The sequence below is a fragment of the Triticum urartu genome, chromosome 6A (assembly GCF_056163025.1).
Source record: "Triticum urartu cultivar PI428250 chromosome 6A, HENAU_Tu73, whole genome shotgun sequence".
Lineage (NCBI taxonomy): Eukaryota > Viridiplantae > Streptophyta > Magnoliopsida > Poales > Poaceae > Triticum > Triticum urartu.
In genome coordinates this window covers 602,792,448-602,864,536 of record NC_141878.1, presented here as the reverse complement: position 1 = coordinate 602,864,536, position 72,089 = coordinate 602,792,448, and the positions used below count along the sequence as shown (strand labels likewise).

The following is a 72,089-nucleotide window of genomic DNA, read 5'->3' as shown; positions in this document are numbered from 1 at the left end:
CAAGAAGACTCCTCCCAAGGCATTGGTTGTACAAGAAGAGTACAATGAGGATGATGAGGATGACGAAGATGATGAGTCGGTTGCCATGGCCTCCATTTCCATTGCGACGACTTCACAGGTGTCTCTCTTCGACTCACCCAATGAGAGAATCACCGCCAAGTGCCTCATGGCTAAAGCCACCAACAAGGTAACCCACAATATCAAAACTATCATCATTAATCATCCTTCTCCGACGGATAGCATTAGTGAACTTGAGGGAGCTAATGTGGAGGCAAACGAGTTTGAGGCCTTTATGGGCAAACTTAAGGGAAAATCCAAGAAGCACTTTGTTGCTCTCTTGGAACAACTTGGTGAAGCCAATGACATGATCGAGGCTCACGAAGACACCATCTCTAAGATGGAAGGGCATATTCGTGACTATGCCAATGAGATTTCAGATCTTTCCAATGCTCTTGAGGAAGAGCGTGGTCTTCGTTTGGCTCTTGAGGAGTCACACAATGTTGATCATGCTAAGTTAAAGAAAGATTATGATCATGTCCTCATTGTTTCTCGTGTGCTAAATTCCGAGAAGGCCAAACTCGGGGTTGATCTTGCTAGACTTAAAAGAGGAGTTTGATATACTTGACAAGGCCCACAAGGCCTCGGAGGGTACTCACGCTAGCCTCAAGGAGTCTCATGATCAACTCCAAGTGAAGCTAACTAAGGAGAAAGAAACATTTCCTCATATGGTCTTAATTGATAATGCAAATGCTACTAACCCGTGTTGTGAGCATATACATCTTGTTGAGGAAAATGCTAAGTTGAAGGAGCAACTTGAGAGAGGTCTTGCGACTTGCATACAAGGCAAGAAGAACCTCAACGATCTCTTGATCAACCAAAAGGGAGTTGTGGCCAACGAAGGGGTTGGGTACGTGCCCGACTCCAAGAACAAGAAGAAGAATGACAAGACCAAACGACCTCCTCCTCTCATGCAAACCTTTGTGAGGGAGGGAGAGAGTGCCCCCGAGGAGAATAAGAAGAACAATGTCACCCTTCCCAACAAAGCCAGCGATTTTAACCCTTCTTATGTGTTATGCCGTGCTAGTGATGGGCATGTCTATGCCAAATTTGTTGGTTCTCTTCATGAGTACATTGAATGGTCTATTTGGGTTCCTAAGACCCTTGTTACTAACATCAAAGGACCCATTACAAAATGGGTACCTAAAACCAAGCATTGATCTCTTGTAGGTGTTTGCTTCCGGTGTTGGGTCATGGTTGCTCGACAGCAGAGCTACAAATCATATGACCGGAAGCAAGGACTTGGTGGTGGACGTGCACAAGGTTCCGTCTATGCCCACCAATGTCGAGTGGGGTGATGCCTCATCTTCTAAGGTATTGGGACTTGGCAAGGTGGTCATCTCTCATGATCTCACGATCGAGAAGGTCATGCTTGTTGAGTCCCTTGCATACAATTTACTTTCCGTTCGTCAACTTGCAATCATGGGTTTTGCCACTTTCTTTGATATCGATACCGTGGCCCTCTTGTGGAGCAAGACTCTTAAAGTAGCCTTTGTTGGGCATGTCGAGAACGGTCTATATGTGATTAACTTCTCGGAGCGACCCACTAAGACCGCGACGTGCCTAATGGCTAAAGTTGATGTGGGATGGCTTTGGCATCACCGTTTAGCCCATGTCAATATGAGATCTTTGCAAAGTCTCCTCAAAGGAGACCATGTCCGTGGACTAACGAATGTTAGTTTTGCTAAATATCGTGCTTGCAGTGCCTGTATCGAAGGAAAGCTACATGAGAAGGCTCACCCTCCCACGACTATCATTTATTCGAAGAGGCCTTTGGAGCTCCTTCACATGGATCTCTTTGGGCCTCCATCCTTCGATAGTCTTGGAGGTAGGAAGTATTGCTTGGTGATTGTGGATGACTACTCTAGGTACACGTGGGTGTATTTCTTCAAGAGGAAGAGCGAGACCCAACAAACTATCATTGACTTTGCAAATGAAGCACAACGTCAACACAATGCAAAGATCTTGACAATAAGAAGTGACAACGGCACCGAGTTCAAGAACTACACCTTGGATGAGTTTCTTAGTGATGAGGGAATCAAACATCAATATTCCGCACCCTACACCCCTCAACAAAACGGTGTTGCGGAGAGGAAGAACCGGACGTTGATGGATGCGGCAAGGACCATGATGGCGGAGTTCAAGTCTCCGTACAACTTTTGGGCCGAAGCCATCAACACCGCGTGTCATGCATCCAATCGGCTCTACCTCCGCAAGGGCTTGAACAAGACTCCATATGAGATACTCACCGGTAACAAGCCCAACCTCAAGTACTTCCGGGTATTCGGGTGTAAGTGTTTCATTCTCAAGAAAGGTGTTCGGTTGTCTAAATTTGAGGCTAGAGCTTATGAGGGCATATTTGTTGGTTATGCTACAAACTCTCATGCTTACCGTGTCCTCAATAAATCCACGGCACTTATTGAGGAGCCGTGTAACGTGGAGTTTGATGAGAATAACGGCTCCCAAGTGGAGCAAAGTGGCACTTGTGATGTAGGTGATGAAATTCCTCCTCAAGCCATAAGAAGAATGGGTGTTGGTTTTATCCTACCCATTGAGGAACCCCTTGTGGCCGAAGGAGAAGGACAATGCTCCACTCAAGTGGAGCCATCACCAACCCAAGGCCCACACGCTTCCGAAGAACAAAGTGAAGGCTCTCAACCTCATGAATAAGACCAAGGGCAAGATCATACTCAAGACGGTGTGGACACACCAAGTGATGCCCAAGGTCAAGTTCTCTCCCCCGAGCAAGTTCAAGATCAAGAACAAGTTCATGACGACGCTCAAGATGATCAAGTAACCGCTCCTCAACTCACCACCGAGGAGGAATTAGAGCGTCGTGACGCCAAGGTTGCTTCCAAGCTCTCCACCAAGGATCATCTCATGACGAATGTTCTTGGAAGCTTAAGAAAGGGGGTAAGCACTCGAAGACAATTAGCAAATTATTGTGAGCATCACACGTTTGTCTCTTGTGTGGAACCCCACAAGGTCTATGAAGCGCTAGAAGATCCGGATTGGCTCAACGCCATGGATGAAGAACTCAACAACTTCGAGCGCAACAAAGTGTGGAGATTAGTGCCAAGACCAACCGGGAATCACAATTTCATAGGAACCAAGTGGATATTTAAGAACAAGCAAGATGCCCATGGGATTATCATTCGCAACAAGGCTCGTTTGGTAGGACAAGGCTACTCCCAAGTCGAGGGTATCGACTACGGTGAAACCTTTGCTCCCGTTGCTCGTCTTGAATCCATTCGCATGTTGATTGCATATGCTTCTCATCATAACTTTAAGTTACAACAAATGGATGTGAAGAGTGCTTTTCTTAATGGTCCTATTAATGAATTGGTTTACGTCAAGCAACCCCCCGGGTTCGAGGATTCCTACTTTCCCGATCATGTGTATCAACTCGATAAGGCACTCTATGGCCTCAAACAAGCCCCACGTGCGTGGTATGACCACCTTACCGAGTTGTTACAAGACCGTGGTTTTGAAGTTGAGCTAATCGACCCCACTATTTTTACTAAGAAGGTCAAAGGGGAGTTGTTTGTGTGCCAATTATATGTTGATGATATTATCTTTGGTTCTCCTAACAAAGCTTTCAATGAGGAATTTGCCGCTCTCATGACCTCAAAGTTCGAGATGTCCTCCATGGGAGAGTTGAAGTTCTTTCTAGGGTTCGAAGTGAAGCAAAGAAGAGAAGGAACCTTCATCAATCAATCCAAATACACTCAAGACATGCTCAAGAGATTCAAGCTAAGTGACGTCAATCCGGCTTCCACTCCAATGCCCACAAGTGCCAACTTGACTTAGATCCCAATGGTAAAGTGGTGGATCAAAAGGTATATCGTTCCATGATTGGATCCTTGCTTTACCTTTGTGCATCTAGACCGGACATCATGTTGAGTGTGGGAATTTGTGCACGGTTTCAAGCCGCACCTAAGGAAAGTCACTATGTGGCGGTCAAACGAATCTTTCAATATTTGGCTCATACCCCAAACTTTGGCTTATGGTACCCAAGAGGATCAAACTTCAAGCTTGTAGGGTACTCGGATTCCGATTGGGCGGGAGACAAAGTGGATAGGAAGTCCACTTCCGGAGGGTGCCAATTCCTTGGTTGCTCTTTGGTAAGTTGGTCTTCCAAAAAGCAAAGTTGTGTGTCTCTCTCGTCCACTGAGGCGGAGTATGTTGCCGCCGGTAGTTGTTGTGCTCAACTCCTATGGATGAGGCAAACTTTAAAGGATTATGGTGTCACTTGTGACAAAGTGCCTCTTTGGTGTGACAATGAAAGTGCCATCAAGATCTCTCTCAACCCGGTGCAACACTTCAAGACGAAGCATATTGAGATCCGGTATCACTTCATCCGGGATCACATTCGGCGAGGAGAGATCGAGCTCAACTATGTCAACACTCATGATAACCTTGCAGATATCTTCACGAAGCCCTTGGATGAAACAAGATTTCACGAGTTAAGGCATGAGCTAAATATCATTGATTCGAGCAATGTTGCTTGAACTCTTGCACACCCCATCGTACTCAACATGTTGTCTTATTTAGATGTAGGCATGAACATAGGGGGAGTGATGTTCTCTCAATGAACTCTCCCTCCCCCCATTATGCATAAATTGATCGAGTCTTTCACATTAGCCATGTTTGATGGTACTTGTGCTTCAAAGACGAGTTTTGGTCATGGACCCAAGGATAATTCTTCGCGGTGCCATACCAATTGACTCAAACATAGGTGGCCTCGGCCACCGTCCTCTCTTTGGGAGGTTGGAGTTAGCCTTGTTGTTCTCGTGTTGTTTTCTCTCGTTCTGTCTTTGCTCTTTGTGTTGGGTTCTCCTAGGGTGTTGCTTCTCTCCTGTTTTGTGCCCCTTCTTCCTCCCTTCGGATTGCACTCATTTGATCTTGGCTTGGGCATAGGTGGTCGAGCGGTACAACCGGTATCACGGGCGGTTCTACCGCTGGTATCGGGTTGTGCCGTCCCAATGGGTCTCGGTTTGGTGCTTGGGCGGTTCCACCGCTCAAACCCACGGTAACCTACGTCCGGTACTACCGGTTGACGCCGAGCGGTACTACCGCTGCCTCCCAGGCACCGGAAGTATTGCCTCCAGCCACCGGTCTGTACCAGACGAGTGGTACAACCGCTCCCCTAAGCGGTTCTACCGGGGCGTGTCTACGGGCCTATATATACTCGACGGGGCTTAAGGGTTGTCTTTTTTCCCTTCGTCCTCGTTCCTCTTCTCTTTGCCCTAGCCGCGGGCCATCTCTACCCTTGCCCCGGAGTGCGTCTCGCGCTTCGGATCTTTGGCTCTCCGTGGATTCTCTCCGTGGAGGCCTCCCGATCTCTTCCCATGGATGGTGGTAATGCCTCGTGTTCTTTGCTTCTAGTTCTTTCTAGGGTTCTTCCTTGTCTAGGGCATTACTTAACGTTCCGCGTTTAGTGTTCAAACTTTGGTATAGAAGAGTTCTTTGTTAGCCTCCTATCTTGTTTGCAACACTTAGAATTCGGAATATTACTTGTGTGATTCGTATGCCTCGGTTAGCTCTATCTTCCCTGGTAGTGCCACTGTCAGCGGTTCTACCGCCCCTACGGGCGGTGCAACCGCTGGAGCGGTACTACCGGCGGAAGATCCGGTACAACCGGAGTATATCAACCACAAAGCACTGTTCTATCTTCTCTGTTGTTGCAACTTGTTCCTTTTCTGCTAGTGGGTGCAATCCTCTCATCCTTGTTGGGTTTTTGTGTGTTCTTTTCGTGTGTGTGTTCAGGTGGCTCTAGTTCTCGCTCTGCTCCTCGCAAGACCAAGAAGAGGGCACGAAGGACCTTGCGCCCGGTTGTGTCTGATGATGAAGAAGAAGTTGTGATTCCCACCAAGCCCACTCGCCGTGAAAAGTCTGCAGCTACTAAGCAACGTGTGGTTATGCCGTTGCATCGTTGGAAAGCCAAGGATTGGGAAGCCTTCCGATCAAAGAATCCGTATGAGGTTCCCATTGCTCCCCGTTGGACCACCGTTCAGTTCCGGAATGAGATGCAAGTGCGGATTGTTCATGAACTCTTTGAGCACAACAAGAACAGATATGCCAAGCAGTGGACAATTGATCTTGACCATTGGAGGAACAACATGGAGTATTTTGGTGAGGCGCTGGCTCTCTGCGAGGAGTTTGATCTTGTCAAGCTCATGTCAGTCAACTGTGACTTTGATGTTCAACTCATCCATCAGTTCTATGCCACGGTTCATTTTGGGGAAGATGATGCGCGCACTCTCACCTTCATGTGTCGCGATGAATTGTTTCACGTTCCCTGGAGGGCATTCTGCAATGCTATTGGGTACGAGGATACCGGTCTGGAAGGAAGGGGTGGCATTCGTCCTCATGATTTTCCTGAGTCCATGCTTAAGGAGAAGCTTGCCCCTCTGTACATTCGGGGCCGTGGGATTATCGGAGAATCCAAGGATTTGGAAAAGGTCTATGACATCATGCACCGAGTGTTCCGCAATGTGCTCTTGCCCAAGGTGGGCAATCAAGATGAGATTCATGGCTATCTGGTTGATTTGATGGTTGCTATGAAGACCATGGTGGGGACAGGGGCAACATTTGATGTGTCAAATTGGATGTGGCATGAGATGTACAACATGGTCATCTACCGTAAAGTCCCAATCTATGCCCCGTTTGTCATGTGCTTTTTGAACTCTGTGTGGGCTGTTCGTCGTCCTGGAGAGCTCCTCACTTCTCCAGACAACCTCACTGTTCATGAGGTCAAGCTCCTTAAGAAGAAGAAGCATGCCGAGCCTCGCTTCCCTGAAAATGCTCCTGAGGATGTCTATGCTACTTCTGACGATGAGGACTTTGAGCTGGAGCCAGGGGCCAAGCCTTCGTGGGTGGCCAAACTTACTGCCAAGGTGAAGAAGACCTTTTGTCTCCAGGATGACATCCAGAAGAAGATGTATGAGGCACATGTCAATGAGAAGCTTGCACGGCGTCGCCAAATTGCAATGATGAAGCACCTCAACATGCCGGTTCAGAGTGGCTCTGAGAAGAGCATCACCCCAAAGGAGCGTTGGATTTCTACCCATAGCACCTGGACTGATGATGAAGCCCCTCCCCAGCCATCCTCCTCGTTTGCAGCAGCTGACAATGCCATGGAAGAATCTTATCACGACGATGATGACGACTCTGATGATGAGGATCCAGATGCGACCAAGGAGTCAGAGGAGGACGCCTGAGCTTTGGGACGCTAGCTTCGCTCTTTTCCTTTTTGGTGTCTTGATGCCAAAGGGGGAGAGGGTTCTATAGGTCTCGGGGATTTGCTTGGGTTTTTCTCTCTTTCTCGTGTTTAGTGTTGGTCTTTGTTCGTGGACTTGTTTCGTTCCTTGCTGTGTGTGAGACTCGTTACTCCTTTTACCTTTCCGTTCATCGGTCATTATCGTTATTATTACCTCTAAGTATTATATTGTCTCTCCTTTTTGTGCTCAGAGTGGTGAGTCTATAAAATCTAGGGGGAGTCTAGTCCTGAAAGTGTGCCCATGCTTTCTAACAGCTAGTTCCTGTTGGGGCACACATTCAGGGGGAGTTCCGTCTAGATTTCATTGACTTATCTCTTGCAAATCATGTTGTTGTCATCATCCACCAAAAAGGGGGAGATTGAAAGGGCATTTCCCTACTTTATGTTTTGGATGATGATGACAACCCTTTGTGGTCTAATCGTGTGCTATATGTTTCAGATTCTCGATGCTTAGGCCTACATCGGATTGCTATTGCCTCTCGAAGGAAAAGATCGAAGACGTGTCCTCTACGCTTTTATTTTCTTTGGTCGTAGAGTACCCATACTATCAAGAGGGAATCCTCATTAGGAAGCTCTGGGGGAATCAGTTCACGTACACTTTCCTCACCCTTTCTTTGTCTTCCTCAGTTGTGTGAGAGAGAGTTTCCCCCTGTCTTTCCCTCTTGTTTCTGCTATTCCCAGCGGTTGTACCGCTCCCTGGAGCGGTTGTACCGCTGGACCTTGACGCTCTCCAGCTTTGACCGAGCGGTTGTACCGCTGCCTCCGGGCGGTGGTACCGCCACCTTGCTCAACAAAGGCTAGGACGGTGGTTCCGGCCATGCACCGCTCAAGTACCGCTCAAGGCTCTGTTTTGATGCGGTTCTTGGGCGGTGGTGGCCCGGTTGATCCGCTCGATCCTCGTTGACCGGTACCACCGGTGGTCTGAGCGGTTCTTCCGCTCAGAACTTCGCCGTCCAAGAGCTCAGGGCCATGCGGTTGTTCCGGTTTTGCACCGCTCAAGTACCGGTCTCGTCTCTGTTTTGAGGCGGTAGTTGTGCGGTGGCTGGGCGGTTGGTCCGGTCATTCTCTTAACCGGTACCACCGCCTAGTGGCCCGGTTGTACCGCTTGGTAGGGTTCGACAGCTACACCATGAGTCCCGGTTGTACCGGGACAAGGACCGGTTGTACCGCTGCGGGGCTGAAAACGCAGCAACGCACTACAAGAGATCGGGCCTACTATGACAAGACAAAAAATGTCATCGAATAGCTAATAACGTCACAAATTACCCCTATGTGACGATTTATGGGCGTCACAAGGATCGTCATGGAATCCCCGTCATAGATTACTCCTAGTGACGGCGCGTGCAAAACAACGTCACCGGAAATGGGACCTTCGGTGACATTCTCTAGAACGTCAACAACTTGTTATTTCTATGACGGGAGAGTAATGTGACACGTTACGAGGTAATATGCCATATTGTACCATATTCAATGGCGAAGCAATGTCACTGACTTCATGCCACGTCAATGCTCGAGTAGACTATCCCACTGCTAGCATCATGAAGATGATGCCATCAAAATATATTTAATTTATTTTAGATTTAAACTACGATGAATTATCAAATACACTATACTTCAAATGCTTCTCATAGTAAGTATTTAATTCACATCATATTATATAAAAAAGTTAAGATCCAAATCGCATCATAAAATAAATGGAAGACAAATCATACTATATATTCAATCATCTCCGCCAAATTGCCCTCTAAACACGCATGACAGTAAAAAATAACACCAACTCACGAGTTTGACACGACAATAGGCAAGTTGAAAAGCAATATTTAGGTAACTAAAAACCACATGTGTTGTCATGATGATTGCAATGTATGATTCAATAATTATTTCCATCACAAAAGGATGGTCTTCATGCACCTTCTGGTTTGGACTAGGACTGCTGAGTTGCTTACTGACTTGCTTGAGCCCTTACGAGAAAACCAATGAGGTTATCCGTCTCTCCTATTGATTCTTTTGCTGTGCTTAATTCTTCTCTTGCTGGCTCTTCTTCACATCTTCCAATTCTTCTTGTTGCTTCCTCTGTGTCTCTTCACATGCTCTTGCTTGGTGGCATTAGTTTAATAACTGAAGCTGGAAAAGCTGGGACACAGTCAGGGAGAAACAGACAGCAAGCCATGAAAAACAAGACCAGAATGTTCAGAACAAAAAAGCAAAAAATATGATTACTGTAGCTGCCGGCATAGTTGGGAAAACCAGAAACTTCACTATACTCTTCCAAAATTAAGGCTCAATGGATGGCGCTGTATGTTTGTAAAGTAGAAGCAGCTTGATTTACCCAGTTTAGTATGTCATAATATAGTCAAAAACTGAAGTTTACAATGTATCTGCTTTTATCAAGTTCTATGCGTACTGAAAATGCTTGTGGGCTTCAGTCGCTTAACATCATGGGTAGCTAATAAATTAGGAGAGGCATGGCAAATATTAAGTTTAGTTCTCTTTTATGTAGTAGTGGAGAGAAAAGCACACTGGTGTAGGGTTATACATCTCTGTAACGAGTCAAAATCAAGTGCAGTCTTAGTCTTTATTCAGTTTTAAAAAGCACTAGTGAACATGGTTTTCGAGTCGTGAAAAAGTCGAGCCTGCAGTTGCGACTAGTCGCGACTCGCGACTCGAGTCGACCTAAGTTGAGTCGACATTTTTTGACTCATCGACTACTCCACGACTAGGCGAGCGACTCAAAAACCATGCTAGTGAAGGACTATTTATGGGGCAGCAGAACCATAAGTTTCAGGTTTTAGCATAGATAAAGTAGTTGCACCCAAAAGCTAGTTTATTCGGACATGTAGATACAGGGATGCAAGGATGTGCTGCTTCCTGCTTCTACTTAGTTCTCCTTTTATATGCTGCATACTTTAGTTAATGTGTTTATGTTCATCTGATTATGACACCATTCACTATTCAGCAACCAAGAGGATCTAGTTTTTGTCATTACAGCAGGGTACAACAATCAGATGGTTAACATATAATTTTCTTTTATATGCGAGAGTAGACATACAAGCACATGGCTGCAAAAGAAATATCTCAGCTAAGGCCATGCATCTGATAGCTAACTGAACTTTTGCAGAACTGCTAACTGTACCGCTGTAGCATATATTCAGGTTTAGGCCTTTTTTACAATAGCAGGCTATAACAAATGCAAAACCATGTTCACTAGTGCAGCTTTACACACACCTATCAATAGGATATCAACTAAACTTAATTGGCAGGAGGTTCAGGCTTTTTACCATAGCAAGTTGTGGCAAATCCAAATTACATAGAAGGGTAGGATGAGGAGTAGTATGCATGAACCCGAACCATTGAACATCAAGTGGTGGAGAGATGAGGAGGGTAGGATGAGTATATCATCGAGAGATGTCACACATCGCAGTGGAGAAGAGAGCCGGGTGGTCAAGGCGGGTTAATGCGGTGGATCCAAGCTCGGCAGTGCGGTGGCTTCCTTCAATCTGAAAATTGAAGTTTCAAGTCCAAATCTGAAGTACAACTTAATGAAACTACCAAAGATGTCTTTTGGTAGATACCTGAATCTTACAAAAACACAATTTAGGACTTGTAAGAAACCAATGTGTGGAGCCTGGCAGTTGCACTATACATCCAAATAAAATATACCATTGTACTAAATATAAGCCATTCCGTGTTCCATTATACTGAATCCTGGAATTGATCTTCTCTGTACCTATGCAATACTTCTAGAAAATTTGAGATGGCCAAGACATTGATGTATGATGCTTTTGAGGATCTGTTGCAAAACCAGAATGCACTATGCTATATATATACGCATATTTTTCACTGTTGCAAAGCCAAACAGGGCCTCCAGAACCGGAGGGCCCCCAATTCTTTTCTAATCAAAGCTTTAAATGAAGCATTACATACTAGAAGTAAAGAACTAATGAAAATATTTTTTGCCAACCCAACCCAACCCCTGTATATCTCTCTCTAATCACAATGCATCAATCCCTCTAGGCGCTTTATATCTGCCCCTCTCTCTCAATTACTATTTACTAGTCTTTTCTGAACCTGTGTAGTCAACCGGTGTAATCTTTTGTCGAAAAATTACATCGACTGCAAAAAAAAAGATTTTTCTTTTTCATAGATAGGGCCTAATTTTGATTTGCAAATGGACTCCGATTTCTCTTGTGCGACCCTGAATAACATCCATGAAAATATGGTGCATCCGCAATTAAGTTAAATAAAAGATCAGAATGTACAATATGAACTTAATATAATGAACCCTAATCATTGCAGATTACAAACTTTGTAAAATCCTAATTAGCGAGATGGGCAGGATGAGGAGTGGTATGCATGAACCCTATTCTTTGAACACTAGGGGCTGGCAAGATGAGGAGGGAGGAATGAGGAAATTACCAAGAGAGACGTCGTTGGTCGCTTCAATCGGGGGACAAGTGGGCCGGGTTCTCACGGGGATGGTCGGTGCGGTGGATCCCAGCTCGGCCGGTGGGGCGGCCTGCTCCAATATTCTCCCATCGGCGGCAGCTGCAATCCAGGGAGAAGAGGGGGTGCTCGCGGGGCAAGTTGTTGCGTTGGATCCGAGCGCCGCCTGGGCGCAGGCGACATCCCCCAAAGTGTCGTCGCCGGTCGTTGCAATCAGGGGAAGAAGAGAGCCAGATGAATCTATCTACGAAGAAAATGCGGGGTGGGTTGTGGCTTTAGCGGTGTCCCTCCGCGGGTGAATTGGAAGGGAAGGGAATTTGGCTGGGTCTTTGACGAGTGGGGACATAGGATGGAAGCGGGGAAAAAAATTAGAGAAGTGGACTGGAAAGTGTGTTTGGGTGGAGGGAATTTTTTCTTGGGGGCGGATGTTTTATTTTCAGAATTTAATTTCCATTTTAATATCATGTAATTTATTTAATTCGAAAAATTAGCAAATGATTATTTAAAAATGTAAATTTTACATAAACATTGTGATGTGGTACTTTCACAGGAATTTTTGGAGAATTGTAAAATACAGGTTGAAGGTTGTACATGGTGGCCAATTGGGGACCAGCGACGTTGTCACGGTCGCCGACGAGCAATTGTAATGCCTGCGGAGGAAAAGCGGATGTCTAAGGGAGAGACGGAGGTGCGATCGTGGCAGCCGGTGCTATGCGAGGGTGTTGTATCATGTCATGCGATATGTTGGCCAAATGGATCTGCGTGAGGTGAGTACATGGGAGTGGAGGCACATACGTGGAACTGGCAACAACTAGCCAGAACTGATATGTGTCCTGCCTCGCCTATGATCATCCTGCCTCTCCACGCCGCGCCGGCGCCGCTTAGTAGCCTTTTCGAAAAACTAGGGTAGGTCCCACCGCTAGACATTACTTGCCAAAAAAAACGATCGTCACACATTCGTAGTATTCGGTGACTAGCAAGTTCGTCATGCAAAATATCAAATCGACACAAAAATTGGCAGGCAAGTGTGCTAAAGGGCCAAGGCAACGCAGTGACGTTTATCGTCACTGATTTGAGGTAATCGGTGATGCAACCTACGAAAACTTCACACATTAGACCTTACGGTGACGTCCTTCACCATCGTCACAAGGATTTTCGTCACAGTATCTCGATTTTGTTGTAGTGACGACTGGATTTTTAGGGTTACTATATAAGAGTGTTTCTCCCACCTACCACTCTCACCTTTGACCTCTCTCACTCCACCATTAATGCACTTCAAGCTCTCTTGCCCGATCTCTCTCTCTAGCCACTCAAACTTGTTGATTTGCTAGGGATTGAAGGAGGAGACCTAGATCTACACTTCCACCAAAGAATATTTGCTTCCCCCATACTTTCTTGTGTGGATTTTGTTACTCTTGGGTGTTTGAGCACCCTAGACGGTTGAGGTCACCTCGGAGCCATATTCCATTGTGGTGAAGCTTCGTGGTTTTGTTGGGAGCCTCCAATTAAGTTGTGGAGAGAGCCCCAACCTTGTTTGTAAAGGTTCGGTCGCCGCCTTCAAGGGCACCAATAGTGGAATCACGACATCTCGCATTGTGTGAGGGCGTGAGGAGAATACGGTGGCCCTAGTGGCTTCTTGGGGAGCATTGTGCCTCCACACCGCTCCAACGGAGACGTACTTCCTCTCAAAGGGAAGGAACTTCGGCAACACATCCTCGTCTCCACCGTCTCCACTCTTGGTTATCTCGTGCCTTTATTTGAGCAAGCTTATTTGTTTCATATCTCTTGCTTGCTTGTGTTCCTATCCTTGTTGCATCATATAGGTTGCTCACTGTCGAATTTCGTGGGTTCCGGCAGACCCTTAAGGTTCGAACACTGGGTGCGCGCGGAGATCACGCCTTCAACCTCTCCGTCTCCCAAGGATCTAAACTACAAAAAGAAATGCACAAGAGACACAAGATTTATACTGGTTCGGGCCACCGTTGTGGTGTAATACCCTACTCCAGTGTGTGGTTGGTGGATTGCCTCTTGGGGCTGGCGATGATGAACAATAGAAGGAAGAACCGCCTCGCGAGGGTCTGTTCTTGGCTGGGGTGATGAACTGCTAGGAGGAGTTCGGTCACCTTTCTCTCTCTCTCCCTCTCCAACGAGATGATCCTCGAACCCCTTGCTACGTGGGTGGTTAGTCCTATTTATAAAGGCCCTGGTCCTCTTCCCAAATATTGAGCGGGAAGGGAGCCAACAATGGCGGGCTAATTTAAAGGGGGACAGCGAGTACACTTATCCTGACTAAAGTTGGTCTTTGTCTGCCAAAGGCTCTGGTGATGACGCCGCGCTGGGCTCCATGGTGACCTTCGTCTCGTGGTCCGCCTGGTCTTGGTCTCGTTGCACCGAAGTGGCAACCTTTGCCTGATGCCTCGGTACTCCGCGGCTGCGCTTGTCCCCTTTGCACCAAAGAGGAAAGAAGGACGCTGCGCGCGCTGGCACCCGCCTGGCGCCCCGAGTCGTCATGGCTCACGTCATGGGCACCTCGCGAGGTACCCCGCCTTGAACTCTCCGCCTCCTCGCGAGCCAGCCTGATGAGGCTGCGCCTGAGGATGCGCCGTGTCGTCCACCTCGCGAGGCTTGGCTCCTCGCGAGGGTCTTGAGTCTTGTGTTGACGAAGATGGGCCGCGCTGGGCCCCCATTTGAGCGACGCCGCAGGCCGCAGGCAGGCAGGTCTGGCGACCCTCGTTCCCAGAACGCCGACAGTAGCCCCCGGGCCCAAGGCACGCCTGGACTTGGCCGTGCCGAGAGGCGAAAGGGCAAGGGCGAAGCGCCGCGGGCCCTAACAGCCTGCGGCCTTGGGCGCCGCGTGGCGGTTGATGGGACGTGGGCGTCTCCACTTCCCCACGACGCCTAGGTGGTCGCGCGAGTTGGACAAGTCCCTGCATGCAGAACCTGTTATGATTACCTGTGATCGTGGAGGCCGGCGGTTGGCCTTCGCCGGCTATAAGTACGGCACCGCGCGTGCCCTTCCAGTCCATCTCTTCTTGCTCCCTCCTCCGCCTTAGTTCTTGCTCCGTCTTGGTGTGATGGCTCCAATTCGCCGGTTCTCTACAGCGGAGAAGGGAAAGGCTCCTCGAGAGGGGCCAGACCCTCTCCCGCCGAAGAAGCGGCTCGCCCTTTGCAGCCGGGACGAGGAGGATCGTCAGGCGGTGGCGAGGCCCTGGGGCGAGCGGGCTCCGCCGGGGTTCCCGCTCCCCTTGTATGCCCACGTCGAGGGCCCCGAAGGTGTCGATGCCGATCCCCGCGGTCGGTGCCGTCGTCGGCGTCGTCGGGTCATGAAGGCGTGGGTGGTTCCTCCCGGAGTCCATGCCGAGGGCTCCTCCCAGGAGGGCGTGCTCCACGTCGCCATTCCTCTCCAGTCCTGGATCCGTCTGCCTCCCTTCTTCGCCTCCATCGTTCCTCCTGGAGGGCCCCTGGAGCTCTGGCTGCAGCACGCCGACTGCAGCACCCTCGCGACCGAGGCAGAGGTCGTGGTCGCCGCCCCGGGCGAGGTCTTCATGTCCCGCGGCTGGAGAGAGATCGCCCGGGTCTGCAGGGAAAGGGGCATCTTCGCGGTCCACCTGGAGTACGACGGCGCTGCGGTGATGTTCCTCAAGGTCTTCGACGCGAACGGGCGCTGGGTGGAGTGCTGCCGCGGGAGAGGTGGCCAGGACCTCGCCCTGGTGAGGGCTAGGCCCGTCGATCGCTCCCTGGGCGGAAGCGCCGGAGGGTCCAGCGACTCCAGCGAAATCTTCGCGACTCCGGAGACGAGCGACGACAGCTACGAGCCCCCGAGTCGGCGCCGCTCCCGGAGCAGGGCGGGCTCGCCAAGCCGTCGCCGACCCTGATCTGGATGGAGTTGGCGCCGGCGCCTGACGGCCCACTATTGATGATGGCATCTTCTGCTGGAGCTCGTGTAGTTAGCATCCTTAGGATTCGTTCCCTACGAGGAATCAAAATGCGCCCCGTAGGGGCTTGTAAGGTGTCTGTAGCCCCGTTTGTTAATATATATGACCTTTTGCCATGGATCTGTGCGAGTCGCTGATTCCGTCGTAGCTCGGTCCTCCCTTTCGAACCTCGCGAGGGCTTGGTGCTCTGCGTCGACAGGACCCAGTCCCAAGGCGGCGTCAGCCGTCGCTGGTATGCCAGGTCGCGATGCCGTGGTCAAGGCCAGGAGGTGAGCAACCCGGGGTCCGGTAAGAGCCCTTGAGTCGCGATGCTCAGGGGTCCCCTTTGGCGCCCAAGAAGCCGTCGCTTGGTGAGAAAGGGAAGCAACGTCACTAGTACGGAATTGCTTTAGGTGCGGGGGTAGTGCCATGGTATCCAGTGCTTTGGATGATGACTTATCTTGAGAGTCAGGGATTGTTCCTGGTGCGCCGTCGGGTCCGCGCTTAGGCAGGAGCGGAATCGCTCGGCAAGGTCCTCGCAAGCCCCTTCTCCCTTGCCTCTGCTCCCCTTTATGCTCTACGTCCTCGGGTCCCGGCCCTCGAGCTTATCTCAGCCGTCGCTGGTATGCCAGGTCGCGATGCCGTGGACAAGGCCAGAGGGTGAGGGCTGGAGAGCCAGTAAGAGCCCTGAGTCGCGATGCTCAGGCACCCCCCCTTTAACATGCAAGCGGTTCGCGCGGGCGAGGGCGAAGGGAACCTCGTGAGGGCCTTGGCTTGCGCAGTTCCCTCCAAGGATCCTGCAGAGTCATCACAGAAAGAAGATGGGGTTGCCACAGCAGCCATTAGTCGCTCGTTAGTCACTCAAGAGCTTGCTGGTTGGAGCAGGTGAGGTGTATCAGGGCACCCGTGAGCCAGCGCGGGACTCACGAGGCCCTACCTCTAGGCGGGTTGCGCCCGGCACTGGGCCGTATCTTGAGATGTGTCCCTGCAAAATTTGGTTAGATGCCGGTACTCTACGTCCTCGGGTCCCGGCCCTCGAGCTTGTCTCAGCCGTCGCTGATATGCCAGGTCGCGATGCCGTGGACAAGGCCAGAGGGTGAGGGCTGGAGAGCCAGTAAGAGCCCTGAGTCGCGATGCTCAGGCACCCCTCCTTTAACGTGCAAGTAGTCGACATGGAAAAGAAGGGTTGCCGCGAACGGGCATCAAGCAATCAAGCGTGATAGGCGAATGCATAGTTGGAAATAAACGCGAGGGAGATACATGCCGCTGGGCCTAGCCCCAGCAGCTTGGGGATGATTCAGCCCGAGGGGCGCCCCCAACAGAGCAAGTTAATTGACCGAAAGATAAAAGCAGATACATGCCGCAGGGACGGACCCACGCGGCCTGGGAGTGATGCAACCCTGGGAGGGTGCTCCCAGCTGGGAATGAGGCTTGGAAGATGTCACCTGAGGATGTCGTCGGCGAAGTGGCGTTGGTGCAGCAGGCTCGGTGAGTTGCGGAAGCCGATCCTCACGAGCCCCCAGTCCCCGGGGCCCCGGGAGGCTCCGGAGGCACTGGTGACTCCTCGCGAGCTGTCTTCATCTCCGCCAGGGCCGCGGAATGCCTGTCTTCCTGAGCCTCCATGATGCCCCTCATGAGGCGCTGGTACGCCACGGCCATGCTCGGCATGCCGTAAGTGAAGGAAATATGCCCTAGAGGCAATAATAAAGTTATTATTTATTTCCTTATAATCATGATAAATGTTTATTATTCATGCTAGAATTGTATTAACCGGAAACATAATACATGTGTGAATACATAGACAAACAAAGTGTCACTAGTATGCCTCTACTTGACTAGCTCGTTAATCAAAGATGGTTATGTTTCCTGACCATGAACAGTGAGTTGTTATTTGATTAACGAGGTCACATCATTAGTTGAATGATCTGATTGACATGACCCATTCCATTAGCTTAGCACCCGATCGTTTAGTATGTTGCTATTGCTTTCTTCATGACTTATACATGTTCCTATGACTATGAGATTATGCAACTCCCGTTTGCCGGAGGAACACTTTGGGTGCTACCAAACGTCACAACGTAACTGGGTGATTATAAAGGAGCATTACAGGTGTCTCCAAAGATAGATGTTGGGTTGGCGTATTTCGAGATTAGGATTTGTCACTCCGATTGTCGGAGAGGTATCTCTGGGCCCTCTCGGTAATACACATCACATAAGCCTTGCAAGCATTACAACTAATATGTTAGTTGTGAGATGATGTATTACGGAACGAGTAAAGAGACTTGCCGGTAACGAGATTGAACTAGGTATTGGATACCGACGATCAAATCTCGGGCAAGTAACATACCGATGACAAAGGGAACAACGTATGTTGTTATGCGGTCTGACCGATAAAGATCTTCGTAGAATATGTAGGAGCCAATATGGGCATCCAGGTCCCGCTATTGGTTATTGACCGGAAACATGTCTCGGTCATGTCTACATTGTTCTCGAACCCGTAGGGTCCGCACGCTTAAGGTTACGATGATAGTTATATTATGAGTTTATGCATTTTGATGTACCGAATGTTGTTCGGAGTCCCGGATGTGATCATGGACATGACGAGGAGTCTCGAAATGGTCGAGACATAACGATTGATATATTGGAAGCCTATGTTTGGATATCGGAAGTGTTCCGGGTGAAATCAGGATTTTACCGGAATACCGGGAGGGTTACCGGAACCCCCCGGGAGCTATATGGGCCATAGTGGGCCTTAGTGGAAAAGAGAAGGGGCTGCCCTAGATGGGCTGCGCGCCTCCCCCTTCCCCTAGTCCTATTAGGACTAGGAGAGGTGGCCGGCCCCCTCCTCCTCTTTTCCCCCTCCGCGAATCCTATTCCGACTAGGATTGGGGGGGGGGGAATCCTACTCCCAAAGGGAGTAGGACTCTCCTGCGCCCTCCTCCTTGGCCGGCCAGCCTCCCCCCTCTACTCCTTTATATACGGAGGCAGGGGGCACCTCTAGACACACAAGTTGATCCACGTGATCTATTCCTTAGCCGTGTGCGGTGCCCCCTGCCACCATATTCCTCGATAATACTGTAGCGGAGTTTAGGCGAAGCCCTGCTGCTGTAGTACATCAAGATCGTCACCACGCTGTCGTGCTGACGGAACTCTTCCCCGACACTTTGCTGGATCGGAGTCCGGGGATCGTCATCGAGCTGAACGTGTGCTCGAACTCGGAGGTGCCGTAGTTTCGGTGCTTGATCGGTTGGATCGTGAAGACGTACGACTACTTCCTCTACGTCGTGTCAGCGCTTCCGCAGTCGGTCTGCGTTGGGTACGTAGACAACACTCTCCCCCTCGTTGCTATGCATCACATGATCTTGCGTGTGCGTAGGAAATTTTTTGAAATTACTATGAAACCCAACAGTAAGGCATGCGAACACAACTGTGGGGTGGACCTCCGCAGCGCCCCGCTTGCGAGGGCTAGAGGCGCTCCGTTGTGACGATCCGATTGAGCCCTGGTTCGTTGACGCAGGCACGCAGCCCACCATCCTCGCCTGGATGTGGGGCCACAGCTGGTGGACGACCGCAACCTCTCATGATCCTTGACCCCTTTAGTTCTTGAATGGCCTTGTTGACGAACTCCTGCTGGTCTGGCCTTCCTTGCCTGGCTCCTTCTCGAGGGAAACGTGCTTCGAAGCACGCCTCCACATGGTGCCCAAGCGCCTCCCTAGTGACCCTGGCTAGGTCGGTGGCCCTCCAGGTGAGAGCCCCCGAGCCCTGCCTGAGGAGGGCGCCGGGCGCGCTTTCCTATGTGGTCGAAGGAGGGTCCTCCCAGGCAGACACGGGCCCTGAGGGGCCTGCCTCCCGAGGGGCTGAGCCTGGCGACATCTTCTTCTTCTTGGGGGTGGTCTCAGGAAGCCTCCTTCTTCCACGATCTGGGTCTTCTAGTGACGCGGCCTGAAAGGCTCGCTCCAGGGAACACACTGCATCCTTCTCTTCACAGGGCACCGTGATGACGCCGCCACTTCCTGGCATCTTGAGGACGTTGTAGCCGTGGTGAGTCACGGCCATGAACTTGGCCAGCGCTGGATACCCGAGGATGGCGTTGTACGGCAGGTGGATGTTGGCGACGTCGAAGTCGATGAGCTCGGTGCGGTAGTTGCTGCGGGCCCCGAAGGTGACAGGGAGGCGGACCTGCCCGATCGGGACTGTGGAACCGCCGGTGACTCCGGAGAAAGGCCTGGTTGGCTGAAGCTGGTCGTAGGGCACTTGGAGGTTGTTGAATGTTTCCACGGACAGGACGTTGAGCCCTGCCCCTCCATCGATGAGGGTCTTGGTGACCAGCACGTTGCTGATGACTGGGGAGCAAAGCATCAAGAGGACTCCGGCCGTGGCCGAGCACTTGAGCTGGTCTGTTGAGCTGAACGTGATGGCGCACGCCGACCACTTGAGGGGGCGCGTTGCTTCGAGCATGGGGAGAACTGCATTCACCTCGCGGGCAAACTGCTTGAAGATACGTTGGGAGGCTGGGGCTTGAGCTCCGCCCAGGATGCAGGCGATTGCGCGCGGCTCTTGGAAGCCCCCAGCCCCCTCGTCTTGGTGGCGGTCTTCGTTCCTTCTTGGCGGAGGCGGCAGCGGAGGTAGGCCTGCGTTGCCATGAGGGCGATCCTCACGAGGCTGATCCCTCCAGTCCCCCTCGCGAGGCAGGTCCCGCCAGCGGTCCTCGCGAGGTTGGTCGCGCCACCCCTGGCGCGGGTCGCGATCTTCCCAGCGCCCTGGGTTTCTTCCTCCTCCTCGGCCGTAGCCCCGGTCAGCACGGTCGGGGCGACGGCCGATCCTTCCTTCTCGCATGGCGCGGAGCTCTTGACATTCGTTGGTGTTGTGGGTGTGGAGGTCGTGGTACACGCAGTACCGGCTGCCTCTGGAGGAGTTGGGCAGATCCTTGCCCCGCTTGGTGTCTGGTTCGGCTGCGAGTACGGCAGCCCCCTTGCGCTTCATGTCCTTGGCCTTGGGCTTCTTCTCTTCTGGGTCTGCGGCAAGCAGCTCGAGGAGGGAGAGACGTCCCTCCTCAGCCCTGGCGCACTTGTTCGCCAAGTTGAACAGCTCCAGGGAGGTGCAGAGGTCTTCATGCATCGCCAGCTCCTCCTTCATCTTGACGCCGCGCACGCCATCGGAGAAGGCCGAGATGATGGCCTCCTCGGACACCTTGGGAATCTTGAGGCGCGCGCTGTTGAAGCGCTGGATGTACTTTTGCAGGGTCTCTCTGGGTTGTTGCTTGATGCGGCGCATGTCGCTTACGGCGGGTGTCCGGTCGCGAGTACCTTGGAAGTTGGCGATGAAGCGGGTGCGCATCTGGTCCCAGGAGGAGATCGTGCCTGGAGCCAGATTCATGAGCCAAGTGCGAGCTCCTTCCTTGAGTGCCATGGGGAACTAGTTCGCCATGACCTTCTCATCCCCGTTGGCAGCCTCGATGCCCAGCTCATAGAGCTGGAGGAACTCTGTGGGATCAGTCATGCCGTCGTAGCGAGGGGGCAGGTCCGGCTTGAACTTGCCGGGCCACGCGACGCTGCACAGCTCGGTGGTGTAGGCGCGGCAGCCCGCGGTGGCCACGAAAGGCTTCGGTTGGTGGAGAGCTTGGTCTTGAGGGTCCCCACGCGCTGCAGCTAGGAGCAGAGCGCGGTCTTGACGTGCCGGAGCTGGAGCAGGGAGCGCCCGGGCAGCTCCTTGCGGGCGAGGGACTTCTTGGCAGCTCCGTTCTCGCTGCGCTGGCACCTGGCAGAGCGGGTCCCGCCCAGGGGCCACGCGCCTTGGAGCCATGGCGTCTTCTTGGAGAGGAGGCGGCTGGTACGCCCCCGGAGCTTTATTGCCCGCGCGGGGCAGATGGCGCAGGAGAGCCCCCTGCGGCGCGGACGAGCTCAGCGACGCGGTCGAGCCACTCCTCGTAGACGTCGTTGACGGGGCGGTAGCGCAGGAGCTCATTTGCCGCGATGAGCGCAGCTCGAGCCTCCAAGGGTGCGCGGAACGCGCGGGACGAAGATCCAGCTGGTGCGAGCGATGGAGTAGCGGTGCGGCCATCTTGCCGCACGGACGGGTGCTGAGACGATGCTTGCTGCTCGCCCCCCGCCGGGCCGGTGGCGGCGTTGACGGCGAGCGACGGGGAACGACGAGGACACCCGCCGACGGGGGCCGTCTGGGCGACGTGAGAAGCGATGGCGGCCCGGCGCTCGGCGCGGGCCCGACGAGCGTCAGACATGGATGCGACGGTCGGAGGAGAGCGGAGTGGTGGGAGACGAATTCCGGCGCACCCCTACCTGGCGCGCCAAATGTCGGATTTCGTGGGTTCCGGCAGACCCTTAAGGTTCGAACACTGGGGTGCGCGCGGAGATCACGCCTTCAACCTCTCCGTCTCCCAAGGATCTAAACTACAAAAAGAAATGCACAAGAGACACAAGATTTATACTGGTTCGGGCCACCGTTGTGGTGTAATACCCTACTCCAGTGTGTGGTTGGTGGATGGCCTCTTGGGGCTGGCGATGATGAACAATACAAGGAAGAACCGCCTCGCAAGGGTCTGTTCTTGGCTGGGGTGATGAACTGCTAGGAGGAGTTCGGTCACCTTTCTCTCTCTCTCTCCCTCTCCAATGAGATGATCCTCGAACCCCTTGCTACGTGGGTGGCTAGTCCTATTTATAGAGGCCCTGGTCCTCTTCCCAAATATTGAGCGGGAAGGGAGCCAACAATGGCGGGCTAATTTAAAGGGGGACAGCGAGTACACTTATCCTGACTAAAGTTGGTCTTTGTCTTCCAAAGGCTCTGGTGATGACGCCGCGCTGGGCTCCATGGTGACCTCCGTCTCGTGGTCCGCCTGGTCTTGGTCTCGTTGCACCGAAGTGGCAACCTTTGCCTGATGCCTCGGTACTCTGCGGCTGCGCTTGTCCCCTTTGCACCAAAGAGGAAAGAAGGACGCTGCGCGCGCTGGCACCCGCCTGGCGCCCCGAGTCGTCATGGCTCACGTCATGGGCACCTCGCGAGGTACCCCGCCTTGAACTATCCGCCTCCTCGCGAGTCAGCCTGATGAGGCTGCGCCTGAGGATGCGCCGTGTCGTCCGCCTCGCGAGGCTTGGCCCCTCGCGAGGGTCTTGAGTCTTGTGTTGACGAAGATGGGCCGCGCTGGGCCCCCATTTGAGCCACGCCACAGGCCGCAGGCAGGCAGGTCTGGGGACCCCCGTTCCCAGAACGTCGACACTCACCTAGTTGCATATCTAGACAACCTACTTTGATGCAAAGTTTAAATTGTTAAAGAAAAGCTAAAAATTGTTAGTTGCCTATTCACCCCCCTCTAGTCAACCATATCGATCCTTTCACACGTGCTTGCCGTACTTACGAACTGCCCTGGTGAAGGTGCCTCCAGATTTGGCGTAGCCGGGGAGAACATCATCAAGAACTTTCTTGATATTTGTGTAGTCTATCTTGGAGTTACGGTTCAGGTCGAAATACGTGGCCATGGAATATTTCGGGCTTAGGTGGATGAGTGTGCAATGTGTGTCACTGCACAGGACACGGAATGTTAGAAAAAAAAGAACAATCGAAATCTAAGAAATCATATGTTACGGGGCGGTTAAGGGATAACTTACTCGGGAAAGTAAGCCACAAGGAAGTTATCCTTATCTGGGTTTGCCAGAATGACGTCTTCGAGGTGTGAGCTCGCGACTTGGCGGTCCCCAACGCTGCTCAAGAGCTTGGCACGCATGTAGAAAGGGTCAACGATCACGATGTCCGGGGTCTTGTCTCTAATGATCCGCATCTCCATACTCAGCGAAAACAGCCGAACGAAGGTGTAGTGCAGCGGATGAAGGTTAAACATAGCAAAGATGTCATCAAACCGCAGGACGATCGTACCCCCGATGTCGCCATCCACAAAGCCCTTGCCCTCTGGCACCTTGGCCACGAAAACCGGGTATGCCACATCATTCTCTCTGAGACGCCGCTTCTCCAAAGAAAGAACACTATCGTGCAGACTCCGCATAGCACCGGTTGCAGCATTGAGCATATTTGTCGGTAGCATTGCCCTACCCGCCACATGCACCCTCCTCGAGATATCCTTAGGTGAAGGTGGCCCGTCCTGAGCACGGATCGTACTCGGTGCCGGCTGGCTCGCACCGGCGCCCTTTTTAGTCTACCGTTTCCGGCCCTTCTTCTTGATCTGCTGTAATGGGACCGAGTTCTGCTCATAGACCGCCTTCTTGAGCGTGTTGGGGCTGATAATATTTGGCACCTCCACCATCTGAGGCTCGGTGAAGGTGGCAGCTGGAGGCGTCTCCTAAGAACTGAATGCCAGACGACGCCTGTTGCAATTGGGTTTCTCTGCCATACCAGCTAGATCGCGGTCGTCTTGTTTGGGTTCTTGAGAAGGAGGCCCATAGAACTCGTCACCGTACCCATGTTCGGCAAAGTACTTATCGACGTTGGTAAATGTACCATCATCGTTGTCGTCCTCGTTCGGATCCTGTGCCATATGCATGTCTGGATCCTGTGCCATAGGGATGTCCGGCATGTCCGATAGCGTTGCGGCGTTCTTGCCATGGCTTGGCGCCGGCACGACTGGCGGTCTTGTCTGTGGGGTGGTGTCCCCCGCCCCCAAACGAATCTGGCTCTTCAGGCAAAGCAGGGGCCAGCTTACGCGGGCGCTGAGGGTCATCTCATCTTCTTCGTCGGCCCCAACGGGTCGAATCGGAGGTAACAGCTCGTCGCAGCCTGGCAGCACCCGAACCACTTCAACCCTATACATTGTGGGTGGCATCGGATTACCGTGGAATACGGGGTTGCCCGGTTGAATGATTCTGCCCTTGGCGACATTGACCAACTCGCCGCCCACGAAGTGCAGGAGAGTGCAAGGAACGTCGGCGGCGCCCTGCGAAAACATGTAGGGCGTCAGGGATGCCCAGTCAAAGGCAAGGAGATGAAGTCCTCGGCCGAGAGGCTTAGTTACCGTGATGCCGTCGAGCTCGGCTAATGTTGAGGCACCGCCAACGGTGGGCATGCAACTGACGGAGGGGCCGCTTGCTGGCGAGGTGCCGGCCGGCGTACACCCAGGTGCATTAAGGTCCAATGCCGGCATCGGAGACACCAATACCGCCGCCGCCGGAGACACCAATGGCGGCGCCGCCGTAGACACCAATACCGTCGCCGCCGTAGACACCAATACCGCCGCCGCCGGAGACACCAATGGCGCCGCCTGCGCGTTGTGCGAGTTGTTGGCCATGAAGCTGGGAATCGGGGGCGGCCCCTGTTGGCCACCCGCAATCCACGTCGTTATCCCATGAATCAAGGTAGGCATAATGCCGGTGAGCGTCGATCCTAGTTGTTGTTGCACTTGCTCTTGGACCATCTCCGGAATCCGCGCCACTTGCGCCTTGAGTGCTTCAACCTCGCGCGACTGGCTTTCCGAGCTGGTCTTTTTCTCCTTTCGGCCACCAGCGGTATAGTATGACGACCATTTTGTGGACAAGCCTTTGCCGGCCACACGACCAACTGACGTTGGCTTACTGAGCTTATCCTTGTTTTTCATTACGTTCAACGCCCTATTCAAAGGGGTGTCGAAAGGGGAGCTCTGAGACGACCCCGCGCTACTGCTTTCTTTGTCCTGCGGAAGGACCGTGAACCATTTAGAAATATTGGGGATTAATTAGAATGCAACCATATGGAGCTAATTACGCGGGGGTGTATTCCTTACCAGAACAAGCTCAAGCGCCTTGGTCTTCGGATCTGTGGTAAGCTCCTTTGTTACCGGGTCCTCCTTGTACCGGGCCCTGAGAAAGTTCCTGGTCTGCTTGTCACTATATTTCTCGAAACGGGGCGGTGGGCCTTGCTCGACACGCTCCGCGTCCTCCTTGTCCCATATAGGCTCCGCCACTCTGTAACCGCCGGGACCGAGTTGGTGGACCCCTATGTTCAACTGCCACATTTCTTTCCCCCACTGACTTGATTTGGAGGTTGCGGGGCTCTTGCACTCGATCTTGAACTCCTTGTAGTCATCTTCGCTAATCAAAGGATATTTTGCCTTGATCTTCTCATAACTATCACCTTTGTCAATCATTGCCTTCACCGTGCTTTTCCAAGTAGACATGGCCGTGCTCATCGTCGTGAGGGCGGCACCGTTCACTTTATTCCCCGAGAGGCGTGTGTTTGCGAACTCAGCGGGGAACTTGTATCGTTCGTGCAGCTTCATGAAGAGGAGGCCGCGCAAATTCCCTCGGTCCTTATGCCTTAGGTTCTCGGTGTTGATCGAGGCGGTGCTCCGGAGAATGCACCCGAGCTGAACCGAGTACCCCTTGACTACGTGTTTGGGCGCCGTCGGATGCCCGTCGGAGTTCACTTCAGTAAATTCCTCCCTGACGGTGCCGAGCACGGTCGGGCGCCGGTCCTTCCATTGCCTCTTCGGTTGGCTGCCATCTGTGCATGCGCCGCCATCATCAGCGGTGGCATCCGCGGCGCCATCATCAATGGTGTCATCCCCGATGCCACTAGGGGTTGTGTAGTCAGGATCAGTCTCTTCCGCGGCGTCCTCATAGCGGTGAGGTTCTTCCTCCAACTCCTGGGACAACTCCCAGAATTGCTTGCCGCCCGAACCGCCGGCCTCATTGTTGTGGGCCATGTTTCGCGCTAAATAGGAAAAAAGTTTGGTCAAAAAGTTGGTTATTGTCAAGGAACAAGATCATGGTCTCATCATTTAGGGTTTGTCGACACCGAGGCATCCTAAAAGCTAAGCTTTTATCATTTAGGGTTTGTCGACGCCGAGGCACCCTAAAAGCCTAAGCGTACATCATTTAGGTTCTCATCGACACCGAGGCACCCTGTAGAAGCCAAGTTAAGTTTTCATCATTTAGGGTTTATCGATGCCGAGGCACCCCAGGTTGGGCCTAATCACTTGGCACTAATCACTTGGCTCTATTACCACCTATGTTGGGTTTATCATCTAGGGTTTATCAATACTAAGGAGAATTCTAAGTTGGGCCTAATCACCTCGGCCCATGCATTAGTCGCAAGTACCCCATATGTCCTATTTTAGCAAAGTCATGCTAAATTCATGGAAAATTTCAGCATGACCTCTGCTGAAAATAGGACATATGGAGTACCCAAATTTGCCGGAACAGAAGTTAATCGACATTCCGGCAAACTCAAGGGCCTCTCGGGGTACCTGCAAATTCATCACGACACAATGGTCGGAGACAAAACCCAGCAAACTAGCAAGATGATCATCATCTTTGCAAGTCATTACTTGTCAAATTCAGAAGAAGGAACAATTTATTTGTCACATAGTTGGCCCATACAGAAGAAGCAACACACTGCACTAGCCTAAAAACAAGTGAAGTATCACCCATATAAGAACAACTTTATAAAATCAGAGAAGTTGCTAAATTTTTTGTATCCTTCATACACACTGGAGTACAATGCTTTATAATGTTCCATCATCATTACAGAAATCCAAGAAACACATGGTCTTGAGGATATTCTTTATGACTGATTATTTCAGTTTTACATGCAGATTTTGACCAAAAAACACATGGTCTTTTTAGAAGTTTTCAGTTTGGACAGAAATACTGAAAACTACAGTTTGGACAGAATTCCTAACACTTTGGTCTTCTAGTTACAAAACAAAACTAACATAATTCTGTCCAAACTATGCATGAACATTTACAGTAATGATTTTTGACACTGACAACACATATATGAAGTGAAAATGTTACTAGACTTCTGTACCTACACTTCTGTACCTAGCTCGATATTTTTCAGAACTGAATTTCAGAGTACTCTAAATGTTGTGTGCCCTAGTATTTCTGTGTTCCCTGGCATTTCTATAACATTCAGTAGCATGACAATTTTAATATGTTGAGAAAAATTCAGTAACATCTAGGATTAATCATGTATTGAACAGTCAAAATTATGTTATGGTACAGTAACTCAAAATCTGCTGCCGTCACTAAATGTCATGGTTTTACCGCAGAGTTTTTCATTTGAAAATTTCACTATAGTAATCTGTTGTACCCTGGAAATCTGGGGATGTTCTGTAAACAGGGCTACGGATACCCATGATGGGCATGCTAATGATAATTAGTACTCCGTATTACAGTACTAGTAGATGATCTGAAGATTCTGATACGACAAATGGCGACAGTATCATGCTATATCCACTCAGACAATCCCCATCACGAACCCATTTCACTCGCTTTTGCAAAGCATCAGGGCACCAAAGTGTCCATAGGCAGCAACAACTCTACCCCGGTTTCAGCTAAAGACAAGGAGAGCATGGCTAATCCAGCTACAATACACGAAGCTACAGAGAGTAGCTACCCAATTATGCCCGCATTCATGAGTGCCATGCCGATCTTGACGACAAGGTAAAGAAAGGCCAAGGAAACCAAATCCCCAAAAAATGTTTGCCCTCGATCAAGGCATGATCCATCCTTCCTAACTATCACTGTCAATCTAGCTACTAGCTCTAGGTGGCCCTAGGGTTTGCAGGGGAGGGGTGGAGGAGAAGGGAGGAATCACCCGGGGAAGGGGATGGAGGAATGGAGGAAGACGTCGGGGGTGCGGGCGCGGGCGGAGGGGCTTGGGCGGGAGGATGTCGAGTGCGCGGGCGCGGGCGGAGGGGGGACGGCGAGGGAGGCGGCGCTCGGCTCGGCGTCGCGTGGCCTGGCTGAGCTGAGGTAGAGGCGGTCGTTGTCTCCTCCTCCTCCTGGTCCTCCTCCTCGGGCTCGGGGCGCGAGGGAGCTGCTGTGGTGGGGGGCGCGGGGGCGGCGGCACGGGGGAGCTGCGGTGGTGGGGGCGCGGGGGCGGCGGTGGTGGGGGCGCGCGGACGGCGGGGGTGGAGTTCGGCGAGGGTCCGGGCGGCGGCGTCGGGGCAGCGCGCGGGTGGATCTGGCGAGGGAGAGGGACGAAGGGGATATGGCGAGAGGGAGAGGGAGGAATTAGCTAGGGGGGGGAGCGTACTAATGGCGCACCCGCGGTCGGTGCGCCTTTAGTAATTTTTTTACATAGCAATGGCGCACCAGGCAGAGGTGCGCCATTACTAATCTTTTTTTTTATAAATAGCAATGGCGCACCAGCCAGAGGTGCGCCATAAGTAATTTATTTTTATTTTTTGTTGCATGTAATAATTTTTTAGAAAATGAATATGAATATGAAACAGTAATATTTTTTATAAAAACAGTAATAATTGTTGTTTAACAACAATTGTAGTCTACACTTTTTATTATTATTTTTTTAAAAATGAATATGAATATGAAATGGGGGGTGCTCGTCGGCGGCGGTGGAGCGGGGAAGGGTGCGGGGGGTGCTCGTCGGCGATGGTGGAGCGGGGGAGGGTGCGGGGGGTGCTCGTCGGCGATGGTGGAGCGGGGGAGGGTGCGGGGGGTGCTCGTCGGCGGCGATGGAGCGGGGGAGGGTGCGGTGGGTCGTCAGCGGCGGTGGAGCTAGCGGGAGAGGGTGCGGGTGGGATCGAGATCGAGATGGAGGGGGATAGCGATCGAGATGAAGGGGCATCGAAATCGAGATGAAGGGGGATAGCGATCGAGATGGAAGGGGATCGAGATCGAGTGTCCTCATGAATATTCAATATTTTATCATATTGAATATGAAAAAATATCATCAAATTTGGAAAAATATTCATGAATTCAAAAAGTGCCCATAAAATTTAAAAATATTCATAATATCAGAAAGTGCCCATGAAATACAACCGAGAAATGAAGACTACGATTTAAATACAGTCGATCTTAACTAGTTATCTGTTCGTAATCTTCTTCTGTGGAACGGACGTCCTTTAGGTAGGGTGGTCCTGCTTCTTCTTGCGGTGTATGCTACTACTACTTCATCGTCGTCGTCATGTTCGATCTTTGGGTCGCCGTACTTGTCGAAGTCTTGCTCATTGGCTACTCCATCCATTCCGATGATCTTCCTTTTGCCTCTCCTCACGACAACACGACTGGGCTTTGACGGGTCGGTAATGAAGAAGCATTGGTCCACTTGGGAAGCCAGTACCCATGGCTCATTTTTCACGGTGACGTTTGCGCCCGCGGTCTTGGATTTGGCTTCGGGTATAACCATGGTGGTGAAATACCGGTCTTCTTTTAGGACGCTCTTGGCCCATCTGACACGGAACATCGGGACCTTCTCTCCAGCGTAGCTCAGCTCCCAGATCTCCTCGATCCTTCCGTAGTATCTGTCCTTGTCGTTACCGGTGTAGGATTCCATCGTTACCCCGGAGTTCTGATAACCATCGCTCTTCATGTCCTTGTCCTCGGTGTAGAATGTGTAGCCGTTGATATCGTACGCCTCATAGGTCATCAGGTTGTGCTCGGCGCCCTGTGACAAGGCGAATATGAGTTGTTCTTCCGCGGAAGAATCCTCATGTAAAGCGTACGACAGAAGCTTCTGCTTGAAACAACACATGAAACATGAGTTGTGCTCTTTGATTATATCTCCGTCCGTCCTCTGTTGGCCTCCATCATTGTACGTCTTCTCAATAAAGGTTTTGTGCTCTACCACCCAAGGATCGACCACGTCTATGTGTTGTAGCGTGACTAGGTTTGCTCTTTCAAAGTCGGCGAGTCGACCCTCGAAGTCGACATGCATTTCGCGGCGACCCTCACAGTGACCCCATCCAGCGAGCCTGCCGAGGTGCCTGTTGACGGGCAGACCAACAGGGTTCTCGATGCCTAAATAATTCGTGCAGTAGGAGATGCACTCTTCGGTCAGAAAGCCCCTGGCCATACTTCCCTCTAGACGTGACATGTTGCGAATGTATCCTTTGATAACACCATTCATCCTTTCGAACGGCATCATGCTGTGTAGGAACGTCGGCCCGAGTTGGATGATATCCTCCACGATATGGACCAGCAGATGCACCATAACGTCGAAGAATGCGGGCGGGAAGTACATCTCAAGCTCGCATAGTATCACCACGATCTCTTCCTGTAGCCTTCTGAGTTGCCTCACGTCAACCAACTTCCGAGAGATGACGTCGGAAAAGTTGCATAGGCCAAATAGCATTTCACGGACGTGCGCGTCCATGATCCCACGGATTGTAACTGGAAGTATCTGCGTCATCAGCACGTGACAGTCGTGAGACTTCATCCCGCTGATCTTCTGCTTTGCTGGGTCTAGGTATCTGCTTATCTTCCCCGCGTAACCGTAAGGAAGTTTTACTCCTACGAGGCAGGTGAAAAACTTCTTGATCTCCTCCTGACATAGAGTGACGCACGCGGGAGGGTAGTCATTTCCGGTCTTCTTGGCCTTTTTGCCTTTGCAACGACTTTCTGTGTCCTGCTTCGCCTCATCATCATCATCATCATCATCATCATCATTAGCGTGAAGCTCCTGCCTGATGCCCATTGATTTCAAGTCTGCCCTTGCTTTCGGCCCATCTTTGGTCCTCTTTGGCATGTTGAGCAAGGTACCAAGTAGACTTTCGCACACGTTCTTCGTGATATGCATGGCATCAAGGCTGTGAGGCACACGGTGGATCTTCCAGTACGGCAAGTCCCAGAAAACATACCTCGTTTTCCATACCTTCAGCAGCGGCTCTGGCGCCTTTCGCTTCTTTCCCGGCTCTGGCGCCTTTTGCTTCTTTCCCGGCAGTGGGCAATCTTTCCAATTTTTCAACAGCCCGTCTATTTCCTCGCCGCTCCTCGTACGCGGGCGTCTTCGGAGTTCGGTTTCACCATCGAACAGATCCTTGCGTTTCCTCCATGGGTTATCGTCGCGAAGCCACCTTCGATGTCCCATGAACACAGTTTTCGAAGACCCGGGATCTCTATCTAGCTGGCGATACGTTGTGTCATCCATGCACCTGACGCATCCAGAAAATCCGTGGACCACCTGCCCCGCGAGATATCCGTAACCGAGATAGTCGTGCACCGTCGTGAGCAGCGCGGCTCTCATAGAGAAATATTCTTTCTCTGCGGCGTCCCACGTATTGGCTGGCGTTTTCCACAGCGTGTCAAGCTCCTCTTTCAGCAGCCCCAGATACAGATTGATGTCGTTCCTTGGTTGTTTCGGTCCTTCAATTAGCATACTCATGTGAATGTACTTCCTCTTCATGCACAACCAGGGGGGAAGGTTGTACATCCACACAAACACAGGCCAGGTGCTATGTGTGCTTCTCTGGCTGCCAAACGGATTGACTCCATCGGTGCTCACGCCCAGCACGATGTTCCTTGGATCATTCCCAAATTCTGGGTCTTCGAAGTTCAACGCTTGCCACTGGCTCGCATCCTTAGGGTGACTCAGCATCTTGTCTTTTTTATCTATCTCCGGATCATTTGCGTCATCTTCTCGCTTCTTCTCCTCCCTATCCGCGTGCCAACGCAGGAGCTTTGCTACCTTAGGGTCCGCGAAATACCGCTGCAGGCGAGGAGTGATCGGAAAGTACCACACCACTTTTTGAGGAGCTTTCTTCCTCTTCTTGTATCGAGTGACGCTGCACATCGGACATATGGTAGACTCCGCGTGCTCGCCCCGATAAATGATGCAATTGTTCATGCACACATGGTATTTCACGTGCGGTAAATCCAGAGGACACACGACTTTCTTCGCCTCCTCGAAACTGGTCGGGCACTTGTTCCCCTTGGGAAGACGTTCGTGCCAGAATGACATGTTCTTGTTGAAGCATGCGTCAGTCATTTTGTGTTTTACCTTCATCTCCAAAGCCATGAGCGTTACTTTCAGGCGGATATCCTCGGGTCTGCATCCTTCATACAATGGAGTAACCGCGTCTATCTCCAGTTGATCCAGCTTGGCTTTCTCTCGAGCGGCAGCTCTTGCGTTATCCGTCTGCTTGAGAAGCAGCTCTTGAATATGAGGGTCCTGCACCCAGCCCATCGATGGTCCATCGTCGTCTGCTCCTCCGGCATCTTGATCTTCATGATCATGCCCTTCGTCTGCTCCGGCATCTTCCTCGTCATCATGTCCGACATCTTCTACATGATGACTGTGTACAGCATCACCGTCGTGATCATGTCCTGGAGATTCTTCGTCTTCTCGCCCGCCCGAGCCACGGTGGTTGTCTTGCTGCCCTTCCTCATTTCTTTCCCGGCCCCCATGGAAGACTTCATAGTCATCTTCATCACCTTGCCACCGATAGCTATCCATGAAACCACGCAAGAGCAGGTGGTCCCGCACCTGCCCGGAATCCTGGTCCGTAATAAGGCTCTTCAGCTTGCATCTTCGACACGGACATCTTATCTCCGTCTCGTTCTTTTGAAACATCTCGGCCTTCGCGGAGCTCAAAAACCTATTCACGATGCCTTCAGTCATCGTGCGGACCATGGTCGCCTGCGGGGTAGAGCAAAACGATATTTTAGAATCAAGAAAAAATTTGGCATGACTTTCCCTAAAAATAGGACCAAAAAGAATGCATAGTGCCAAAATTCTCGCCGAAACGAAAATGAATCAACATTCCGGCAAAATATTGGCAACTATTGCATTTCAAATACCGGTACCTGCAAACACAAACATATATGCAACACCACAAACATATGCAACACCACAAACATACATAGATCTAGCTAGGCCACAAAAAGTGCATATGCACGTTGTTGGAGCGAGCTAGGGAGAAAAAAAGTAGATCTACAATATGAAGATAGCTTTCCCCTTACTTACCTATCAAAAAAAAGGTAATTTCAACACTTAATTTTGATGACTCTATGGTGCAAATGAGGTGAGGAGGAGGCAGCCGACAAGCTTAGAGAAGGAGGTGGGGGGGAATGAAGTGGGGAAAGTGAGTGTGTAGGTGTTGCTGTTCAAAAATATCTAGCTAGTCCCAGGTTACTAATGGCGCACCACACAGACATGCGCCATTAGTAACCCAACATATTAATGGCGCACCACACAGACATGCGCCATTACTAGTTTTGCAAAAAAATAAAAAAATAATTTTTATACTAATGGCGCACCGTGGAACAGTGCGCCATTACTAGTTTAAACTAGTAACGGCGCACTATGCAACGGTGCGCCATTAGTACTTTTGCAAAAAAGTAAAAAAAAATACAGTAGTGGCGCACTCTATGGCTGGTGCCTCCATTAATAGTTCTAACTACTGATGGCGCACTCTGTCCGGATGCGCCATTAGTATGTTTGAAAAAATGAAAAAAAAAACATTTTGTTACTAGTGGCGCACAGTGTGCCTGATGCGCCATTAGTGTCTTCCACACTAATGGCGTACCAACACATGATGCGCCATTAGTATATAGTAATGACGCACCACATGTCTGGTGCGCCATTAGTGTCAATTCCATCTATAGCCCTTTTCCTAGTAGTGTAAATCAGACTAGATAGATAACACTACTGAAGCTTACAAGCAAATCCATGGGGCATACAAAGATGAAGAACATGCAGTCCTTCAAGTAAATATGAAGACAACATGAATGATTTACTTGTTATTCTATTTGACCCCAGTATTTGTCATGCATACAAAATACATATGTGTATTCGACAAAATCTGTAGCTATGCATTATAGTTGCTATCAAAAAGACATTGTAAACCTATCTTGGTTGTAAATTACTGTGATTTAAGATGCCACCAAAAAATATATCTCCATCTTGAAATTTAGATTTTCATTGACACTATACATAGGTCAGACAAAACACTGTAATTCAAGCAAAAAACAGTAGCTTTGCTTAAGAACATGATACTGAGTACTTGCAATTTATCTTAAAATTTCAAGATCGAGAAGCTGAAGGAAACAAAGGCGAAGTAAGAATGTGAGAATGAGTCATACCTGCAAGATGAAGAGCATGCATCCCTTCATGTAAGCCAAAAATAGCTTCTTGTGAAAAAGAAAACAAAGATCAGGTTGTTGTATCTAAATGGTTTGTAAAATATTGTATTTACAGAATGGGACGTACACATTTACTGAACTTCTTTAGAATGGGGCACAAAACTGATAAGAATACAAAAATATTCAGGTAAACTAGAAGTGACACATTACTGAAAATTACAGCCCAAAACCACTTTAAATTCAGGCAACCAAAAAGAGAAGGAATACACATTACTGGGCAAAAGTGCACATTAAATTACAGTGCATATTTTCAGTCTAAATATTTTCAGTTAAGTAACAATGATTTGGACTGTAGTTTCAGTCTTTTATTAGTCTATCTTACACTGAAATTTTACATTGCAAACACTACCATTACAAAGGGAATTCACTAAAAGTACATAGGGATTTACAATGTAAGTATGAATATTAGATTGACTGAACTTATTCTTTGCACAAGTGAGAAATCTGAAACCCTTCTTGTACTTATGCTGCTGCTACTAGTACAACCTAAGCACTAACAACAATTGAGCAAGAAATATAGTGCAGGACGAAATTCTGCGTTGCCGGCCGGCGAGGCTGAGCAGCAGGTGGGGGATGTGAGCGCCGGACGGGGAGAGCAGAGTCACTTGGAGTGAGTGTAGTTGTGTCTTGCTTGACTTGACCGATGAATCACGTGTCACTACGTACGTACTAGTTTTGCTTGACTTGACCGACCAAAGTCTTAAACTATGATTAGCATCCACTGACCCGGCAAAAAGGAGATTAGCCTCTAATGATGATCATACGTATGCTAGTACTTCCTCTATCCGGGTTTATTAGGCCTAAAGACAACTTTTCTTAGATCAAGACACATAGTAATTTGCTCACATTAATTCTTTCATTCTACTCTCAATGCACTCTCTCACATGCATGCAGCCAATGAAAAAGCATGCATGAAGTGTATTAATTTTCTAGCCTTAGCACAACAACAATGACTTTCAATGCAACCAATAAAATGGCTGCATGCATGCACTTTTCCAAAGCGAGGCCTTATAAAAAGGGACATGCTTGTGATGCTGAGAGGCCTAATAAACCCGGACGGAGGGAGTAATTGAAGCAGGTAAAAGTATATGGGAAAGAAAAGCATTGGATGCCCTGCTCTGCTCTGCCCTCCCCTCTTGCTGGACCAGATGCATTCATTCATCGACTGGAATCGTTCAATGTGGGTTAGTGAGCACTAAACAAACAATGAGGATTGTAGGTGGGCAGAAGCTGTAGGATGCTGTGGGGGTGTCGGTGAACAGAGAAACGATACGGGCATAAACACAAGCATCTTGCGGGCACGCGGACGAGAGCTCACCTCGTGGATGAGTTGAGATGGTACTGCGCTTGCTTCCAGTAACAGCAGGCGGAGGAAGGATAGGACGACGGTGCGCGCAGCTTCACTTCGTCCTTGCCCGCCGCTCGGTTCGGTGCCTCCTCGCCGTCCGCTATCCTCATACCAAACACATCCATCCATGGCTTCAGGCCCACACCTTGCAGCTTCTCCATTGCCCGCCCCCTTCCTTCAACTACCTGCACACAACCACGCGAACACACACACGCATCAGAATATCAGATCCGGGGAAGAAGAAGAAGAACCAGAGGAAGAAGAAGATGCTACTTTTGGAGGGGATCAATCGGCGTTAGAGGTTGGACGCCGTAGCTAGGGATGGAAGGAGGAGTCGCCCCCCTCTGCTGGTGCCTCGTAGTGGAGAAGGAGGGAGCTCCAGCCGGCGGTGGACCTCTGGTGGTCGCCGCAGCCCGACCACGGTGGCGCGCGAAAGGAGGCTCCTCCAAAGCGGCCGGCGAGAAGACGAGCTGGGGGAGGTGGAAGGAGACGCGGGTTAGGGCGCCGGCGTCCCTGTCACCGTCGTTTGGCACGGAGGAGGCATCTGCGGTGTGGGCAAGATTGGTTGGGGGAGGGGCGGTGGAGAGGGTGGGGGCAAGGGACAGGGGAGATAAGGTTGCGGTGCGATGCCACTAGCTGTAGCGCGGGCCACGGGTGCTTCGCTACTGCTAAAGTGGGTATATTAGCTGGGACGAGTCTACGTAGCGGCCGGCTGCTCGCTGGCATGCGCGAGCGGCCGGCCTAAAATAGAAATTTTTTATCCGCTAGCGTCTGCTTTACATAGACATGTATGTATGTAATTTTTGTCCGCTAGCGCATGTATCTTTTAACATTTAATACATTCACACCGGTCACAATTAGTTGGAAAAAACAGATCACATATGCATTTGTTTCGGTTTTCAAATTTTCAAAAAGCTATATCTTCCAAACCGCGCGTCGGAATTAAGATCCGTTTTCACCGCTGGAATCCTCGCGACGTGCTCTTCAAAACTATATCCCGCATGGGGATGTTTCGACGAACTAGTCTTCCTGTCAACTAAACATCAATGTGTGTGCAACTAGACTAGATTGCCGCGCCAACTGAGCATATGTGTGTGCCAAAAAAGTCCTGCCAACTAAACATCAATGTGTGTGCAACTAGACTAGATTGCCGCGCCAACCGAGCATATGTGTGTGTGCCAAAAAAGTCCTGCCAACTAAACATCAATGTGTGTGCAACTAGACTAGATTGCCACGCCAACTGAGCATATGTGTGTGCAACTAGTGTCCTGCCAACTAAACATCAGTGTGTGTGCAACTAGACTAAATTATAAGTCAACTAAGCATATGCGTGTGCAATTAGTCTTCCTGCCAACTAAACATCAATGTGTGTGTAACTAGACTACATTACAAGCCAACTAAATATCAATGTATGTGCAACTAGACTACATTACAAGCCAACTAAACATCAATGTGTGTGCGACTAGACTACATTACAAGAGGAGGTTGCACATCGACTTTCGTCGAGGCAATAGACTAGTCGCACATCAAAGTTGTCGTGGTTGCTAGGTTGTAACCTCATACGAAGGCGCAGCTCCAAACATTAGTTTTGGAAAAAAGTTGCACGATGTAGTAATAAAGTTGCACATTGCAGTAATAGACTTGTACTATATAGCTTCAAAGTTGGCATCAAAAAAAATTCGTCAAAATATACCCATGCGGGATCTAGTTTCAAAGATCTCGTCGCGAGGTTTTCAATGGTGAAAACGGATTTGAATTCCGACGCGCGGTTTGAAAGATATAGCTTTTTGAATTTTTAAAACCCGAAATAAATGCAGATGGATCTGTCTTTCATAAACTAAAAAAGCAGTGTGAACGTATTTAATGCCACGCCTACATGCACTAGCAGACAAATAAATTACCACATGCATGCGCTGTGAGAGCCGGCCGCTCGGTTCGACTAAAAAGTGCGCGGCCACTTTTTAAATTTCAGGTATTAGCTGATCCCGTCAATTTATAGTAGTAGCATGGGAATTGCAGACCACGCTACTATTAGAAAATAGTAGTAGCGCGGTTTTTATATTCCTCGCTACTACTATAAGCTAGCCTGGGAGGATATTTAGTAGTAGCGTGGGAATGGTAGACCCGCGCTACTATTATTTTTTAGTAGCAGCACACTGTTTTTACCCGCGCTACTACTAGATAGTAGTAGCGCGGCTTCCATTCCCACGCTGCTGCTATTGCTCTGTCTATAAACTTTTTCCTAGTAGTGACGGTGGACCCAAATTCACAAGTCTAATCCAAAATAATATATGATTAAACATGGATACAAACAACCATTTAATCCAGCAGCTATATTTGAAATATAAAATTACAGATAACACGTGGAAAGAGCCAGTTGTTTAATCCAGCAGCTATGATTGCAAAATAACATGACAGATTACACATGGAAGGAGTTACCATCTAATCTAGCAGCTATCAGTGAAATCATATCATTCCAGATTACACTTGGATAGAGCCAACCATTTAATCTACCGAAGCTACCATTGAAAGCATATAATTAAAGAAGATCCAACTTCCTGAAAAATAAGACCTACCTTTCTGTGACTTTTTTTCCACTTGTTTTTTGCGGCGCACTGCGATGGGCCAGCCCAATCGACGCACCGCGAGCGACATGCCTGTGCAAAAGCGCGGCATTTTGATGCAGAATGCGTCACATAGGAACTCCCGCGCGCACTCCTTTCCCCACGCACCCTTTCGGGCCGTCCCATACGCGGGCCGCCTTGTTTTTTCATTTGATTTTTGGCCTAGTTTTCTTCTTCTTTATTATTGAAATAATTCTGCATTTCAGCAGAGTTCCATACTGAGTGCACCCACATTCTCTCTAGCAAGCAAGCACTTTGCAATGAATAGAGCAAAATAATGCACGGCAGAAAAATGCAAGCTACTAGCGGTGACACTTGACACCCCCCTCTCATCCCCTACAGAAGAGTGCGATAAAAGCCTTCGAACTCTGCAGACCTAGGCTCTACTAAACTCCCATTGGAAGGGATCAAGCATATGTCGCAAAATTCAGTAAGAGGTATCTGATGGGGTTCGGCGTATAAGTTAAGCTGCATTTCAGGGGGATTATTCCTAGGAAGGAAACTAAAGCTTTGCACAAAGGAGTTTGTGAGGAGATGACACTGTTCACATTCAGCTGCCATGAAGTCGGTGAGGCCGGCGTTAGCAGCATATTGTGCAAACTCTTGAAGGATTCCGGCCCCTTCCATGAACGGGTTATGCGACCATTCGCACGGCCGTATCTCTGCCATTCTCCGGGTATGGAGATCACTATCAGATGACTCCCCGATAACTCCCTTGGAGTTCTTCTTGGAAGCAAACTTCCTAAAGATACTCATCTTTTCCTATGAACAAAATTCTGAAATTTTCAGTCAACAAAATTTTCTCAACAAAACTTCACAAAATTGAAGGAAACTACTCATAGGGATGCATAGAGGCTATAGCAAGCATTCAAACTACTTAGAACTCTAAGAATTCAACATGCAAGCTCATCTATAGCAGCACCAAGAGTAGATAATTATTCAAAATATAAACTACAAAAGCAAAAACTAATTAGACAAACGGAGGAGTCACATACCAAGCAACAATCCCCCGAAACAGTTTTGAAAACGGAGCTTCGAGCAAAGAGATCGAAATCCGCGGGTTTGAGAGCAAGAACATGAGAGAGAGAGAGAGAGATCAATGGTGATTTTTTTCTAGAGGTAGGTGGTGATGTGGGATGAAGAAATAAGTGAGGGGGCCCACGTGGGACCATAACCCACCAGGCCGCGCCTGGGGATCCTGGCGCGCCCAGGTGGGTTGTGCCCACCTGGTGCACCTCCCTCTGATATTATTTGCACCAGAAATTCTTAAATATTCAGAAAAAAATCGTATTAAATTTTCAGAGCATTCTGATAACTTTATTTTAGGGTCATTTTTTATTCCACGAGAAATTCAGAAAACAGACAAAACATGGCATTTTATTTTATTTAACTAATAAAAAACAGAAAACAAAAGGTAGGGATAGAAGGTAGTGCTCACTAAATCCATCAACTTCACACCTCTCAAAAATGATCCATTAATAAGGTTGATCAGGTCTTATTAACAACCACTTTCGATTAGCATGAAACTGAAGAACTTTCGTAAATCACTAACTTACCTCAACGGGGATATGAGTGTCCCCAACAATAAGCATCTCATATTTCTTTTTGACAGTAGGTAGAGGTAGTTGAAAACTTCCAATAGTGATTGTCGAAGATTTTTCAATAACATTAATAACATTCACTTGGAATTGTTTCTTTGGAAAATGCACCGTATGCTCATTACCATTGATATGAAAAGTGACCTTACTTTTATTGCAATCAATAACAGCCCTTGCAGTATTCAAGAAGGGTCTACCAAGGATAATCGACATGTTATCATCCTCGGGCATCTCAAGTATAATAAAGTCAGTCATAATAGTAACATTAGCAACAACAACGGGCACAGCTTCACAAATACCGATAGGTATGGCAGTTGATTTGTCAGCCATTTGCAAAGATATTTCAGTAGGTGTGAGTTTATTCAAATCAAGTCTTTTATATAAAGAGAAAGGCATAACACTAACACCAGCTCCCAAATCACATAAAGCAGTTTTCACATAGTTCCTTTTGATGGAGCAAGGTATAGTTGGTATTCTCGGATCTCCATGTTTTTTAGATAATCCATATTTGAAAGTATAATTAGCGAGCATGCTGGAGATTTCAGCTTCCGGTATTTTTCTCTTATTGGTGATGATGTCTTTCATGTTCTTTGCATAAGGAGGCATTTTCAATATATCAGTCAAGCGAGTACGCAAGAAGACTGGCCTCGGCATTTCAGCAAAGCGTTCAAATTCTTCATCATCTTTATTTTTAGTTAACATAGGTGGAAAGGGCATAGGTTTTTTAACCCATGGTTCTCTTTCCTTACCATGTTTTCTAGCAACAAAGTCTCTTTTATCATATATTTTATTCTTGGGTTGTGGGTTATCAAGATCAACCGTTGGTTCTATCTCAACAGCATTGTTTGGTTCTTTATTATTTGTTTGAGTGTCTTCATGAACCTCATCACTATATTTTTCATTATCAGAAGGTGAGTGTTCACTACCAGATTGAGTTTCAGCATCAGAGATAGAAACTTCATTATCATTATCAGGAGGTTTTTCTACTTCAGGTTTACTAGAGGCATGCAAAGTCCTATCATTTTTCTTCTTCTTTTTCTTTTTAGACGGACTATGCGCATCAGGGTTAACCCTTTGAGAGTCTTGTTCAATTCTTTTTGGGTGTCCGTGATACGTCTCCAACGTATCTATAATTTTTTATTGTTCCATGCTATATTATATTCTGTTTTGGATGATTAATGGGCTTTATTATACACTTTTATATTATTTTTGAGACTAACCTATTAACCGGAGGCCCAGCCCAAATTGCTGTTTTTTTTCCTATTTCAGTGTTTCGCAGAAAAAGAATATCAAACGGAGTCCAAACGGAATGAAACCTTCGGGAACATGAATTTTGGAACAAACGTGATCCAGAGGACTTGGAGTCTACGTAAAGCAATCAACGAGGAGAGCACGAGGCAGGGGGGCGCGCCTACCCCCCCAGGCGTGCCCTCCACCCTCGTGGGGCCCATGTTGCTCCACCGACGTACTTCTTCCTCCTATATATACCTACGTACCCCAAACCATCAGATACGGAGCCAAAACCCTATTTCCACCGCCGCAACCTTCTGTACCCACGAGATCCCATCTTGGGGCCTTTTCCGGTGCTCCGCCGGTGGGGGCATTGATCACGGAGGGCTTCTACATCAACACCATAGCCTCTCCGATGATGTGTGAGTAGTTTACCTCAGACCTTCAGGTCCATAGTTATTAACTAGATGGCTTCTTCTCTCTCTTTGGATCTCAATATAATGTTCTCCTTGGTCTTCTTGGAGATCTATTCGATGTAATCTTGTTTTGCGGTGTGTTTGTCGAGATCCGATGAATTGTGGGTTTATGATCAAGTTTATCTATGAACAATATTTGAATCTCCTTTGAATTCTTTTATGTATGATTGGTTATCTTTGCAATTCTCTTTGAATTATCAGTTTGGTTTGGCCTACTAGATTTATCTTTCTTGCAATGGGAGAAGTGCTTAGCTTTGGGTTCAATCTTGCGGTGTCCTTTCCCAGTGAAAGCAGGGGCAGCAAGGCACGTATTGTATTGTTGCCATCGAGGATAAAAATATGGGGTTTATATCATATTGCATGAGTTTGTCCCTCTACATCATGTCATCTTACTTAAAGTATTACTCTGTTCTTATGAACTTAATACTCTAGATGCATGCTGGATAGCGGTTGATGTGTGGAGTAATAATAGTAGATGCAGAATCATTTCGGTCTACTTGTCACGGACGTGATGCCTATATACATGATCATACCTAGATATTCTCATAACTATGCTCAATTCTATCAATTGCTCGACAGTAATTCGTTTACCCACCGTAATACTTATGCTATCTTTAGAGAAGCCACTAGTGAAATCTATGGCTCTCGGGTCTATCTTCCATCATATTAATCTTCCAACACTTAGCTATTTCTATTGCCATTTATTTTACTTGGCATCTTTATCATAAAAATACGAAAAATATTATCTTATCATATCTATCAGATCTCACTCTCGTAAGTGACCGTGAAGGGATTGACAACCCCTTTATCGCGTTGGTTGCGAGGTTCTTATTTGTTTGTGTAGGTGCGTGGAACTCGCGCGTGGTCTCCTACTAGATTGATACCTTGGTTCTCAAAAACTGAGGGAAATACTTACGCTACTTTACTGCATCACCCTTTCCTCTTCAAGGGAAACCAACGCAGTGCTCAAGAGGTAGCAGTCCCTCAGGATAAAGTGGTTCCTGAGTCATTCTACCTCCCCTAGTCATTACCATAACAACATGATCATTAATATTATTATTCATTTCATCTAGCAACCCTCTTTGAGATTTAGCAACTTGTTCTAACTGAGTTTGAACCATAGAAGCATGCTTCCCCACACCTCTAACATCAGTTGAGATTTTAAATAACAAGTCACTCAAGCGAGCAATCATATCAGAATTGTATTTCAACTGTTTGATAACATTTGCATTGTAGTGATCTTGCTTTCTAATGTAATTTTCAAACTCATAAAGGCATTGGCTAAGGTGCATATTGTAAAGATTATCATTATCATTGAATTTCATTGGAGAATTTACCTCTACCACCTTAGGTGGTGGTGGTGTATCAAGCCCATGTATTACCTCTACCACATTATAGTTACACTACCATGCCTACATTACACTTTTGTTAAAATTAGTTTGCACATAATGGAGCGGTTATGTGCATAAAATCATATAATATCAATAACTAGATGTGTACCCAGTTGCTTTGTTATTTTTTAGTGAAATTTTTTCCTAAAGTTGCCATCTATCAAAAGAACATTTCCCCTAAATTTGTATTCTCAAATGAAGTTTTGGCAAATCCATATGGTACCATACAACAAATGTTCCGAGGCAAACTATTCATGGAAAATTTGGTTTGTGAATCATGGTAAATTTAGTAATTAGCCATGGCAAAGTTAGTACATTGATCATGGCAAATCTAGTTTATGTATCATGGAAAATTTATTCTTGCCATGACAATTTTCACCTTTTGAAGTATGGAAATTTAGTTGATGCTTTTTTCTTTGAGTATCGTGGAAATTGGTTTGTATGTAGCTGGTGATTCTTACATCATTGTTGACATGATGGCAAAATTACACTAAATATGCCATCATCTCAAACTTTCGCACATTTTTTCCATTAATGTCCTTTATCTAACCATCATGGCAATCATCTTGTGTGCACCACTATGGTCACCATGGCAAACTTACACACATTTTCCCCCATCAATGTGTGTTTTTAGGACCATGACAAATTTCTTTCTTTTGCTAAGTGGAAAATCACTTTTTATGAGACCATGGTAAATTTAGTTGAGTGATCATGGCAAACTTAGTTTATGCATCATTGCAAATTTAGTGATGGACCACGGCAAACAAATTTGACCATGGTGTTTTTTAATGGGCCATCTGCATTTCTATGCCTAACTCGAACCACCTACTCAGATTTATCCCTAATTTTGAAGCATGCTCAAATTTACCCCTCCGTCTTTAAGTGACCTTACAGAAATACCCTTCTGTTCCGTTTTCGTCCGGTCAAAGGGGTTTGACCGTCTAACTGATGTTTTTTGGACAATTTGCCCCTACCTCCATGTGTCACTTACAAGTGGGACCGAGTGAGAAAAAAATAAAAAAGAAAAACAGTTTCTCTCACCCCTCACTCTCTCTACCCTCTCTCTCCACCCCCCCTCTCACTTACACATGGGACCCCACATGTAAGTGTCTAGTTATTTTTAATTAGTTTAGCAGTTTTGTTAATTGGTAGGGCCTGCCGATTTTGTCTCGGTAATTAGCATAATATTTAACACACTATAGGATTAGTGCTAATCTAGCTAATGGCCCCACATGTCATAGAAAGCCCATTAGTACTAATCAAACCATCGGCGTTAAGCCGCCGGCGAGCACACGCCACGGCGGAGGGCGGGGGAGCTCTGTTCTGGCGACCAAACGACTGGTGGAATGGTCCTTTGCGCTCCTGGGCTTGCTCCATGTTGAATAGAAGTGGCAGGGCGAGCGGGGACGGCCAGAGTGTCGGGCATGGCCTAGGCCGCCGGCGGCAGCGGTCAAAGCTAGGTGGCAGGGGGGCTAGAAAGCAGGGGGAGAGGGGTCGGCATCAACGTCTCACTGTGAGCATGCCAGAGTCTTCAAAGGGTCTGGGGACGGCCGAGCATGAGCACACGGACCTCGCCTACGGCCGCCGGAGCAAGGCGTCATGGGGAGGCGGCTGGACAAAGAAGAGCTCGTCGGCAACATGTCCGGAAGTTCCGCAACACCGTATGGATCTCCTATACGATAAGGGAGCACCGAGGGACCTCGTACGACAGCAAATCGAAGACGGCGGCCGGTGGGCAGAGGTGGCGGTGATCTCGTCGGTTGCGTAGTTGCAAGGCACCCGAGGTCCAGATCTACGGTGTTGTGATGCTCTATTCTACGGCGGGCCTTGCAGACACGGCGGTCCGGCTTCTTGCCGTCGTTGGCAACGTTAACGGCGGCGCTCGGGTGAACGGGCGGCCGGACACGCCCTTAGCCTCTGATGACGAAGAAGATGACCATCCAGTGGGCTGGGCTGGCTAGGCTTTTCTGGGCCAAAAAGCTAGCATGCGCTCTCTCTCTCTTCTTTTTAAATTTATATCTTATTTTTTTCAGGGGCAAAACGTCCAACAAACGCCCAGAAAACGGTGAAAGCCCTTTGACCTAACGGAAATGACATGGAGGGGTATTTCTATAAGGAGACTTGATGGCGTAGGGGCAAATTTGAGCATGCTTTGAAATTAGGGGCAAATCTGAGTAGTGGGTTCGAGTTAGGGACACAGATGTAAAAGACCCTTTTTTAATTTGGACCAATTTTGAATTTTAATTTGGACCACGAAAAATTATTTTTTGTAGCATGGAAAAACAAAAAAAATGACTATGGAAAATTTGTATTTTGGAACAAGGCATATTCTGTGGAAACAAACCATGTGAAATCCGAATATCCAATTCTAAGCTTAGGCTCATTTGCTCCAGGTGAACAGTAAATTCAAAATAAATACTAAAAATTACCAGAACGAGATAAAATACTAATTCCAATTGCAGTATATCAATAAACAAATTTTCTAGGTCGTCCTATTTTGGTAGAATTTTTTGAGTTCCAGAAGTTTGCTTTAGTTACAGATTACTACAGACTGTTCTGTTTTTGACAGATTCTGTTTTTCGTGTGTTGTTTGCTTGTTTTGATGAATGTATGGCTAGTAAAATAGTTATTAAACCATAGACAAGTTGGAACACAGTAGGTTTAACACCAATATAAATAAAGAATGAGTTCAATACAGTACCTTGAAGTGGTGTTTTGTTTTCTTTCGCTAATGGAGCTCACGAGATTTTCTGTTGAGTTTTGTGTTGTGAAGTTTTCAAGTTTTGGGTAAAGATTTGATGGATTATGGAACAAGGAGTGGAAAGCCTAAGCTTGGGGATGCCCATGGCACCCCAAGATAATCTAAGGACACCAAAAAGCCAAAGCTTGGGGATGCCCCGAAAGGAATCCCCTCTTTCGTCTTCGTCCATCGGTAACTTTACTTGGAGCTATATTTTTATTCACCACATGATATGTGTTTTGCTTGGAGCGTCTTGTATGATTTTAGTCTTTTCTTTTTAGTTTACCACAATCATCCTTCCTGTACACACCTTTTGAGAGAGACACACATGATTCGGAATTTATTAGAATACTCTATGTGCTTCACTTATATCTTTTGAGCTATATAGTTTTTGCTCTAGTGCTTCACTTATATCTTTTAGAGCATGGCGGTGGTTTTGTTTTATAGAAACTATTGTTCTCTCATGCTTCACTTATAGTATTTTGAGTGTCCTACAAAACAGCATGGTAACTTGCTTTAATTGTGAAATTAGTTCTAATATGCTAGGTATTCAAGATTGGTAAAAACTTTCTTATGAGTGTGTTGAATACTAAGAGAAGTTTGATGCTTGATGATTGTTTTGAGATATGGAGGTGGTGATATAAAAGTTGTGCCAGTTGAGTAGTTGTGAATTTCAGAAATACTTGTGTTGAAGTTTGCAAATCCCGTAGCATGCACGTATGGTAAATGTTATGTAACAAATTTGAAACATGAGGTGTTCTTTGATTGTCGTCCTTATGAGTGGCGGTCGGGGACGAGGGATGGTCTTTTCCTACCAATCTATCCCCCTAGGAGCATGCGTGTAGTGCTTGGTGCTACCTCTTGAGCACTGTGTTGGATCTCCTTGAAGAGGAAAGGGTGATGCAGCAGAGTAGAGTAAGTATTTACCTCAGTTTTTGAGAACCAAGGTATCAATCCAGTAGGAGGCTACACTCAAGTCCCTCGTACCTACACAAAACAAATAGCTCCACGCAACCAATGCGATTAGGGGTTGTCAATCCCTTCACGGTCACTTACGAGAGTGAGATCTGATAGAGATGATAGATAATATTTTTGGTATTTTTGGTATAAAGATGCAAAGTAAAATAAAAGGGCAAAGTAAAAAAGCAAAGCAATAATAAAGTGATGGAAGATTGATATGATGAGAATAGACCCGGGGGCCATAGATTTCACTAGTGACTTCTCTCAAGAGCATAAGTATTCTATGGTGGGTGAACAAATTACTGTTGAGCAATTGACAGAATTGAGCATAGTTATGAGAATATCTAGGTATGATCATGTATATAGGCATCACGTCATAGACAAGTAGACCGACTCCTGCCTGCATCTACTACTATTACTCCACTCATCGATCACTATCCAGCATGCATCTAGAGTATTAAGTTCAAGAAAATAGAGTATTGCCTTAAGCAAGATGACATGATGTAGAGGGATAAATTCATGCAATATGATAAAAACCCCATCTTGTTATCCTCGATGGCAACAATACAATACGTACCTTGCTGCCCCTACTGTCACTGGGAAAGGACACCGCAAGATTGAACCCAAAGCTAAGCACTTCTCCCATTGCAAGAAAGACCAATCTAGTAGGCCAAACCAAACTGATAATTCGAAGAGACTTGCAAAGATAACCAATCATACATAAAAGAATTCAGAGAAGATTCAAATATTGTTCATAGATAAACTTGATCATAATCCCACAATTCATCGCTCTCAACAAACACACCGCAAAAAGAAGATTACATCGAATAGATCTCCACGAGAGAGGGGGAGAACATTGTATTGAGATCCAAAAAGAGAGAAGAAGCCATGTAGCTACTAACTATGGACCCGAAGGTCTGAGGTAAACTACTCACACTTCATCGGAGGGGCTATGGTGTTGATGTAGAAGCCCTCCGTGGTGGATTCCCCTTCCGGCAGAGCTCCGGAAAAGGCCCCAAGATGGGATCTCGTGGATACAGAAGGTTGCGGCGGTGGAATTAGGTTTTTGGCTCCGTATCTGATCGTTTGGGGGTTTGTAGGTATATATAGGAGGAAGGAGTACGTCGGTGGAGCAAAGAGGGGCCGACGAGGCAGGGGCGCGCCCTAGGGGGGCGCCCTCCACCCTCGTGGCCACCTCCTTTCTTTCTTGATGGGGGGTCCAAGTCTCCTGGATCATATTCGGTGAGAAAATCACGTTCCCGAAGGTTTCATCCCGTTTGGACTCCGTTTGATATTCCGTTTCTTCGAAACACTGATATAGGCAAAAAGTAGCAATTCTGGGCTGGCCTCCGGTTAATAGGTTAGTCCCAAAAGTAATATAAAAGTGGAAAATAAAGCCCAATATGGTCCAAAACAGTAGATAATATAGCATGGAGCAATAAAAAATTATAGATACGTTGGAGACGTATCAGGCATCCCCAAGCTTAATTCCTGCTCGTCCTCGAGTAGGTAAATGATAACAAAGAATTTTTGATGCGGAGTGCTACTTGGCATAGTTTCAATGTAATTCTTCTTAATTGTGGTATGAATATTCAGATCCGAAAGATTCAAGACAAAAGTTCATATTGACATAAAGATAATAATACTTCAAGCATACTAACAAAGCAATTATGTCTTCTCAAAATAACATGGCCAAAGAAAGTTATCCCTACAAAATCATATAGTCTGGCTATGCTCTATCTTCACCACACAAAGTATTTAAATCATGCACAACCCCGATGACAAGCCAAGCAATTGTTTCATACTTTTAACATCCTCAAAACTTTTTCAATCTTCACGCAATACATGAGCGTGAGCCATGGATATAGCACTATATGTGGAATAGAATGGTGGTTGTGGAGAAGACAAAAGAGGGGAAGATAGTCTCACATCAACTAGGTGTATCAACGGGCTATGGAGATGCCCATTAATAGATAGCAATGTGAGTGAGTAGGGATTGCCATGCAACGGATGCACTTGAGCTATAAGTATATGAAAGCTCAACAAAGAAACTAAGTGGGTGTGCATCCAACTCGCTTGCTCATGAAGACCTAGGGCATTTTGAGGAAGCCTATCATTGGAATATACAAGCCAAGTTCTATAATGTAAAATTCCCACTAGTATATGAAAGTGACAAAATGAGAGACTCTCTATCATGAAGATCATGGTGCTACTTTGAAGCACAAGTGTGGTAAAAGGATATTAACATTGTCCCTTCTCTCTTTTTCTCTCATTTTTTTATTTTTTTATTTGGGCCTTTCTCTTTTTTTATGGCCTCTTTTTTTCTCCTTTTTTTATTTTATTTTTCGTCCGGAGTCTCATCCCGACTTGTGGGGGAATCATGGTCTCCATCATCCTTTCCTCACTTGGAACAATGCTCTAAAAATGCTGATCATCACACTTCTATTTTTCTTACAACTCAACAATTACAACTCGATACTTAGAACAAAATATGACTCTATGTGAATGCCTCCGGCGGTGTACCGGGATATGCAATGAATCAAGAGTGACATGTATGAAAGAATTATGAATGGTGGCTTTGCCACAAATACTATGTCAAGTACATGATCATGCTAGAAATATGACAATGATGGAGCGTGTCATAATAAACAGAACGGTGGAAAGTTGCATGGCAATATATCTCGGAATGGCTATGGAAATGCCATGATAGGTAGGTATGGTGGCTGTTTTGAGGAAGGTATATGGTGGGTGTACCGGCGAAAAGTACACGGTATTAGAGAGGCTAGCAATGGTGGAAGGATAGGAAAAGTGTGTATAATCCATGGACTCCACATTAGTCATAAAGAACTCATATACTTATTGCAAAAATCTAGAAGTTATCAAAGCAAAGTACTACACGCATGCTCCTAGGGGGATAGATTGGTAGGAAAAGACCATCGCTCGTCCCCGACCGCCACTCATAAGGAAGACAATCAATAAATAAATCATGCTCCGACTTCATCACATAACGGTTCACCATACGTGCATGCTACGGGAATCACAAACTTTAACACAAGTATTTCTCAAATTCACAACTACTCAACTAGCATGACTCTAATATCACCATCTCCATATCTCAAAACAATTATCAAGCATCAAACTTTTCTTAGTATTCAACGCACTCAAAAGAAAGTTTTACAAATCTTGAATACCAAGCATATTATTATTATTAAGCAATTACCATGCTATTTAAGACTCTCAAAATAATATAAGTGAAGCATGAGAGATCAATATTTTCTATAAAACAAATCCACCACCGTTCTCTAAAAGATATAAGTGAAGAACTAGAGCAAAACTATATAGCTCAAAAGATATAAGTGAAGCACATAGAGTATTCTATCAATTCCAATTCATGTATGGCTCTATCAAAAGGTGTGTACAGCAAGGATGATTGTGGTAAACTAAAAAATAAAGACTCAAATCATACAAGACGCTCCAAGCAAAACACATATTATGTGGTGAATAAAAATATAGCTCCAAGTAAAATTACCGATGGAAGTAGACGAAAGAGGGGATGCCTTCCGGGGGCATCCCCAAGCTTTGAATTTTGGGTGTCCTTGGATTATATTGGGGGTGCCATGGGCATCCCCAATCTTAGGCTCTTGCCACTCCTTATTCCATAATCCATCAAAAGATTTCACCCAAAACTTGAAAACTTCACAACACAAAACTCAACAGAAATCCCGTGAGCTCCGTTAGCGAAAGAAAACAAAAGACCACTTCAAGGTACTGTAATGAACTCATTATTTATTTTTATTGGTGTTAAACCTAATGTATTCCAACTTCTCTATGGTTTATAAACTATTTTACTAGCCATAGATTCATCAAAATAAGCAAACAACACACGAAAAACAGAACCTGTCAAAAACAGAACAGTCTGTAGTAATCTGTAACTAACGCAAAATTATGGAACTCCAAAAAATCAGCCAAAATAGGGAGACCTAGTCAATTTGTTTATTTATCAGAAGCAATTGGAATCACTATTTTATCACGTTCTGGTGATTTTTAATAATTGTTTTCATGAACAGAAAGTTTTTGGAAATTACAGCAAGATCAAATAACTATCATCCAAGAAGATCCTATAGGTTTAACTTGGCACAAACACTAATTAAAACATAAAACCACATCTAAACATAAGGTAGATGGATTATTTATTCCTAAACAGAAGCAAAGGCAAAAAAACTAAAAATAAAATTGGGTTGCCTCCCAACAAGCGCTATCGTTTAATGCCCCTAGCTAGGCATAAAAGCAATGATAGATCTAGGTATTGCCATCTTTGGTAGGCAATCCATAAGTGGCTCTCATAATAGATTCATATGGTAGTTTTATTTTCTTCCTATGGAAGTGTTCCATGCCCTTCTTTAATGGAAAATGGAATCTAATATTTCCTTCCTTCATATCAATAATTGCACCAATCGTTCTAAGGAAAGGTCTACCAAGAATAATAGGACAAGAAGGATTGCAATCTATATCAAGAAGGATAAAATCTACGGGCACATAATTCCTATTTGCAACAATAAGAACATCATTAATCCTTCCCATAGGTTTCTTAATAGTGGAATCTGCAAGATGCAAGTTTAGAGAGCAATCATCAAAATCACGGAAATCTAGCAAATCGCACAAAGTTTTGGGAATAGTAGAAACACTAGCACCCAAATCACATAAAGCATAAAATTCATGATCCTTAATCTTAATTTTAATAGTTGGTTCCCACTCATAATAAAGATTTCTAGGGATAGAAACTTCCAACTCAAGTTTTCTTCATAAGATTGCATCAAGGCATCAACGATATGTTTAGTCAAGGCTTTATTTTGACTATAAGCATGAGGAGAATTTAGCACGGATTGCAACAAGGAAATACAATCAATTAAAGAGTAACTTTCATAATTAAATTCCTTGAAGTCCAAAATAGTGGGGTTTAGCAATATCTAGGGTTTTGCTTTTTTCAATCCCACTTTTATCAATTTCATCATCAAGATCTAAATACTCCGAATTCTTGGAAAGCCTTCTAGGTAAAGGTGGATCATATTCAGTCCCATCATTATCAAGATTCATATTGCAAAACAAGGATTTAATAGGGGACACATCAATAACTTTTAGATCTTCATCTTTATTTTCATGGAAATTGGAAGAACACGCTTTAATAAAGGCATCTTTCGTAGCACGCATCCTAGCGGTTCTTTCCTTGCACTCATCAATGGAAATTATCATGGATTTTAGAGACTCATTGATATCATGCTTAGGAGGAATAGATCTAAGCTTTAAAGAATCAACATCAAGAGAAATTCTATCAATGTTCCTAGCCAATTCATCAACTTTAAGCAATTTCTCTTCAAGCAAAGCATTGAAATTCTTTTGTGAATTCATAAACTCTTTAACACTAGTCTCAAATTCAGAGGGCATCTTATTAAAAATTCCATAAGAGTCGTTGTAGGAATTTCCATAATTATTAGAAGGATTACTAGGATAAGGCCTAGGATTAAAGTTTCCTCTATACGCGTTGTTACCAAAATTATTCCTACCAACAAAATTCACATCCATAGATTCATTATTATTCTCAATCAAAGTAGACAAAGGCATATTATTAGGATCAGAAGAAACACTCTTAGTAGCAAATAATTTCATAAGTTCATCCATCTTTCCACTCAAAACATTGATTTCTTCTATCGCATGCACTTTTTTATTAGTAGATCTTTCAGTGTGCCATTGAGAATAATTAACCATAATATTATCTTGGAGTTCAGTAGCATCTCCTAAAGTGATTTTCATAAAAGTGCCTCCTGCGGCCGAATCTAAAAGATTTCTAGAAGCAAAATTCAATCCGGCATAAATTTTTTGTATAATCATCCACAAGTTCAAACCATGAGTAGGGCAATTACGTATCATTAATTTCATTCTCTCCCAAGCTTGTGCAACATGTTCGTGATCAAGTTGCTTAAAATTCATAATATCTTTTCTAAGAGAGATGATCTTAGCGGGAGGAACATATTTAGAGATAAAAGCATCTTTGCACTTGTTCCAAGAATCAATACTATTTTTAGGCACAGACGAAAACCAAGCTTTAGCACGATCTCTAAGCGAAAAAGGAAATAGCTTCAATTTAACAATATAATTATCAACGTCTTTCTTCTTTTGCATATCACATAAATCAACGAAGCTATTTAGATGAGTAGCGGCAAATTGATCTTCCATAACAAGATTCAACAAAGCAGTATTGATTTCATAAGATTCAGTATTGGTAAGAGGAGCAATCGGAGTGCTAAGGAAATCATTATTGTTGGTATTAGTAAAGTCACACAATTTAGTATTATCTTGAGCCATCGTGACAAGCAAGTAATCCAACACACAAGCAAAAAGGCAAGCGAAGAAAAAGGCAAACGGAAAAGAGATGGCGAATAAAACGGCAAGGGTGAAGTGGGGGAGAGGAAAACGAGAGGCAAATGGCAAATAATGTAATGCGAGAGATAAGGGATTGTGATGGGTACTTGGGATGTTGACTTTTGCGTAGACTCCCCGGCAACGGCGCCAGAAATCTTCCTGCTACCTCTTGAGCACTGCGTTGGATTTCCTTGAACAGGAAAGGGTGATGCAACAGAGTAGAGTAAGTATTTCCCTCAATTTTTGAGAACCAAGGTATCAATCTAGTAGGAGGCTACACGCAAGTCCCTCGTACCTACACAAAACAAATAGCTCCACGCAACCAACACGATTAGGGGTTGTCAATCCCTTCACGGTCACTTACGAGAGTGAGATCTGATAGAGATGATAGATAATATTTTTGGTATTTTTGGTATAAAGATGCAAAGTAAAATAAAAGGGCAAAGTAAAAAAGCAAAGCAATAATAAAGTGATGGAAGATTGATATGATGAGAATAGACCCCGGGGCCATAGATTTCACTAGTGGCTTCTCTCAAGAGCATAAGTATTCTATGGTGGGTGAACAAATTACTGTTGAGCATTTGACAGAATTGAGCATAGTTATGAGAATATCTAGGTATGATCATGTATATAGGCATCACGTCCGAGACAAGTAGACCGACTCCTGCCTGCATCTACTACTATTACTCCACTCATCGACCGCTATCCAGCATGCATCTAGAGTATTAAGTTCAAGAAAACAGAGTAACGCCTTAAGCAAGATGACAAGATGTAGAGGGATAAATTCATGCAATATGATAAAAACCCCATCTTGTTATCCTTGATGGAAACAATACAATATGTGCCTTGCTGCCCCTACTATCACCGGGAAAGGACACCGCGAGATTGAACCCAAAGCTAAGCACTTCTCCCATTGCAAGAAAAACCAATCTAGTAGGCCAAACCAAACTGATAATTCGAAGAGACTTGCAAAGATAACCAATCATACATAAAAGAATTCAGAGAAGATTCAAATATTGTTAATAGATAAACTTGATCATAAACCCACAATTCATCGGTCTCAACAAACACACCGCAAAAAGAAGATTACATTGAATAGATCTCCACGAGAGAGGGGGAGAACATTGTATTGAGATCCAAAAAGAGAGAAGAAGACATCTATCTACTAACTATGGACCCGAAGGTCTGAGGTAAACTACTCACACTTCATCGGAGGGGCTATGGTGTTGATGTAGAAGCCCTCCGTGGTGGATTCCCCTTCCAGCGGAGCTCCGGAAAAGGCCCCAAGATGGGATCTCGTGGATACAGAAGGTTGCGGCGGTGGAATTAGGTTTTTGGCTCCGTATCTGATCGTTTGGGGGTTCGTAGGTATATATAGGAGGAAGGAGTATGTCGGTGGAGCAAAGGGGGGCCCACGAGGCAGGGGAGCGCCCTAGGGGGGGGGGGCGCCCTCCACCCTCGTGGCCACCTCCTTTCTTTCTTGATGGGGGGTCCAAGTCTCCTGGATCATATTCGACGAGAAAATCACGTTCCCGAAGGTTTCATCCCGTTTGGACTCCGTTTGATATTCCGTTTCTTCAAAACACTGAAATAGGCAAAAAATAGCAATTCTGGGCTGGCCTCCGGTTAATAGGTTAGTCCCAAAAGTAGTATAAAAGTGGAAAATAAAGCCCAATATGGTCCAAAACAGTAGATAATATAGCATGGAGGAATCAAAAATTATAGATACGTTGGAGACGTATCACTTGGTTTTTGATGACTTGTAGATTTTGCAATAAGTATGTGAGTTCTTTATGACTAATGTTGAGTCCATGGATTATACGCACTCTCAACCTTCCATCATTGCTAGCCTCTTCGGTACCGTGCATTGCCCTTTCTCACCTTGAGAGTTGGTGCAAACTTCGCCGATGCATCCAAACCCCGTGATACGATACGCTCTATTACACATAAACCTCCTTATATCTTCCTCAAAACAGCCACCATACCTACCTATTATGGCATTTCCATAGCCATTCCGAGATATATTGCCATGCAACTTTCCATCGTTCCATTTATCATGACACGTTCATCATTGTCATACTGCCTTGCATGATCATGTAGTTGACATCGTATTTGTGGCAAAGCCACCATGCATATTATTTCATACATGTAACTCTTGATTCATTGCCCATCCCGGTATACCGCCGGAGGCATTCATATAGAGTCATACTTTGTTCTAGTATCGAGTTGTAATCATTGACTTGTAAATAGATAGAAGTGTGATGATCATTATTCATAGAGCATTGTCCCAAAAAGAGAGAGAAAGGTCAAAAAAAAAGGTAAGGCCCAAAAAAAGAAAAAAAAGGGGGCAATGCTATTATCTTTTTCCATACTTGTGCTTCAAAGTAGCACCATGATCCTTATGATAGAGAGTCTCTTGTTTTGTCACTTTCATATACTAGTGAAAAAATTTCGTTATAGAACTTGGCTTGTATATTCCAACAATGGGCTTTCTCAAATGCCCTAGGTCTTCGTGAGAAAGCAAGTTGGATGCACACCCACTTAGTTTATTTTGTTGAGCTTTCATACATTTATAGATCTAGTGCATCTGTTGCATGGCAATCCCTACTCCTCAGGTTAACATCAATTGATGGGCATCTCCATAGCCCATTGATTAGCCATGCTGATGTGAGACTTTCTCCTTTTTTGTCTTCTCCACATAACCCCCATCATTATATTCTATTCCACCCATAGTGCTATATCCATGGCTCACGCTCATGTATTGCGTGAAAGTTGAATTTTTTTGAGATTACTAAAGTATGAAACAATTGCTTGGCTTGTCATCAGGGTTGTGCATGATGAGAGCATTTTTGTGTGACGAAAATGGAGCATGACCAAACTATATGATTTTGTAGGGATGAACTTTCTTTGGCCATGTTATTTTGAGAAGACATAATTGCTTAGTGAGTATGCTTGAAGTATTATTACTTTTATGTCAATATTAAACTTTTATCTTGAATCTTCCGGATCTGAATATTCATACCACAATTAAGAGGGTTACAATGAAAATTATGCCAAGTAGCATTCGACATCAAAAATTCTGTTTTTATCATTTACCTACTCGAGGACGAGCAGGAATTAAGCTTGGGGATGCTTGATACGTCTCCAACGTATCTATAATTTTTTATTGTTCCATGCTAAATTATATTATGTTTTGGATGATTAATGGGCTTTATTATACACTTATATATTATTTTTGGGACTAACCTATTAACCGGAGGCCCAGCCCAAATTGCTGTTTTTTGCCTATTTCAGTGTTTCGCAGAAAAAGAATATCAAACGGAGTCCAAACGGAATGAAACCTTCAGGAACGTGATTTTCGGAACAAACGTGATCCTGAGGACTTGGAGTCTGTGTAAGGCAATCAACGAGGACAGCATGAGGCAGGGGGCGCGCCTACCCCCCCCCCCAGGCGCACCCTCAACCCTCATGGGGCCCATGTTGCTCCACCTACGTACTTCTTCCTCCTATATGTACCTATGTACCCCCAAACCATCAGATACGGAGCCAAAACCCTATTTCCACCGCCGCAACCTTCTGTACCTGTGAGATCCCATCTTGGGGCCTTTTCCGGTGCTCCGCCGGAGGGGGCATTGATCACGGAGAGCTTCTACATCAACAGCATAGCCTCTCCGATGATGTGTGAGTAGTTTACCTCAGACCTTCGGGTCCATAGTTATTAGCTAGATGGCTTCTTCTCTCTCTTTCGATCTCAATACAAGGTTCTCCTTGATCTTCTTGGTGATCTATTCGATGTAATCTTCTTTTGCGGTGTGTTTGTCGAGATCCGATGAATTGTGGGTTTATGATCAAGTTTATCTATGAACAATATTTGAATCTCCTCTGAATTCTTTTATGTATGCTTGGTTATCATTGCAAGTCTTTTCGAATTATCAGTTTGGTTTGGCCTACTAGATTGATCTTTCTTGCAATGGGAGAAGTGCTTAGCTTTGGGTTCAATCTTGCGGTGAACTTTCCCAGTGACAGCAGGGCAGCAAGGCACGTATTGTATTGTTGCCATCTAGGATAAAAAGATGGGGTTTATATCATATTGCATGAGTTTATCCCTCTACATCATGTCATCTTACTTAAAGCATTACTCTGTTCTTATGAACTTAATACTCTAGATGCATGCTCAATAGCGGTTGATGTGTGGAGTAATAGTAGTAGATGCAGGCAGGAGTCGGTCTACTTGTCTCGGACGTGATGCCTATATACATGATCATACCTAGATATTCTCATAACTATCCTCAATTATGTCAATTGCTCAACAATAATTTGTTTACCCACCGTAATACTTATGCTATCTTGAGAGAAGCCACTAGTAAAACCTATGGCCCTCGGGTCTATCTTCCATCATATTAATCTTCCAACACTTAGCTATTTCTATTGCCGTTTATTTTACTTGGCATCTTTATCATGAAAATACGAAAAATATTATCTTATCATATCTATCAGATCTCACTCTCGTAAGTGACCGTGAAGGGATTGACAACCCCTTTATCGCGTTGGTTGCGAGGTTCTTATTTGTTTGTGTAGGTGCGTGGGACTCGCGCGTGGTCTCCTACTGGATTGATACCTTGGTTATCAAAAAACTGAGGGAAATACTTACGCTACTTTACTGCATCACCCTTTCCTCTTCAAGGGAAAACCAACGCAGTGCTCAAGAGTTAGCAGTCCCTGAGGATAAAGTGGCTCCTGAGTCATTCTACCTCCTCTAGTCATTACCATAACAACATGATCATTAATATTATTATTCATTTCATCTAGCAACCCTCTTTGAGATTTAGCAACTTGTTCTAACTGAGTTTGAACCATAGAAGCATGCTTCCCCACACCTCTAACATCAGTTGAGATTTTAAATAACAAGTCACTCAAGCGAGCAATCATATCAGAATTGTATTTCAACTGTTTGATAACATTTGCATTGGAGTGATCTTGCTTTATAATGTAATTTTCAAACTCATAAAGGCATTGGCTAGGGTGCATATTGTAAAGATTATCATTACCATTGAATTTCATTAGAGAATTTACCTCTACCACCTTAGGTGGTGGTGGTGTATCAAGCCCATGTATTACCTATACCACATTATAGTTACACTACCATGCCTACATTACACATTTGCTAAAATTAGTTTGCACATAATGGAGCGGTTATGTGCATAAAATCATATAATATCAATAACTAGATGTGTACCCAGTTGCTTTGTTATTTTTTAGTGTATTTTTTTCCTAAAGGTGCCATCTATCAAAAGAACATTTCCCCTAAATTTGTATGCTCAAATGAAGTTTTGGCAAATCCATATGGTACCATACAACAAATTTTCTGTCGGTGTACTAGAGTAGGGGTACCCTAGTATCCCGAACTTGTGCACGGGCAGTCGCAGCATCCCGCGGCAAGGCTTGCCGGGTGACCGCCAAGGTCCTCCGTGGTTCCCCTGGAGCCTTTTCAAGGAGACAAGACCCTGGCAAGAGGAGCTTGCCGGGAAGGCCAACCAAGGCACCTCAAGACCCCGGCAAGAGGAGCTTGCCGGGAAGGCCGCCCAAGGCATCTTAAGGAACTTGCCGCGGCGCGCCACGCGTCCCGGCAAGGCCCGGTGAGCGACAAGCTCCCGGACACGACAAGACAACGACCGCGGCAAGGCGCTTGCCGCGGCAAGCCACCACTCCGTGCCCGCGCTCTAGCACATCCACCAACGTGTCGCTCTGGGACCCTTCCCAGCGTACGTAGCGGGAGGCTGTGCAGCCAGCGGTGAGCGGTGGCAAGCGGCGCTGACAAGATTGCCGCCGTGGCGAGCGGTGGCGTCCCTGACGGTCCCTTTTACACTGCTTAGGCGACGTAGACGGGCATTTAAGGCCCTTGTCCCCTGCCGTCAGGGTTAGGTATGATACACTGCATCAGGTAGCTGTACCAACCGCATCACCTTTCCCTTTTTGCCCTTGTCTACGTTGCCACCTATCGGTGACCCCTTGAGCAGATAAAAGGAGGCCCATGCGCAACATAGAAGGGGGTTAGCTGGTTAGGACACTCACGCTCGGTCTCGTTAGCTGCTGAAGTGTACTGTAGCACTTCGCGCTCCCGAGCCAGAAATCAATACAAACCACAAAGCAGGAGTAGGGTTTTACGCATCTGTGCGGCCCGAACCTGGGTAAACTGCTCGTGTGCTTCGCCTCGATCTGCTCTTTGCACGACCTCCGCCCCTGCCGAACCGAAAGGGACTCGGCCCGCCGGTCCCATAGGTGCCTGTGGATCAGTACCCCGGCATCTTTGGTGCGCCAGGTAGGGGGCGTCGAGGCTGCGTGAACCAGATCCGGCGTTCACGCGGGCTAGATCTTCATCATCTTCATCGACATGCCACTGAAGAAGAAGGCTTCGGAGGTAGCCGCTCCGTCCGCCCTGCTACCACCGGAGCGAACGGCTGATGGGGCGGACGCCGGCGGAAGAACGGGCGTCGACGAGGGAGCTCACGGTGCTGCCAGGTGCAACGACAAGGCTGCGCTGCCCATCAGCGGCGTAGCCGGCTCCCACAACGACCGGGCGCACTCCAAGACCTCGGCGTCCGTACATGCACCGCGCCCGTCTCAGGAGGCGCGGGACCGGCAGCGTCATGGTACTCACGGTACCATGCGTTTGCTGGACCAAGATCGAGCTGGTGGGTCTCGGAGTGCTCCAGACCAACATGCACACCAACATGCTGGCACGAGCGAGGCGCGGTCGCTTGGACGGGATACTGCTCCTTCTAACTTAGTTAGAAGTCCGAGCATATCCTGCTCCTCGCACCGTTCGCCACCACCACCCGCCACTACAGCAGAAGCTTTGGCGCGAGCTCAACTGCTCCTGGACTACCCTCCAACGGCAGAAAAGATCGATGACTGGAGGGAAACCATTCAGAGTCTCATCGGCTTTGCCAACGGCAACACGCAACGGCAGCCGAGCACGTCGCAGCCGCGACAAGTCAGCCAGGCACGAGCCGGTGGCGACAAGACCAGTGGGGGTGCAACTACTGTGCACTCTCCGCCCCAAAGGCCAAGATCGCTGACTCGTCGGATCCACCTCGACAGCGACTCCACCGCGTCGTCAGATCCGCGAGCTCGCTGCGATCAGCGCCAAGTTCTTCACGAACGACAGCAAGAAGACGCTCGTACTCGCATCGAGCGCCGAAGAGAAGCGCGGCGTCAATCAGACCAGCGCGCTGGGCCCTCTGTTGACATGCATGCGCCAGGGGAACCAGGCGACTTGCCGTACGCGGTAGGTTGCCCTGCATTCACTCGTGAGCTGCGGCAAGTCCAGTGGCCCAGTATGAAGAATTTCAAGCCAGACGTACCAGAGAAGTACGACGGCAAGTCGCATCTGTCGGAGTTCCTCAGCATCTACACCATCGCGGTGCAGGCTGCCGGGGGCGGGACGACAAGATCCTTGTCAACTACTTCCCACTGGTGCTCAAGCCCAACGTCAGGTCCTGGCTCATGCACTTGCCAGACAACTCCATATCCTCCTGGGCAGACCTGTGCCATCAGTTTGTCGGCGCCTTTACAGGCGGCCACAAACCTCATGGCCAAGAGAGCGACCTTCATCTACTCGCCCAGAAGGAAGGAGAACCCCTGCACAAGTATATTCAGAGATTCAGCCGTGTGCAGCACAACATCCCAGATGTCCACCCTGCCGCGGTCATCAGCGCGTTCCATCAGAACATGCATAACCGCAGGATGCGGGAGGAGATGGCGATGTGCAAGATCAGAGACGTCAGTGAGCTGTATGCCCTAGCCGACAAGTGTGCATGTGCTGAAGAAGGGAGGAAACTCCCCGGAGAGAATATAGGAGCAGGAGGATCTGACAGTGAGGATGCTGCCCCGGCAAAGAAAAACCGGCGGAGGAACAGGAAGAAGAAAGGTAAAGATGTGCTAGTCGTTGAGCAGTCCGGCAAAGAAGGTGGTGCCCAGAAAGCCAAAGTTGGTAGCTCCGGCAAGGAGATTTCCGCATGCACCAACTGCCAGGCTGTGGCGGTCGCCGACAAGCAGGACGGCACCGACAAGCAGTATTGCAAGATTCACCGCACCAAGGGTCACGACCTCCAGAGCTGCAAGAAGGTCGAGCAGCTTGTCCAGCAACAAAAGGCTGAGTACGAGCGACGAGACAAGGAGAGGGCCCAAGGAGGCGCTGGAGAATCTGTCAAGAAGCGCGCCGGCCGGGGAGGACGCCGCGGCAAGGCCAAGCAGCGGCAAGGAGACAGACCTCCCCGCGGCCGCGACAAGGATTAAGACGACGACGACGAAGACATGGATGATGTTGAGACCAGTGAACAGGAGTTCCAGAAAGCTACAGAGGTCTTGTGTGTCGACGGTGGTGCTTCTCTGCATACTTCGCACCGCCAACTCAAGCAGTGGGTGCGGGAAGTCAATGCAGCAGATGTTGGGTTTCGTAGTAATTTCAAAAAATTTCCTACGCACACACAAGATCATGTGATGCATAGCAACGAGAGGGGAGAGTGTTGTCTACATACCCAACGCAGACCGACTGCGGAAGCACTGACACGACGTAGAGGAAGTAGTCGTACGTCTTCACGATCCAACAGATCAAGCACCGAAACTATGGCACCTCCGAGTTCGAGCACACGTTCAGCTCGATGACGATCCCCGGACTCCGATCTAGCAAAGTGTCGGGGAAGAGTTCTGTCAGCACGACGGCGTGGTGACGATCTTGATGAACTACAGCAGCAGGGCTTCGCCTAAACTCCACTACAGTATTATCGAGGAATATGGTGGTAGGGGGCACCGCACACGGCTAAGGAATAGATCACGTGGATCAACTTGTGTGTTTCTGGGGTGCCTCTGCCTCAGTATATAAAGGAGCCAAGGGGGAGGGGGGGCGCCGGCCAGGAGGAGGGCGCAGGAGGAGTCCTACTCCTTCCGGGAGTAGGACTCGCCCCCAATCCTATTCCAACTAGGATTCCCAAGGGGGAAAGAGGGAGAGGGGTGGCCGGCCACCTCTCCTAGTCCTAATAGGACTAGGGGAGGGGGGGAGGCGCGCAGCCCTTATGGGCAACCCTTTCATCTTTCCACTAAGGCCCATATGATTCTCGGGGGGTTCCGGTAACCTCCCGGTAACCCGGTAAAATCCCGATTTCACCCGGAACACTTCCGATATCCAAACATAGGCTTCCAATATATCAATCTTTACGTCTCGACCATTTCGAGACTCCTCGTCATGTCCGTGATCACATCCGGGACTGCGAACAACCTTCGGTACATCAAAATGCATAAACTCATAATATAACTGTCATCGTAACCTTAAGCGTGCGGACCCTACGGGTTCGAGAACAATGTAGACATGACCGAGACACGTCTCCGGTCAATAACCAATAGCGGGACCTGGATGCCCATATTGGCTCCTACATATTCTACGAAGATCTTTATCGGTCAGACCGCATAACAACATACGTTGTTCCCTTTGTCATCGGTATGTTACTTGCCCGAGATTCGATCGTCGGTATCCAATACCTAGTTCAATCTCGTTGCCGGCAAGTCTCTTTACTCGTTCCGTAATACATCATCTCACAACTAACATATTAGTTGTAATGCTTGCAAGGCTTATGTGATGTGTATTACCGAGAGGGCCCAGAGATACCTCTCCGACAATCGGAGTGACAAATCCTAATCTCGAAATACGCCAACCCAACATCTACCTTTGGAGACACCTGTAATGCTCCTTTATAATCACCTAGTTACGTTGTGACGTTTGGTAGCACCCAAAGTGTTCCTTCGGTAAACGGGAGTTGCATAATCTCATAGTCATAGGAACATGTATAAGTCATGAAGAAAGCAATAGCAACATACTAAACGATCGGGTGCTAAGCTAATGGAATGAGTCATGTCAATCAGATCATTCAACTAATGATGTGACCTCGGTAATCAAATAACAACTCATTGTTCATGGTCAGGAAACATAACCATCTTTGATTAACGAGCTAGTCAAGTAGAGGCATACTAGTGACACTTTGTTTGTCTATGTATTCACACATGTATTATGTTTCCGGTTAATACAATTCCAGCATGAATAATAAACATTTATCATGATTATAAGGAAATAAATAATAACTTTATTATTGCCTCTAGGGCATATTTCCTTCAGTCTCCCACTTGCACTAGAGTCAATAATCTAGATTACACTGTAATGATTCTAACACCCATGGAGCCTTGGTGCTGATCATGTTTTGCTCATGGAAGAGGCTTAGTCAACGGGTCTGCCACATTCAGATCCATATGTATCTTGCAAATCCTATGTCTCCCACCTGGACTAGATCCCGGATGGAGTTGAAGCGTCTCTTGATGTGTTTGGTCCTCTTGTGAAATCTGGATTCCTTTGCCAAGGCAATTGCACCAGTATTGTCACAAAAGATTTTCATTGGACCCGATGCACTAGGTATGACACCTAGATCGGATATGAACTCCTTCATCCAGACTCCTTCATTCGCTGCTTCCGAAGCAGCTATGTATTCCGATTCACACGTAGATCCCGCCACGACGCTCTGTTTAGAACTGCACCAACTGACAGCTCCACCGTTTAATGTAAACACGTATCCGGTTTGCGATTTAGAATCGTCCGGATCAGTGTCAAAGCTTGCATCAACGTAACCAATTACGATGAGCTCTTTGTCACCTCCATATACGAGAAACATATCCTTAGTCATTTTCACGTACTTCAGGATGTTCTTGACCGCTGTCCAGTGATCCACTCCTGGATTACTTTGGTACCTCCCTGCTAGACTTATAGCAAGGCACACATCAGGTCTGGTACACAGCATTGCATATATGATAGAGCCTATGGCTGAAGCATAGGGAACATCTTTCATTTTCTCTCTATCTTCTGCAGTGGTCAGGCATTGAGTCTGACTCAACTTCACACCTTGTAACACAGGCAAGAACCCTTTCTTTGCTTGATCCATTTTGAACTTCTTCAAAATCTTGTCAAGGTATGTGCTTTGTGAAAGTCCAATTAAACGTCTTGATCTATCTCTATAGATCTTTATGCCTAATATGTAAGCAGCTTCACCGAGGTCTTTCATTGAAAAACTCTTATTCAAGTATCCCTTTATGCTATCCAGAAATTCTATATCATTTCCAATCAGTAATATGTCATCCACATATAATATCAGAAATGCTACAGAGCTCCCACTCACTTTCTTGTAAATACAGGCTTCTCCAAAAGTCTGTATAAAACCAAATGCTTTGATCACACTATCAAAGCGTTTATTCCAACTCCGAGAGGCTTGCACCAGTCCATAAATGGATCGCTGGAGCTTGCACACTTTGTCAGCTCCCTTTGGATCGATAAAACCTTCCGGTTGCATCATATACAACTCTTCTTCCAGAAATCCATTCAGGAATGCAGTTTTGACATCCATCTGCCAAATTTCATAATCATAAAATGCGGCAATCGCTAACATGATTTGGACGGACTTAAGCATCGCTACGGGTGAGAAGGTCTCATCGTAGTCAATCCCTTGAACTTGCCGAAAACCTTTTGCGACAAGTCGAGCTTTGTAGACAGTAACATTACCATCAGCGTCAGTCTTCTTCTTAAAGATCCATTTATTCTCAATTTCTTGCCGATCATCGGGCAACTCAACCAAAGTCCATACTTTGTTCTCATACATGGATCCCATCTCAGATTTCATGGCTTCAAGCCACTTTGCGGAATCTGGGCTCACCATCGCTTCTTCATAGTTTGTAGGTTCATCATGATCTAGTAGCATGACTTCCAGAACAGGATTACCGTACCACGCTGGTGCGGATCTTACTCTGGTTGATCTACGAGGTTCAGTAGTATCTTGATCTGAAGTTTCATGATCATTATCATTGGTTTCCTCACTAACTGGTGTAGGTGTCACTGAAACAGTTTTCTGTGATGAACTACTTTCCAGTAAGGGAGCAGGTACAGTTACCTCGTCAAGTTCTACTTTCCTCCCACTCACTTCTTTCGAGAGAAACTCCTTCTCTAGAAAGGATCCATTCTTAGCAACGAATGTCTTGCCTTCGGATCTGTGATAGAAGGTGTACCCAACAGTTTCCTTTGGGTATCCTATGAAGACACATTTCTCCGATTTGGGTTCGAGCTTATCAGGTTGAAGCTTTTTCACATAAGCATCGCAGCCCCAAACATTAAGAAACGACAACTTTGGTTTCTTGCCAAACCACAGTTCATAAGGCGTCGTCTCAACGGATTTTGATGGTGCCCTATTCAACGTGAATGCAGCCGTCTGTAGAGCATAACCCCAAAACGATAGCGGTAAATCAGTAAGAGACATCATAGATCGCACCATATCTAGTAAAGTACGATAACGACGTTCGGACACACCATTACGCTGTGGTGTTCCGGGTGGCGTGAGTTGCGAAACTATTCCACAGTTTTTCAAATGTACACCAAACTCGTAACTCAAATATTCTCCTCCATGATCAGATCATAGAAACTTTATTTTCTTGTTACAATGATTTTCAACTTCACTCTGAAATTCTTTGAACTTTTCAAATGTTTCAGACTTATGTTTCATTAAGTAGATATATCCATATCTGCTTAAATCATCTGTGAAGGTGAGAAAATAACGATATCCGCCACGAGCCTCAATATTCATCGGACCACATACATCGGTATGTATGATTTCCAACAAATCTGTTGCTCTCTCCATAGTACCGGAGAACGGTGTTTTAGTCATCTTGCCCATGAGGCACGGTTCGCAAGTACCAAGTGATTCATAATCAAGTGGTTCCAAAAGTCCATCAGTATGGAGTTTCTTCATGCGCTTTACACCGATATGACCTAAACGACAGTGCCACAAATAAGTTGCACTTTCATTATCAACTCTGCATCTTTTGGCTTCAACATTATGAATATGTGTATTACTACTATCGAGATTCAATAAAAATAGACTACTCTTCAAGGGTGCATGACCATAAAAGATATTACTCATATAAATAGAACAACCATTATTCTCTGATTTAAATGAATAACCGTCTCGCATTAAACAAGATCCAGATATAATGTTCATGCTCAACGCTGGCACCAAATAACAATTATTTAGGTCTAATATTAATCCCGAAGTTAGATGTAGAGGTAGCGTGCCGACCGCGATCACATCGACTTTGGAACCGTTTCCCACGCGCATCGTCACCTCGTCCTTTGCCAGTGCTCGCTTATTCCGTAGTCCCTGTTTCGAGTTGCAAATATTAGCAACAGAACCAGTATCAAATACCCAGGTGCTACTGCGAGCTCTAGTAAGGTACACATCAATAACATGTATATCACATATACCTTTGTTCACCTTGCCATCCTTCTTATCCGCCAAATACTTGGGGCAGTTCTGCTTCCAGTGACCAGTCTGCTTGCAGTAGAAGCACTCAGTTTCAGGCTTAGGTCCAGACTTGGGTTTCTTCTCCTGAGCAGCAACTTGCTTGCCATTCTTCTTGAAGTTCCCCTTCTTCTTCCCTTTGCCCTTTTTCTTGAAACTAGTGGTCTTGTTAACCATCAATACTTGATGCTCCTTCTTGATTTCTACCTCCGCAGCTTTCGGCATTGCGAAGAGCTCGGGAATAGTCTTGTTCATCCCTTGCATATTACAGTTCATCACGAAGCTCTTGTAGCTTGGTGGCAGTGATTGGAGAATTCTGTCAATGACGCAATCATCTGGAAGATTAACTCCCAATTGAATCAAGTGATTATTATACCCAGACATTTTGAGTATATGCTCACTGACAGAACTGTTCTCCTCCATCTTGCAGCTATAGAACTTATTGGAGACTTCATATCTCTCAATCCGGGCATTTGCTTGAAATATTAACTTCAACTCCTGGAACATCTCATATGCTCCATGACGTTCAAAACGTCGTTGAAGTCCCGATTCTAAGCCGTAAAGCATGGCACACTGAACTATCAAGTAGTCATCAGCTTTGCTCTGCCAGACGTTCATAACATCTGGTGTTGCTCCAGCAGCAGGCCTGGCACCCAGCGGTGCTTCCAGGACGTAATTCTTCTGAGCAGCAATGAGGATAATCCTCAAGTTACGGACCCAGTCCGTGTAATTGCTACCATCATCTTTCAACTTTGCTTTCTCAAGGAACGCATTAAAATTCAACGGAACAACAGCACGAGCCATCTATCTACAATCAACATAAACAAGCAAGATACTATCAGGGACTAAGTTCATGATAAATTTAAGTTCAATTAATCATATTACTAAAGAACTCCCACTTAGATAGACATCCCTCTAATCTTCTAAGTGATTACGTGATCCAAATCAACTAAACCATAACCGATCATCATGTGAGATGGAGTAGTTTTCAATGGTGAACATCGTTTATGTTGATCATATCTACTATATGATTCACGCTCGACCTTTCGGTCTCCGTGTTCCGAGGCCATATCTGCATATTCTAGGCTCGCCAAGTTTAACCTGAGTATTCTGCTTGTGCAAATACTGGCTTGCACCCGTTGTAGATGGACGTAGAGCTTATCACACCCGATCATCACGTGGTGTCTGGGCACGACGAACTTTGGCAACGGTGCATACTCAGGGAGAACACTTCTTGATAATTTAGTGAGAGATCATCTTATAATGCTACCGTCAATCAAAGCAAGATAAGATGCATAAAAGGATAAACATCACATGCAATCAATTTAAGTGATATGATATGGCCATCATCATCTTGTGCTTGTGATCTCCATCTCTGAAGCACCGTCATGATCACCATCGTCACCGGCGCGACACCTTGATCTCCATCGTAGCATCGTTGTCGTCTCGCCAATCTTATGCTTCCACGACTATCACTACCGCTTAGTAATAAAGTAAAGCATTACATCGCGATTTCATTGCATACAATAAAGCGACAACCATATGGCTCCTGCCAGTTGCCGATAACTCGGTTACAAAACATGATCATCTCATACAATAAAATTCAGCATCATGCCTTGACCATATCACATCACAACATGCCCTGCAAAAACAAGTTAGACGTCCTCTACTTTGTTGTTGCAAGTTTTACGTGGCTGCTACGGGCTTTAAGTAAGAACCAATCTCACCTACGCATCAAAACCTCAACGATAGTTTGTCAAATAGACTCCGTTTTAACCTTCGCAAGGACCGGGCGTAGCCATACTTGGTTCAACTAAAGTTGGAGAGACAGTCGCCCGCAAGCCACCTGTGTGCAAAGCACGTCGGGGGAACCGGTCTCGCGTAAGCGTACGCGTAAGGTTGGTCCGGGTCGTCTCGTCCAACAATGCCGCCGAACCAAAGTATGACATGCTGGTAGGCAGTATGACTTATATCGCCCACAACTCACTTGTGTTCTACTCGTGCATATAACATCAACATAAATAACCTGGCTCGGATGCCACTGTTGGGTTTCGTAGTAATTTCAAAAAATTTCCTACGCACACGCAAGATCATGTGATGCATAGCAACGAGAGGGGAGAGTGTTGTCTACGTACCCAACGCAGACCGACTGCGGAAGCGCTGACACGACGTAGAGGAAGTAGTCGTACGTCTTCACGATCCAACCGATCAAGCACCGAAACTATGGCACCTCCGAGTTCGAGCACACGTTCAGCTCGATGACGATCCCCGGACTCTGATCCAGCAAAGTGTCAGGGAAGAGTTCCGTCAGCACGATGGCGTGGTGATGATCTTGATGAACTACAGCAGCAGGGCTTCGCCTAAACTCCGCTACAGTATTATCGAGGAATATGGTGGTAGGGGGCACCGCACACGGCTAAGGAATAGATCACGTGGATCAACTTGTGTGTTTCTGGGGTGCCTCTGCCTCAGTATATAAAGGAGCCAAGGGGGAGGGGGGGCGCCGGCCAGGAGGAGGGCGCAGGAGGAGTCCTACTCCTTCCGGGAGTAGGACTCGCCCCCAATCCTATTCCAACTAGGATTCCCAAGGGGGAAAGAGGGAGAGGGGTGGCCGGCCACCTCTCCTAGTCCTAATAGGACTAGGGGAGGGGGGGAGGCGCGCAGCCCTTATGGGCAGCCCTTTCATCTTTCCACTAAGGCCCATATGATTCTCGGGGGGTTCCGGTAACCTCCCGGTAACCCGGTAAAATCCCGATTTCACCCGGAACACTTCCGATATCCAAACATAGGCTTCCAATATATCAATCTTTACGTCTCGACCATTTCGAGACTCCTCGTCATGTCCGTGATCACATCCGGGACTGCGAACAACCTTCGGTACATCAAAATGCATAAACTCATAATATAACTGTCATCGTAACCTTAAGCGTGCGGACCCTACGGGTTCGAGAACAATGTAGACATGACCGAGACACGTCTCCGGTCAATAACCAATAGCGGGACCTGGATGCCCATATTGGCTCCTACATATTCTACGAAGATCTTTATCGGTCAGACCGCATAACAACATACGTTGTTCCCTTTGTCATCGGTATGTTACTTGCCCGAGATTCGATCGTCGGTATCCAATACCTAGTTCAATCTCGTTGCCGGCAAGTCTCTTTACTCGTTCCGTAATACATCATCTCACAACTAACATATTAGTTGTAATGCTTGCAAGGCTTATGTGATGTGTATTACCGAGAGGGCCCAGAGATACCTCTCCGACAATCGGAGTGACAAATCCTAATCTCGAAATACGCCAACCCAACATCTACCTTTGGAGACACCTGTAATGCTCCTTTATAATCACCTAGTTACGTTGTGACGTTTGGTAGCACCCAAAGTGTTCCTCCGGTAAACGGGAGTTGCATAATCTCATAGTCATAGGAACATGTATAAGTCATGAAGAAAGCAATAGCAACATACTAAACGATCGGGTGCTAAGCTAATGGAATGGGTCATGTCAATCAGATCATTCAACTAATGATGTGACCTCGGTAATCAAATAACAACTCATTGTTCATGGTCAGGAAACATAACCATCTTTGATTAATGAGCTAGTCAAGTAGAGGCATACTAGTGACACTTTGTTTGTCTATGTATTCACACATGTATTATGTTTCCGGTTAATACAATTCCAGCATGAATAATAAACATTTATCATGATTATAAGGAAATAAATAATAACTTTATTATTGCCTCTAGGGCATATTTCCTTCAGCAGAACCACCTGTCGAGTCACACAACCTTCTGAAATGGTCCAGCACGCCTATCATCTTTGATATTGAGGACCACCCTGATCGCACAACTGCGGTCGGGTGCTTGCCGATGTTGGTTTCACCAACTATCCGCAACCTCAAGGTCACTAAGATGTTAGTTGACGGCGGGGCCGGCTTGAACTTGATCTCCTCCGCTGTACTCCAAAAACTCCAGATCCCTGACAGCGAGCTTGAAGAGACCGGCACATTCCAAGGAATCAACCCGGGAAGGAGCAAGCCGAAGGGGAAGGTCACGTTGCCAGTAACATTTGGCAGCGAGCTGAACTTCAGGACTGAGAGGGTCACTTTTGACGTTGCCGATATTCCATTGCCTTACAATGGGATACTTGGCCGTCCAGCACTCGCCAAGTTCATGGCAGCCTCTCACTACGCGTACAACATGCTGAACATGCCAGGCCCGATAAGCGTCATCTCTGTCCCTGGCGACAAGAAGGATGCTCTTATCTGCGCCGACAAGATCTACCGGGAAGCCGCAGCCGCAACAGACCGCAAGTCACTTGCCGCTGAAGCTCCCGGGGGGAAGAAGAAGACCAAGTCCGGCAAAAGTTCTGATGCCCACTCCGGCAAGCGCACCTCTTCGGAGTGCTGCGCTGCCATCGAGGACGCACCATCGAGCTCCACCGGCAAGTGTAAGAAGACAATGGCAGCTCCACCAGAGACGAAGAAGGTGTCCGCCAAGGAGGACGGCACTGGTGGTATCTTCACCATCAGTGCCACTCTCGACCCTAAATAGGAAAGCGTGCTCATTGCTTTCCTGCGGGCAAATGTCGACGTGTTTGCGTGGCAACCGTCTGACATCCCCGGTGTTCCCAGGAAAGTAATTGAGCACCACCTTGCCGTTTGTCCTCATGCGCGGCCCGTCAAGCAGAAGGTCAGGAAGCAAGCAGTGGAGCGCCAAGAATTTATTGCAGAAGAGATCAAGAAATTGGAAGCAGCAGGCCTTGTCAGAGGAGTGCTCCATCCTACGTGGTTGGCCAATCCTGTAGTCGTGCGCAAGGCGAATGGGAAATGGAGACTTTGTATCGATTTTACCGATGTTAACAAAGCTTGTCCCAAAGACCCATTTCCTTTGCCGCGCATTGACCAGATTGTTGACTCCACAGCCGGATGTGATTTGCTTTCATTTCTTGATGCATACTCAGGATACCATCAGATCTTCATGGCAGAATAGGATGAGGAGAAGACCACATTTATTACTCCATGTGGCACGTACTGTTTCGTACGGATGCCTTTTGGTTTAAAAAATGCTGGTTCAACATTTGCAAGAGTAGTCCATGTCGCTCTGGAGCCACAAATGCACAGAAATATGGAAGCCTACATGGATGACATAGTGGTCAAGAGCAAGGACAAGGCGACTCTGATTCAAGATTTAGACGAGACCTTTGCAAATTTGCGCAAGATCAGCCTCAAGCTCAACCCAGAGAAGTGTGTGTTTGGAGTTCCCTCCCGCAAGCTTCTCGGGTTCTTCGTGTCTCAGCGGGGAATTGAAGCCAATCCCGACAAGATCAAGGCCATTGAGCAGATTGAAGCACCAAAGCGCGTCAAGGATGTACAAAGACTTGCCGGTTGCGTGGCTGCTCTC

General features: G+C 47.1%; 1 protein-coding gene across 1 annotated transcript; it reads right to left on the bottom strand.

Moving 5' to 3' along the window:
* Window positions 1-13,674: 13,674 nt before the first annotated feature.
* On the bottom strand, window positions 13,675-36,509 carry LOC125515652 (uncharacterized). The gene is made up of 5 exons (XM_087531059.1): window positions 36,142-36,509; window positions 35,839-36,053; window positions 34,461-34,508; window positions 31,655-33,015; window positions 13,675-13,711 (listed from the first exon to the last, which is right to left on the bottom strand). Exons 2-5 carry the CDS (start codon window positions 35,995-35,997, stop codon window positions 13,675-13,677), a joined length of 1,605 nt encoding a protein of 534 aa, XP_087387185.1. The 5' UTR covers window positions 35,998-36,053; window positions 36,142-36,509.
* Between the last annotated feature and the right edge of the window lie 35,580 nt (window positions 36,510-72,089).

Excerpts from the sequence above, each read along its gene's own strand:
- LOC125515652 (XM_087531059.1), bottom strand. The coding sequence starts at position 35,997 with ATGGATGGATGTGTTTGGTATGAGGATAGCGGACGGCGAGGAGGCACC. Across the intron at positions 33,016-34,460 it reads GCATGCTCTTCATCTTGCAG|GCGACCATGGTCCGCACGAT; the intron begins GTATGACTCATT and ends TCTACCCCGCAG. Across the intron at positions 13,712-31,654 it reads TGGAAAACGCCAGCCAATAC|TTTAGATCCTTGGGAGACGG; the intron begins GTGGGACGCCGC and ends TTCTTTTTGTAG.